The following is a 72,089-nucleotide window of genomic DNA, read 5'->3' as shown; positions in this document are numbered from 1 at the left end:
TCATGAATCTATCCTTATATATTAATAGTGGGAAATTTCAACACCCCTCTCTAACCAAAGACGAGTTATTGAGACAGAAACTAAACAGCGAAATAGTTAAACTAACAGATGCCATGAATCAAATGGACCTAACAGATATCTATAGAACATTTCACCTTAACATAAAGGAATATACATTTTTCTCAGCATTTCATGGAACCTTTGCCAAAACTGAGCATATGCTTGATCAGAAAGCAAGCCTCAATAGATATAAGAGAATTGAAATAGTCTCTTGTATCTTTTTTTCTTCTTCATGTTTTTTCTTTTGGTTTCGTTGTGTATCCCTGGTTGTCCTGGAACTCGCTCTGTAGACCAGGCTTGAAATCACAGAGATCCTCTTGCCTCCACTTCCTAAGTGCTGGGATTAAAGGTGTGTGCCACCACTGCTTGGTAGCCTCTTGTATTTTATCAGACCACCATGGATTAAAGCTAGATTTCAACAACAGAAACAAGAGAAAACCTATAAACTCATGGATACTGAACAACTTTCTGTTTAATGACCACCAGGGCAAGGAAAAAAGAAAGAAAGAAAGAAATTAAAGACTTTCTGGGATTCAATGAAATCTCAGAGTCCTACAGAATATGGTATTTAAAGATGGTTATATTGTTTTAATGATTCGCTGACAACAAGAGCATCATTGAACCTCCTTATGGAGATGGCTTCAAATATGGCAAAACAGTCATTGGGTAAAATGGGTTCATTTTGACCACTGACAGAATTCTGCCCATAACTAGGCAAGCTTGGATGCAGGCAGAGTTGATGGCCAAACTCTGCCAAGACAGGGAAAATATATTTTCAATAGTTCCTGCCTCACAAATATGTTGGTCAGATACCTTGGCCAGAAGGCCAAAGGTGATGCTCCAATGTTTTAGAGAGTTATGGGTGAGTCTCCAGGGGGCAATCTTTCTGTCACTTTTTAAATTTGGAAGCTGCTAACCTACACTTCCTGTTTACTCAAGTAATTAAATTTACTCCTTCTCAAGTCTCTGATAGGTTGAAGACTAGATAGTTTAGTTTCACAATTAAGCTTAGTTGTTTAGGGGTTAGGATGTTTTTAGGTTTACATAGGTGTTTTAAGTTTATAGAGATGAGATATGAGAGATATTGAGTTACATTCAGAATTTTAGACTCACCGAGATAGAAAAGTATTTTCTTTAAGGTTGCCAAATACAAACAGCAAAAACACTATGAATGTAACATGAATATGATTCCTGATTGTTCTGTGGTTTTCTTCCTGTATGTAGTTTTGAGTAGACAGAAGGAAGCAGTCAAATGCAGAGCTGAAGACAATAACTTAGAAATAATGAGAACAATACAAAGAATCAATGAGACCAGGAACTGGTTCTTTGAAAAAAATCAACAAGATAACCAAACTTGTAGCCAAATTAACTAAAATGCAGAGGGACAGTATCCAATTAACAAAACCAGAAATGAAAAAAGGGAAATACACCCAGAAGCAAAAAGAGTCAAATGGTATATACTCACTTATATTGAGACACTAGCCCAAGGGGCATGTCCCATGAAAGTCTTCACTTACCAGGAAAGTGGGTCAGAAGGGAGGACATCCTATTGGGACTTTAAGTGAGAGAAGCAAGGGAGAATGGGGAAATAGAAGGATCCAGAGGGTCCTAGAAACCTACAAGAAGAACATTATGATGGGCAGATCTGGGCCCAGGGGTCCTGCTCAAACTATGGCACCAGCCAAGTACAATATGGGCAGTAAACTTCAAACCCCTACTCAGACCTAGCTGATGGACAGGACATTCTCCACCATTGAGTGGAGAGTGGGGTATGACTTTGACATGAACTCTGGTGCCCCATATTTGACCATGTCCCCTGGAGGGAGAGACCTGGTGGCACTCAGAGGAAGGATAGCAGGCTACCAAGAAGAGACTTGATACCCTACGAGCATATACAGGGGAGGAGGTCCCTCTCAGGCACAGACATAGGGGAGAGGAGTAGGGAGAAAGTGGGAGGGAGGGAGGAATGGGAGGATACAAGAGATGGGCTAACAATTGAGATATAATATGAATAAATTAATAAAATATTAAAAAAGAAAAGAGGGAAATAACAACAGGCACTGAGGAAATCTTACTTTAAAAGCCTGTATTTCACAAAATTGGAAAATCTAAAGGAAATGAATTATTTTCTTGATAAATTTCACCTACTAAAGTTAAATGGAGATCAGGTAAACAGTTTAAACAGTCTAAGGAAATAGAAGCAGTTGTCAAAAGTATCCCAATCCTCCCAAAAGCCCAGGGCCAGATAATTTTAGTGCCAAATTCTACAAGACTTTCAAAGTAGAGCTAATATCAATTCTCCTCAAAAGGGTCCACAAAATAGAGACAGAAGGAAGATTGCCAAACTGATTCTATAAAGCTACAGTTACCCTGATACTTAAACCACACAAATATTCAAAAAAGAAAAAAATTTCAGACTACTCTCCCTTCTGAACATTGATGCAATAGTACTCAAGAAAATACTCACAAACCAAGTCCAAGAATACATCAAATACATCATCCACTATGATCAAGTAGGCTTTATTCCAGGGATGCAGAGATGGCTTAACATACAAAAATCCATCAATGTAATCCACCATATAAACAAACTGAAAGAAAAAATTACATGATCATCTCATTAGATGCATAAAAAGCCTTTGAAAAAAATCCAGCACCTCTTTATGACAAAAGTCTTGGAGAGATCAAGGATACAAAGCCCATATCTAAAAATAATAAAGAGTGTATATATCAAGCTGATAGCCAACATTAAATGGGGAGAAACTCAAAGCAATTTTATTAAAATAAGGGACAAGACAAGGCTTCCAACTCTCTCCATATCTCTTCAACATAGTACTTGAATTTCTAGCCAGACCAATAAGACAGCTAAAGGAGATACAATTTGGAAAGGAAGAAGTCAAAGTATTGGCACTTGCAGACAATAATGTAGTATATATAAGTGACCTCCAAAACTCTACCAAAGAACTCCTGCAGCTGATAAACAGCAAAGTATAAGGATGCAACATAAAAGAAATACATTAGTAGTCCTTCTGTGTAGCAATGATAAAGTGGCTGAGAATATAATTAAAGAAGCAACACCCTTAACCACAACCACAAATAATATAAAGTGTCTTGGTATAACTATACCCAAGCAACTAATAGACCTGCTTGACAAGATCTTCAGGTTTCTGAAAAGAGAAATTGGAGGAGGTATCAGAAGATGGAAAGACCTCCCTTGCTTATGGATTGGTAGGATTAATGAAGTAAAAATGACCATCTTACCAAAAGCAATTTATATATTCAATGCAATTCCCATCAAAATTCAAACACAGTTCTTCACAGAACTTGAAAGAACAATTGTCTAACTGAATTAATGTCTCTGGTTTTAAGTTGAGGTCTTTAATCCACTTGGACTTGAGTTTGTGCATGGTGACAAATAGGGGTCTAATTACATTTTTCTACATGTAGACATCCAGTTAGACCAGCACCATTTGTTGAAGATGCTATCCTTTTTCCATTGAAGAGATTTGGCTTCTTTGTCAAAAATCAAGTGAGCAAATGTGTGTGGATTCATCTCTAGGTCTTCAATTCGATTCCATTGATCCACTAGCCTATTGCTTTGCCAGTATTATGCTGTTTTAATTACTGTTGCTCTGTAGTATAGCTTGAGATCAGGTATAGAGATTCCTCCGGAGGATCTTTTGTTGTTTAGGATTGTTTTTGCTATTCTGAGCTTTTTATTTCTCCATATGAATTTGAGAATTGATCTTTCAATATCATCAAAATATTTTTGTAGGTATTTTGATAGGGATTGCGTTGAATCTGTTAATTGCTTTTAGTAAGATGGCCATTTTTACTATGTTAATTCTCCTGATCCATGAACAAGGTAGATCTCTCCATCTTTTGATGTCATCTTCAATCTCTTTCTTCAGAGGTTTAAGGTTTTTTTCGAATAAGTCCTTCACTTGCTTAGTTAGAGTAACTCCTAGATATTTTATATTGCTTGTGGCTATTGTGAAGGGAGTAGTTTTCCTAATTTCTTCTTCTGTCTGTTTGTCATTTGTATATAGGAAAGCTACTGACTTTTTTGAGTTAATTTTGTATCCTGACAATTTGCTGAAGGTGTTTATCAGCTGTAGGAATTCTCTGGTGGAATTTTGGGGGTCATTTATATACACTATCATATCATCTGCAAATAGGGATAATTTGACTTCTTCCTTTCCCATTTGGATCCCCTTGATCTCCTTTTGATGTCTTATTGCTCTGGCTAGAACTTCAAGAACTATATTGAAGAGATATGGGGACAGAGGGCAGCCTTGTCTGGTCCCCAATTTTAGGGGGATTTCCTTGAGTATCTCTCCATTTAATTTAATGTTGGCTGTTGGTTTGCTGTATATAGCCTTTATTATGTTTAGATGAGTGCCTTGTATTCCTGATCTCTCCAGAACTTTAAACATGAAGACTGAGGAGGCCATCTTCTAACCAGAAAGGGCCTATAGTGGTGGGAGGGAAACACCAATCCACCTAAAAATCCTTCGCACCAAAATTTACCCTGTCTATAAGATGTGCAGAGATAAAGAAAGAGTGAAGATGAAGGAATGACCAACCAATGACTGGCCCAGCCTGAGACCCTCCCCATGGGAGATCGCCAAGCCCTGACACCATTAGTGATAGTCTGCTATGTTTACAAACTGGAGCCTAACTTAAGCATTCTTTGAGAAGCCTCACTCAGTAGCTGATCAAATCAGATGCTGAGTCTCACAGCCAAGCATTAGGAGGATCTTGGGGAGTCCTGTGGAAGAATGGGAGGGGAAAATAGAAGGACCTGGAGGGAGGGAACAAAAACTCTCCAAGAAGACCAACAGAGTCAACTAACATAGACCTATGGGGCCTTACAGAAGTGGAAGCACCAGCCAAAGAGCATGCATGGAATGGACCTAGGCCCCCTACACATATGTAACCAACAGGTGGTTTGATCTTCATGTGGGACCTCTAGTAAGTTGAGAATGTCCTTTCTATGATGTGGACTCTGTTGCCTGCTTTCAATCACTTCACCCTGACCAGTCTGCCTTGCCTGGCCTTAGTGGATGAGGAGGAGCTCAGTGCTGATGTGATCTGATGTGCTGGGGTGGGCTTGTGGTGGGGCTCCTCTTTTCTGAGGACAGTGGGAGGAGGTATAGGGGGAAGAGGGTGGGAGGAGGGACTTATCAGGAGGAAAGGAGAGAGGTGGTTACAATCAGGATGTATAGTGAATATAAATTTTAAAAATGAAGGAAAACTACTTTGAGATTTAATTTAGCCATAGTCAGAATAGCCAGGATCAAGAAAACATCTGAGGTTAGGTATAGAGTAAGAGATTAGTGGAGAGGGAAGGATTTCTCAAGAAGGGGAAATAGAATATATAGTTAGAGAAACCACTGGGAAGACTGGAACAAGAGGATTAAAAGGGAGAGGTGGAGGGAAATGGGGATAAGCTAGGGTGTATGGGTGAGGAAATGCTAATAGTAACAACCATTTGGAAGGCCGTAAGGACACTTACTACAATAGAAGCTTTAAACATATATACATAAATGATACAATTCTAAATTGAATCACCAAATAACAAGAGAGACAAATTCCTGACTAGACATCTCTTGCCATCAAATGAATTTTCCAGTGCTGGAAATGGGTTATATCTAATTGGGTTTTTGACCATGGAAATCCAGGCAACCCAGGGTATTTCCAAGGCTATTAGATAGTATCAAACAAAACACAAAAACCCTGATGGTAGGCCTTATTGTTGAAAACAATACCTACATAGCTGATTGAACACCGAAAAGTTGAGCTGGTGCCTAACTAGAGGCTTCGCCCCTACTGAGTAGTGTTCATGTTACTGGGAGGTACTCTGCATGCTCCCAGAGGAGAAAGGTAAACACCAACCCTGCTACAAACCATATGGTATGCCACAGCCTGCGTATTACACTGGTACAATAGTAGCACAAATGTGTGAGTAACTAATCCCTCTCTGACTGGATTTAAGGCCCATTCTGTGAGATAAAGCCCATGCCTGATGCTGCTTATGCAAACAAGAATCTGAGACTAGGTACAACATAGATATAAGGGAAAACCATCTACCATTATTCTGTTAAAGGAAAGTGGAAATGAAACGATTCCCAGTGACACTCATCTATTTCCATAGAGCAGCGTTTCACTCAGCTATCATCAGAGAAGCTTTTTCCTTTTGGAGATCAATGCAGAGGCCACTACTGGACAATGGGCAGAGAGTGAAAAACCTTGGAATACTTAGTCTTTCTTTCTTCTCTTCTATGGAACATTTTAATTTTTTTCTTTTTTTATATTTTACATATACATTTACATTATTATACATACTGAATTTTTCAGACCACAAGACATACCTGACCATAAGACACACCCAGTTTTCAAAGCATTAACACAAGAAAAAGTATTCTGAACCAAATTAGTACTGGTATAATAAAATAGTTATTAAAATATAACAGAATACAGCAATATTAAACAGTGTTAACTCAACAGGAGGAAAGACTTAGAGACTCAAGCACATTTTCAGTTTTCTGGAAACCCCAAAATGTGGTCCCACTGGAGTCAAGGAGGGACAAATGGTAGCTAGAACTTCCTTATTGTTACACATTTTAGGACACTCACCCACCCCACTCCCTGCATCAAGCTGACACATACCTGCTCAGACACACACAGTCAGCTCAGATCCCAAGCTCTGTGAAAAGGGGGCTGGAGAGATGGCTCAGTGGTTTAGAGGCACCACCCGCTCTTCCAAAGGTCCTGAGTTCAATTCCCAGCAACCACATGATGGCTCACAACCATCTATAATGTAACCTGATGCCCTCTTCTGGCCTGCCATGTCCAAGCAGACAACACTGTATACATAATAATAAATAAATCTTAAAAAAATAAATAAATAAAAGGATTTCGGCAGTACTGCCCATACTTCTTCTTGTTCCCATGGACAAATTGAACCCTGTGCACATTCCTTAGCTGGCACACTGAAGACATCATCCGTAAGTGACCTCTTTGTTGCATCAATCAGACCAGAAGGCACACACTAATTCCCTCGCCCCCACTTTTTTTTTTTTTGGGAAAAAGTGTATCTTATGGTATGGAAAATACAGTATATACAATAAACTACCTACATCAATAAGAATGATGAAACAATCAAGAATTATATAACTGTTACATTCTTAGTGTTTTGGTTATTTGTGTTTGGCAGCCTTGAAGAAAACATCTTTCCTACCTTGGTGCATCTAAAATTCTGAATGTAAATCAATATCTATCATATCTTGTCATTATCAACTTAAAACATCTATGTAGACCTAAAACATCTCAACCCCTAAACAATTAAGCTTAATTGTAAAACTAAACTATCTGGTCTTCAATCCCATCAGAAACTTGAGAAGGAATAAAATTAATTACCTGAGTAGACAGAAGTGCAGGTTAGCAGCCTCCAAAATGAAAAAATGACAGAGACAGTATGTTGCCTGATCAGTCACCCAAAACTCTCTATAATGTTGGAGCATCATCTTCAGCCTTCTGGCCCAATATATCTGACAGATCTGACAGACATATTTGTGAGACAGCTCCCAGGACAGCTTTGAAGAAAGCTGCCAATTCCAATTGGTCCTGTATTTCAGACTGTCTCACACAGGACTATAATTAAACCTGGAATTTTTCAACATTTAGAAATTGGACCACAAATGCTATTCCTAGCTTGTTTAACCATTTCACCAATTTTATTTGGGCCCCTTCAAAGGTATTATTGATAGCAAATCAGCCACAAGAAACCTTAAAAGAATGACACCCCATTTCCATTAATGAAGGTTGGTCAGGTTTTTGGGTGCTTTCTTGGGTAGTAGATATTTATTTTCATTGGGAGTGGGTTATAAGTTATTATTGGTCTTATTTAGAGAGAAAACAAGGTTGGACTCAGGGATGTCTCTCTTTTCTTTTACCTTTAATTCTTAGGTTTGGAGATAGGGGTTGAAAACAAAGAAGGGGGAATATAGAAATATATAGGGATGATAAGACAAAAAGTAAATTAGTGAACCTACTCAGCTTAACACCTTAATTGTTACTCATAAGGTTATTTTTAATTCACTGGTATGTAATTTTGTATATAGATTCAAAATAAGTTTAATTTTCGATACGTTGGCATAGGATTCAAATGTAAGATTATTCTTCACATATATCATATGTATTTCTACTCTAATATGCATTATTTTACCTGTACAACTCAATTACAATACAAGGCTTACTTCTACTATTCGAAAGTGTTATTGGAGGCTGTTTAGGATAAGTAAGTTATACAAGTTAATTGTAGTTGGTCAAATCATGGTCATATCAATTACTAGTCTATTTTTATCCTAAGAATATACAACCTAGGTGTAACAGATAGATATTGTTGTATAGAAAGATAAGGTAACATAGTTAAGGTCTTCTAAAACCTCAGAGACATACAGAATACGACATTGCCGAAACTTTTTGTTTGTTCAATTTTTCTTTTTTTCTCCTTTATTAGAAACAGATTTCCCCTCACACAATATACTCTGATTAAGGTTTTATTTTCCTGTACTCCTCCCAGTTCCTTCCTACCTTCCCTCCTATCTGGATCTATTCCCTTTAAAACAGACTTATGAGATAATTATAAAATAAAATAAAATAGATAAAATAAAAATATAATGTGATGGATAAAAGCAGGTTTGAACAAAACAAACAAACAAACAGAAGGCAAAAAAAAAAAAAAAAAAAAAAAAAAAAAAAAAGAAAAGAAAAAGAGAAGGCACAAAAACCAGATAGCAACTTGTTTGCACATTCACTAATCTGGAAGCCATGATATATATACAGAAGACCTGGTGTAGATCCATGCAGGCCCTGTGCATGCTGCTTCAGTCTCTATGAGTTCATCTGACCTTTGCTCATGTTGATTTGGAGAGGCTTGTTTTCTTGCTGTCCTCTATTGCCTTTGGTTCTCACACTCTTTCTGACTCTGCAACTGGCTGTGCAACAAGACTATAGGTTTCTTTCCACAAACTGACATCAAGGCTCCATTGCTGAAGACAACACAAAGCACTCACCAAATATGAAAATATTGAGCTGGTGCCTACATAGAGCCTTCATTCCTATGTTCCAGCATCTTTGGTGCAGGAATTTATTCTGCATACAATAAAAAGTAAATGTAAACACCAGCGCATTCACAAATCCTTTGATCTACAATGCTGTTCTGCATGCAAGATATACTAGGGAAATGGTAGCACAAAGCCTATGGGAGTAAACAACCAATAACTTATCTGACTTAAGGTCCACTTCACAAGATGAAACCCATATCTGACACTGTTTGACACCTAATCCTCTAGAGACCTAGGCTAAATCGAAATAACACTGCTCTAAAGGATACATAATGATAAAATGACTCCTGATGATATTCTGTTTTATTCACTGATCAGTACCTTGTTCAGCAATCATCAGAGAAGCCTCCTCCTCAAGAAGCTGGGAACACATATAGACCCGCAAAAAGACAGGCAGAGAGAGAGAGAGAGAGAGAGAGAGAGAGAGAGAGAGAGAGAGAGAGAGAGAGAGAGAAACCTTGGAACACTTAGTCCTAAGTGAGATGTGTCCAATTAGTATATCTGCTTCCTTAAATAATGGGTGCTCCTAGATGATAAAGTTTTAAAGGGATTCCCTTTCCAAGCAACATTTCATAGAGATGTTTGATTTCTTGCAGTTCTGTGTGCTTGTGGCACTTTTATGTACAGCATTCATTTATATTTACTGCTTTACTTGGCCAAAAATTAAGTAGGTTAAAGCTTTGAACATATGCATAGCAACAAGGTGCTCACCACATGTCTTGCTGCCTAGGTATTATGTGCCAATGGCCATATGGATTTACACTCATTGGAAAAGAATTTCATCAAGCACGTATATGAAGAAAGTATAGTGACCACACCCTTTTACAGGTTATCTTATACTTGTATAGAATTCAATTATTTTTTGATTGTTTTGAAGAATTTTCTCACTCTGCCACACAGGCACATCCTGCTTGGCCTCAGTTATTCATTTCCTACATCACCTGCTATTTTAAAGTAATTGTAAGGGTTTGTGTACTTTAATGGAGGCATGTGGTTTCAACTTTAGTTTTCTAAGGACAAATCCATGTCTTTTCTGCTTGATCTGATTCTGAAGGTATCATATATCAATATTTCAACATCTTTGCTAAAAAGTGTCGAGTGTCCTTTCTCAGTGTCATACTTATATTTTTCTGTAACACTATGAAATTTTGTCAGAAATATTTGCAACCTACAGACTGTACATCAAGTAAAAATACAGCATTATTCTCCAAATAGAAAGAACATTTTGTCCTTCACCATTCCCTGGAAATAAGGTAGTGACTGAAACCACTGCTTAGTAAGTTCTGGATTCCCCCCTTTACATAAAAACATTTATATTACTTGAAAACTTCATACTTGTATACGTTTTGATCAAATTCAACCACATTCCTTCCTGTCCTTGACTATTTACCACACCAGTTTTCCTCCCAACTTCACATGTTCTTTATATAAGCCTATTAAATCCACCTAGTGCAAACTGTATGTCTATGAATGTGTGTCCACTTGCTGGAGCACAGTAGCCTCTCAGTAACCACATTCCTGAAGAAAACTGTCTCCTTTCCCTAACAAGCCATCAGTTCCCAATAATTCCTCATTAGCCCCACTCCAACCCCACCTCATCTGTTCTGGGATTTTGGCTGGCTTGGTCTTATGCTAGTCAAGTTTATGCAATCAGAGGTGCTGTGATAACACATGTGCAATGACCCTTACATGTCCTGCACACTCTGTTTTATTCTTAATGAATAAGAAGTACAGAGGTAATTCTATATGAGCTACTTCTATTTCATACACTTTTCAAATGTGATTCCTGCACCTTGTGGGTAGTATACATGATACAGTTGTCTGATTTAGAGCTAAGCATCACACAGCCCTTCATTCTTTGCATGGTGGCCAGTTGTGGATTTGTATGCGAACTACCATATGCTGCAAAGTTATTTTTTTGACAAATGAACTAATGAATGAAATGAAACATTAATTTGTATTAAAACTATGGATTCATTTTCACAATAATGATCCTGACAATCACTGAGCATGAGAGGACTTTCCATCTCCTGATAGCTTCTTCAATTTCTTTCTTGAGTGTCTTAGCTTTCATTGGATAAGTCTTTCAATTTCTTAGTTGTATTTATTTTAAGATTTTTCTGAGGCTATTGTGAATGGGATTGTCTCTCAGATTTCTTCCTTGGGATGTTTGTTATTGGAAAGTCAGAAAGCTGATGGTTTTCTTTAGTTGATTTTGTATCCTTTTACTTTGCTGAATGGCTTTATCAGCTGTACAAGTTCCTGATGGAGCCTTGAAGGTCTTTTACATAGAAAATCATATCAAATGCAAATAAGTATAATTTGACATTTTATTTTCTGTTTGTGTCTGTTTTCTATGCCTCTTTTTTTGCTCTAGCTTAGACTTCAAGTACTATATTGTACAAGAGTGGATAGTGTGGGCATCTTTGACTAGTTTATGAATTAGTGAAAATGCTTTGTGCACAGCCCTCCCTGCCTTTTACCTGTGGGCTGAATGTATTTGCTGTGGGTTTATTGTATATTACCTCCCTGCCATGATAGACTCTATTCCTCTGGAACTGTACACCAAAATTAATTATTTCCCCCAAAAGTCTATTTTGGTTATAGTGGTTTTTTTGTTTTCTTTATAATATCAATGGAAAAATAATAAATACACCAAGTATTCACCTTGAGTCCTCACTCACTAGCATTATCACTTGCTAAGGTAAACTGTAGCAAAGAAAGCTAGATCACATGGTTTATAGTAGAGCAGTGGTTCTCAAGCTGTGCCTCGAGACCCCATCGGGGTACGTGTTGAATGACTGTTCATAGGAGTCACCTAATGCCATCAGAAAGCAGAGATATTTATGTTACAATTCATAAAAGTAACAAAATCATGGTTATGAAGTAACAACAAAAATAATTTTATGGTTGGGGTCACCACAACATGGAGAACTGTATTAAAGTGTTGCAAACTGTATCAGGGATGTTGAGAACCAAGTTAGTAAAGGAATGCTGTGTAGCAGCTTCTTCCAAGATTGAAACATTCCAACAGGCATGAATGTTCTTTAATACAGAAGATAAATATCTCAACATAGATTCAGGAAGTCCTTGAAACTGGTGAGATTCACTAGACCCCTCTTTTCCAGAAGTAAGCAACCACAGATTAGAGTGAAAAGCCAAGCCGCAAAGAAGACCTTCAGACAACCTATGTTGCAAAGGAAATCTTGAGAACAGCCAAGCTGCCTGGAAGAAGAAGAGCCAGCCAATATGCTTGGAAGAGGTTTAGACTGATTGAGCCTCATGGAAAGGACACACTCCAACCTGCTGAGCTGCCTGCCAGCTGTGCTGTGATCTTCGGGTTACAGAAGTTGTTATCTCTCAACCGTGCTAGGGTGACGAAGGGACTCTATACAACATAAGTATGGCAAACATGTCTCTTCCAGGTCTTGCCTTTCTCCCCAATTCCCTCTGCCTTGCTAAAAACTGTAGATTACATTCCTGAAGCTAGCCCCTAAGGTCTTCCCTTATTGGGCTGCTTCCTTCTCCTGAGGCTGGCTACCGAGGTCCAGCAGTCACAAGCCCTCTTTGGCTCACCTAATTAACATGCCAAATTAAAACTAAACACCTCATCCTAACACGAAGGTTCCTCTTTTATCTTTATAAGCTGCCATTTGCCTAGGGCATGTCTGTCTTCCCTTCTATCCAGAGACAGTCCTTTTTTCTCCTGGGCAAAGGGGAAAATACCCCTCTCCCTCATTCCTTTCTTCTTCTTTCTCATTCTTTATCCCTTCTTTTTGTCTCTTATTCATTGCCCTCTGTTCTTCTGGGGCAAATACACCTCCTTTGCTTTGAGAACTTGGGCTTCTGGTGTATTGAACTGATATAAACCCCTACAGGTGATGCGACTGTCCGTGAGTCATTTGTACTCCTGCAAGTAACCCTTCCTCTGTATTGGTGTGAATTACCTCAATAAAACTCATTGGTTCACTACATTGGACTTTTCTGCTCTCCACTGTTTGATCTGTCATGGGCTCCCCACCTCAGGTGGATAGATGTGTGTGTTATGATTCCCTAGGAGAAGTCTTATATATCTAGTCTCCTAGTAATTACAGAAGAAGTCTTGAATTTGAGAGGGGGTATGGACAGGGGGAGAGTTGAAAGGAGGGAAATACTGTGTTCATGTTTGAAACCCTCAGAAAAGTTTTAGAGCCCTGAGCTTTAAATGGAGGAATTTGACATAGATTTCTCATTTTGACTTGAGAATTCCAAAGTCCCTTATTATTGCATGTTGGCCAGTTGTGAGTTTCTTAATTAATTACTTTGTTCTAGTACAAAAAGAAGCTTCTCTGATGAGGGTTGAGTAATGTGTTGATTTATGGTTACAGCCATATGTTATTAAGAATAATTTTAATTGCTACATACATTTAACAGAATAATAGTAGCATATTTTCCTTGGGGCTTATGATACATCCAGCCTTAAGTTCTTGGCTTCATCAACAGTGCCAGGTATAGGTTCCATGTTATGGAACCTTAAATACAATTAGAATATGGTTGGTTGCTTTCATAGCAATCATGTCACTATTTTATCAGTGGGTGTGTCTTACCAAGAAGCTCATGGCTATAGCTCAGGGCTCATTGCATGGTGAAATGGCTACGTTTATTCTCTGGTACTGATCATGCACAGCACCTCTCAGCACTGTGAGATTGTGTCCTTTGAAGATGAAGCTTCCAGTTGTGTACAGCTTAATTTTTCTATGTTTTTCCCACTTAAGTATGAGGTGTTTTTAACATCGCATTTGTAATTTTTTTCTGTATCTTGAACAGCCATATACCACCAATCATTGTAAGAAAAAGCTCCTCTTATTATGACTGGGAACCACTTTTGTCTATGAATAAAAGTTTCACTGTTTAGATACTTTGCTGCTGTGTCTTTTAAATTTTGTTTTATTTATCCTTTATTTATAAGTTCTTTACATGGGCCTACTACCTCTCCAGACCTAGCATGTCAATCATGCTCACTGTATGATTCATTAATCTCCTTTCTCCCATGTGAAGCAAACCTGGGTTTTAACCAAAGAGCAATTGGTTACTCACACCAGTCATATTTAGCTATTTAAATAACATTTATTGAAGAAAAGCCAGAGCTATAAATCATCCAGGTTCTGATTGTAGGTTCATGATCAGTTTGGTTCTGTAGATGAATTCCTAGTCTGTCTTACTCACTTTCAGAGGGACAGTAAGAGGATGGGGTAAGTGGTTGATATTTTGGCAATGGCACTTAAAATTAATTACTCTTCCCCTGTGGAAATGGCACAGGGTGGAGTCACCTCTAGCATAAAGTTCATGCATTTATATTCAAAGAGTTTAAGCAACTGAGAATGAAGGCTGATAGGATTTCTGGGTAGAGTCCATATCAAAGGCAGTGCCTTTCTCTCAGTCACTCTCTGCAGTTACAACTGGAAACCTGAGAGGAGGCAATCTGGCTCTCAAGGACAACTGTGCTCCCCATCAATGCTCTGAGAGTCTAAGTGAGCGCCTAGAAGCATTGGCTGCAGAAGTTTCTCACCCAGGGAACTCCATTAGTTACTTTTCCAGCTTTAAAAATGACGACCTAGTTCCTAATGTCCAAATGAAGACTAATGGGCAAAGCACTGGATGAAAATTAGGTAAATTTTGTGATTTCTCTGAGTCTCACAAAGAACTAGGTGATTTAGTGCTGCTGGAAACATCCCTATTGTCAAAATCAGAGGCCATGAATTTGAAGGTGGGTGGAGTGGAGGTTTATGGGAGGACTCGGAGGGATGAAAGGGAGGAGAAAATATAATAAATTACGTTCTCAAAAGAAAAAGTAAAAGAAAATTCAATTGTATTTAAACACAGGGCTGTCATATCTGTTAAGTGGGACACTGCATCATTGTCTAGAATGAGAAGCATCCGTGTTGGTAAGTAAGATAAGTCTACATTTTCTTTTCTTATGTTCAAATATTATTTCATTATTTACACTGCTTTTTAAACAGCAAATTAACATCACAATTACTCTGGTTGCACATATTTTTCAGTGAGGAAAGTTTTGATACAACATTGAATAACCGAGGACAAGGTCGTAATTTTTAACTCTATATGGAATTGTGAAAACTGAGCCCTTTCCCTTGCCAGTCTGTTATGATATTTATTTGCCAGTGTTTTCTTCTGATGTTAATCCTAAAAGCCATAACTATCAAGTGAACTTGACAAAACTTTGGATTTAAAGTACAAAAGTTGTTTGAAATATTATCTACTTTTAGTTTGGTATGTTGCAAATCCAGCAGCCTGAGTCTGATTCCCTGGAACCCATGTAAGGTGGAAGGGAGGCAGGAACTTATTCCACAAAGCTGTCCTCTGGCCTCCCTCTATATCACACACGCACACGCACACACACACACACACACCACTTATACACTCTATATGGCTCTATGCCTATTTCCTCCTAATTTTTTCTTCGGTTTTCCTCTTTTATTTCACTTCTTTCCTTTCTTCTATTCTTACTCTTTGTTTTCTCTACTTCATTTATTTTCTCTCCGTGTTCCCTCTCTATATACGTTACTTGCACTGTCTTAAAGTGTTTTACAGCTTCTAGGCCAGCTCTGTAGCTACAAACACAAACTAAGCATTTATCTACATAATAAACTTTGTTTAATGTAATTATCTTCACCTTTAGCTACAGTAGCCAAGATGGAAGAAATGCATTTTTAAATGGATTGGCATATGGCTTTAACAAATGGATTCAGAAATGCATAACTTCAACATACGAAAGAAAAGTAAATCAAATTTATTTTTGTTGTAAATGATGCTTTTCCTTCTTTTAAAATCATGCAGTTTATTTTTGACATTCATTCTTTTCTGTCTTGTTCACGTCTCTTGACTAGACTATATTTTCATGTTATTTCTCTTTTAGACATGTTCAGAGACTTTTTAAAAAAGAAAATATGCTTTATTAATACTTCCATGAAAAATGGAAAATTATACAACAAAATAATAGTAAATTAAACACAATTTTAATTTTTACAATAATCATAAATTTAGGTATATTTGTCCTTACATTGATAGATTTAAAACTGAAATATAACATTTTTCTTAGTTAATAATAGAATCTGGAGTCCATAATATACATCTGGAGATTTGAGTTCACTGATCATTCTTTTCTTAAATACATTTTAAATTTTATATTTCCTTTTCTCCTTCCTACTTTATGTCTCTTTTGTTCATTTTCTTTGCCCTTCCTTTCAATGAATTCTTTGAGTATTTATGTTTTGGTCACTACTGAGACTATAGTAAAAATAGGTGTGACTAGAATGCAGTAAGGAAGACCATATTGCTGAATGCTGACAGATGAGCATGGCACCATATGACAATTTCAATAATGGATAGATAGTTCAGTAGTGGATATTTATCATGACCTCTGATGGAAGATACCAGGAAGCTTCCACACAAATAAGGAAGGTAAAAGGATGGCTCATGAAAGAATCTCTGAGTGTCCTTGAGTCTTTTATAGGACATAAAACTAGAAAAATTTGGGCTTTTCTTTGGGTTAGCCACAATCTTTCAGGTAAAATGCATGGAGTTTTGTGTAGCTTTTATCTGCTACATATATGGACACACCATGGATTGGCTCCTAAAACTTCATGAGTGATAGTGTTCTCTTTTGACTTTAAAAATAACATTTAAAAATAAACATAAAATTAAAACACATGAAGAAATTGTAAATAAAATAAACACATTCTCACTGTTACATGTGTAATGTAAAAATGAAATAGTTAATATAACAATGTACTTGTTTTAAATTTTGTTCTTGAGAATTTTAACATGGATACAATGAAATATGACCACATACCTTTTTCTCCCTCTCCGATGATGCCTACACTCTCCTCAACAGGTCTTTCTTCCAACTCTATGCCTTTGTTTTTTTTATTTTTTCCTTTGTTTTTTTTTAAATTATCCACTAAATCCAGTTAGTGGTGTCCAAATGTGCAGGGTGTGTATGTGGTCTCTTGCCAGAGCATATTTTTATATCCTGTAAAGGGAAAAGAAATGAGGCATCCAGAGTTTAAGTCATATGAGTGTGTCATTTATTTTTAGGACATTCACCTGTCAGATGAGCTCAGTCAAAAGAGGAGATGAATAATATCACCGAATTCGTCCTTATGGGCTTGACACAAAATATGGAGCTTCAGATATTTTCATTTGTCGTGTTTTTCATTATCTATCTGCTCACCTTGGCTGGAAACCTCCTTATCATGGTCACCATCAGCAGCAGCAGGACCCTGGGATCCCCAATGTACTTCTTCCTTTCTTTCCTGTCTCTGATAGATGGCTGCTGCTCCTCATCCATGACTCCAAAGATGTTGGCTGACTCTCTCTCTGTGAGGAAAACCATTTCTTTCAGTGGTTGCATGACTCAAGTCTTTGCTGAGCATTTTTTTGGTGCTGCTGAGATTATTCTTCTCACGGTGATGGCCTATGATCGCTACGTGGCCATCTGTAAACCCCTGCGCTACACGATCATCATGAACAGATTTGTGTGTGGCCTCTTGGTGGGAGTGGCCTGGGTTGGAGGTTTAATCCATGCAACCATTCAGATCCTCTTCACAGTCTGGCTGCCCTTCTGTGGCCCCAATGTCATAGACCACTTTATGTGTGACCTGACCCCTTTGTTGAAACTTGTCTGCATGGACACACGTACCCTGGGTCTCTTTGTTGCTGCCAACAGTGGCTTTATCTGTCTGTTAAACTTTCTACTTCTGATGATTTCCTATATAGTCATCCTAGATGCTCTGAAGTCTCACAGCAAAGAGGGAAGGCATAAAGCACTCTCCACTTGTGTCTCTCATATCACTGTGGTCATCTTATTCTTTGTACCTTGCATATTCGTGTATCTGCGCCCAGTAATGACCTTCTCTGTTGATAAAGCTGTGGCTGTGTTTTATACCATGATAACTCCTATGTTAAACCCCTTAATATATACCCTCAGAAATACCGAGGTGAAAAATGCTATGAAGAAACTCTGGGTCAAAAGTTAACTTAAACAGAGAAAGAATCACATACACATCAACTATTTTTTAAATGCTTTAGAGAAAAAAAGCAGCCATAAGATTCTGAACTAAGTGAAGAGTTTATGCTAAAGTGCTTTACTATGTCAAGCTCTCTAAAAATGATATGTTTTAAATTATGATTATAAAAATATCCTCTTAGATTTATTCATTACTCATTTGCATGCCAAACCTCAGTGTGCTATCAGAGTTAGTTAGGGTTCCTACTGAAGTGTGTGCTCCAAGACACAGCTCTAGTAGCCTAAGGCTGGAGAGCTATTGTTCACAGACATATCTTCCTTTGTGGTAGATTTTACAAATGTAACTAAGCAAATGCACTGCACATACACTTTGATAAATAATATACTTGTACATTAAAATATTGTGTTATTAAATTATTTCTTGGGCTACACCTTTCACAGCAAATCTGATGACAATTGCAAACCCTTAATTCTTCATGAAATGTGAAATAAAAGTCTGTTCCTTAATGCTACTTATTCTGTAATTAGGCTCCTACTCCTAGAGTTGTCCTTAAATGCTCATATAAAGCAATTCTTCATTATTTAAGTTACCACACACAACTTTACTATTTCTTCCATAAAATTTCACCATTCTATGAAAGTGGAGGCATTGGCTGTTTCATACACCACCACTTTCCTAACACCTAGATGTAGTATAGCCAAAATATTTACTAAATAAGTGACTATCATGTTCATCTGAAACTAAAGAATCATTTAATTTTAAAAAGGGATGTTTAATAACTGGACAGCTTACAACATTTGCCATTTTTAATTCTTGCCAACAAATTGAAATAAGGACATTAAGATCAGTTTAGTTCACCAGCCAGGGTTCTTAATTAGTAACCCAGGGCCATATGTTCCTGTGCACTGTATTTGCATACATAGCTACTGGGAGGGCTATAATCACAGAGTGAATGAACTGCCAGGAGTTGCTGAGATGCATATGGTAGAATAGGGTTTCTGGAGGACATGTTGCTAATGCTGAGACAATGAGTATGTGCTCACAGATATGTCTCTGGAGGTATGTTACTTTTCTGATTTAAGAACCACTCATCTCTATAGATACAAGTAGAACCCAACCATAGACAATTACCTTCCAAATGACTCACATTAAAAAAAAAAAGACAACCCTCCCAAAATCAAAATCCAAACCAACCAACCAAAAAAGATTTTGTGTATCTGTCATAATATAAAAAGAGTTCATGCATATTATATTGTGTTATCATAGTGCCTTGTGTTATACATTCTTTATTGCTTTATTAGGAACCTACTCACAATGCAATTTTAGGTATCAGAGCATTCATTCATTCATTGATTCATTCACTGACTCCTAACACTCTCACTTCTCAACTGCGTCACAGTTTCTCATGCATGAAATTTAGGGGACACATTTAAACCATAGTAGCCAATGTCAATATCCTACACCACAATTGTTAGATTTAAAAATAATTTATGGGTTCATAATAAATTTATTATCATTCAGGATTTATAGATTACATTGGAACTCACTTGTGTTGGTGTATATTTTGTGGCCTTGGAAAAATGTACCATGATATATACATCCGCTATCACAGGTAGCATCCTACAGAGTAGTTTCACTAAGTGAGTGTCTTCTGTGCCACAACTGTCTTTCTCCTAAACCAGTGGTTCTCAATATACCTAATGCTCCAACACTTTAATATAGTTACTAATGTTGTGGTGACCCCTCAAAGCATAAAATTATGTTCATTGCTACTTCATAACTGCAATTTTGCTACTGTTATGAGTTGTCATGTAAATATTTGATATTTTTGATGGCCTTAGGCAACTCCTGTGACAGGGACATTTGACTCTTCAAAGGGTTTGCAACCTACAGGTTGACAACCATTGTTCTAAGCTGATTACATCTGTTGCTATTTACTTCCTTAAGAGTTTTTCCTTTTAAAAAATAACAAAGGAACGGAATCAGGTCAGCTGTTCATCAATGGATAAATGCATAGTAAAAGTTTAGTTTATACACATAATGAATTTTTATTTATTCAAAAAGAAAAATGAAATTATTAAACTTGGAGGAAACTGGATAGAGCTGGAAAATACACTGATGTGATCCAGGCTCTGGAAAACAAGTATCACATGTTCTTTCTCATAGGCATGTCTTCACGTTTAATCTTTATATGTGTGTGTACATGAGAGTGTGTGTGAGCAGATTACAGAGAAGCAGAAAGTGGCCATGAGAGGGTGATGAAACAGGCTTCAAGGGAGGGGAAAGAAATACATGTGATAAGGAAGTCAAAAGGGGCAAAATGGTTTAAGCAGGGTCAGGGGTTATGGGAAGGGAAATGGGGAGAGAAAGGGGTAGAAGGAAGACCAACAGCAACTAAAATTATTTGGAATTGTCACCAGGAAACCTTATAGTGTATAAACCAATTAAAAATTCTAGATGAGGGTTGAAGCATTTCTCTTCTCTTCTCATCACCCCTCCACCCTTCTTCCCTCCTCTTGCATTTTCCTTTCTACTTCCTTCCTCTTCTTCCTTCTAATTTTATTCTTCATCTATCTCTTCTAATTTTCTTCCTTTATTGTTCCTTCAATGTTGAAGATTTAATCCGAGACTTTGTACTGTTTTGCCTAATGCTCCACTGAGATGTATACTAAGCCCTTAGCTTTCTACAGTCTTGGATCTGCCTACATATAAGGACAGTTCTCATCTTGACTATGGATTTCAGCTTAAGCATCACCTTTAAAATGATGCTTTATAATTACCTTAGTCACAATTTATCTCACTATTTTTGGTCATCATGATTGTTTTATTAACACTAATCATGGATCATAATTATATTTAAAAGTTTCTCTCATTTTTATTTTAAGAGGCCATGAACTTGAAAGATAAAGGAAAAGCATATGGAAGAATATTTAAAGGAATGAAATGTAGGGAAGAGATGTTTAAATTGTACCAATAAAAGGAAAATCCCCTAAATTTGGGAAAGAAGAATGAAAAAAATATAAATCCAATGCAGGTAAGACTATGTTCTCGTATTTTTGTTTGCTATGGTAACTATTATATATCCAGCTAACTGTATAGAACTTGAAACAAAATAAAGCCTTATAGTAGATCAAATAATAAATATCCAAAAGTATGTACTTCTATAAACCAACAAGTGGAGAAAAATCATGTTGCTAAGTAAAAAGAAAAAATAATTAGTGTTGACAAACAAGAACAGTAAGTGAAAAACATATCTCCAATAGAAACAGTGAACTGGGCTGATATTTTAAACTTGACTGGCAATTGTCCTGCAATATGTTATGAAATGACTTCCTCCTTTTATATACCTTGTATATAATCATCTGATTAATAGGATGAAATCTTTATGCATATATATTCTTTCAGATATTGGTGGGAAGTCAAAGAGAATTTCAGTACATTCCGTCTCAGACGTACCCCAGATGCTACATCTCACGATGAGTAGCTGTCAGCTACAAAGCCTCCAGGGTCTTTCTCCTGCCAAGCAGAATTCACATCTCTCTTTCTAACTGATATAATTGCTTTAAAGTTGCTATAAAATCTCAGAAATTCTTTCTTTGGTCTAAAACATGCTTTCAAAAAGGTACAAGAATGATTTCTCCAAGTTTCAAGTGTACATATTTGTCTGTATCAACACAGCAGAGGAGGTAGGTTAAAAAACCTGGATGCAAATTCTTTCTGAAATTACTAAAAAATAAGAGAGAAAATTCTTTCTTGTTATAATTCCTTATTATTTAGACACAGGATTTAGTTGATTTTCTGTTGTTATGTTAACATCAAAATATTAATTTTTGCTTGCAATATGTAACTTCTTTGAAATACTTCCACAATGTAGATGGTGATTTTCTGAAATATTCAGAACACCAGAAAATAAGCCACATGGCTTTAAAAATTTCAAGAAATAATGTAGCTTTTTTTCTTTCTATGTGTATACTGGATGGAAAAAGATAATTTAGTGTGAAGCAAAATTTCCCTCTTCAAACCTCACAGAAGCTCTTGAAAGGTAAGCCTTTAGCAAATAGTACTGGAAAGCTGACTTTATGCCTGGGTATACTTTTAATCACACAATTATACCAATTGAATTTACTACAATTAATATGTTGAGGAAACTTCTGCATGCACATGGGTACTATGCAGATTGCATGTGACATAATGAATATAATTTTGGAAAACCAAAGGAAATTGTTAACACTTATTTTATGTTCTTAAAGTTGTAGTTCCAGAATGTATAGCAGAAAACTCACACTGAAAAATGAATCCTCAGCAAATCCTAGGGCTTTTGGCATTAGATATGAGACCCTGGATAAACCTTGAACTTATGTAAGACAGTGACTCTTTGTGATGTCTGGAAGTCTAACTTGACCATCATGTAATGTTTGTACTTACAGCCATGTTGTACAATACAGGGTGTATAGCATTCACCATTATTTTAGATTGTGTGCCATGCCTCCAGTCTCTGAAATTAGTCTATAGAAAAGAACTGATGAAACAAGAAAGGCAGAAAAATGTTTGGACAAGGACAGTCCGCGGGACTTCTCAAGCTGATGAATAAGTAACATGTAAGCAAGGAGGGAGTGGAGGACTCTTTTAGAATTGACATGGAACAAAGATAGGCATCATTTCAATAGAGAAAACCTGGAAAGAATGGATTCATTCTGAAAAATTTTAATTTACTTTTGCAAATGCTCAATGGATATATAATTAGAAATACAGACACCAGTTTGAAAATGAGGAGAGGGAGAATAGTGAAGACATACTATTTTGGAGTGCTTTACACATTTATAGGTTGGCAAAAGAGGGATACCCAAGACAATAATAGAGTTGTCAGGGACATTGTTGGACATCTAAGATTGTTAGTTCTAGGTCACACATTGTATCACACAAAACATTACAGTTTCACTGTTATTCATTCCATATATTTATACATTGAAGTCTTAACCTTCATAAGCACAGAATGTGGCCTTATTTTGTGATAGTGTTGGTACAGATAATCAAACTAAATTCTTTATGGAATGTAAAAATCCCTTTATGATTTGGTGTCTTTATTATAAAGGGAAATTTGACTAAGCATGGTTGGCACATATTTATAATCCTAGAACTCGAGAAGTGGATGGAGGAAAATCTGGATTGAAGGTCATCCTTATATACATAGCAAGTTTGATGCCAACCTGGGTTACATGAGATTTGACTTTAAAAAAAGGTAAGACATTTTGGTACAAGGAGAGCTCTATAAGAATGCAAAGGTGATGATGCCAGAAAGAGGACGAGAACAGACAGTTGCCTCATGGTCTGCTGAAGGACTCATTGCCATCTCTACTTCTGGCATGCAGAACTCATAGACAACATATCCCAGTGTGTGCTGCTTTTTATTTTTATTTTTAGCAGATGCTGTAGCAAAAGAATGATGATCTTAGTACTAAAAAGTGTTGCAACAATGTACATCTAAAGCTGAAAGGATAGCTTTTTAAGATTGGGTAGCGGGCAGATGTTGAAGAGCTTTAGGAACCATGGTTTTTAAGAAAAGCCCAAATTCCCTTGAAGAAAGAGACTACTTGCTTTAGAAGTATACTCACAGAAAGGTGATTTTGCTGAGTATTTAGAAATGAAAAAAGGCTGCTGCTTCAGAACACACACACACACACACACACACACACACACACACACACACACACACCTCACACAGAGAGACACGTGCACATATACACTGAACAGAATATTATCAGAACCATGGATGTTAAGGTAGGTGTGGCTGAGGTCACAAATAAAAATGAAGAACATATTACTAGAACCTGGAAGGAAGACGTTCATTGTCTTAAAGCCACAGAGCTAGTAACTAATACAGAGATTTGATTGTCTTATACTCATAGTTCATTCTGATTTGAATATGTAAGTAACCTTAAGCGTCAGAAGTAAATTTTGTGACTTCACATAAAATGCATCTACTCATGGAATCGCCTTTCTGATCTCTATTGCTCTCTAGTTCTTCAAACTCATGTAAACTTGCTTGCTTTGAGAAGTGTTCCTAGACCCTGACTAATTTAGAAATTCCAATAGTGTGAATCTATAGCATGGTATAAGTAAATGTTTGTGATGCTGTTGCTGAAACTGGTATTAAGTGGCCAAACTCATTATTATGTATCAAACCACTTAGGGCGGGGAATCTTGCCTTAATGACTTGGAAATCTACATATTTATAGCAGGAATCTCAGCACAAGTATCTCTCTATATACCCCTACCTCTGTATCTATCTCTATTTATATGTTTAAGTAGATGAGTAAGAAAGTTCTAATATCGTGATACTCTAAGGATATCTAAATTGTTTTGTAGGTAAGATCTTTTCATATCTGAAATCAGAACCAATAAAAGAATAAATGGAACCCAGAAGCAATGTAACATACTTTATACTCTTGGGCCTTTCAGAGAATCCAAAGGTGCAGAAAGGACTTTTTGTTCTGTTCTTGCTCTCCCATATTTTGACCACAATGGGAAATATGCTCATTGTTATGACTCTAACTATCAGTAACAGCCTGGGCTTGTCATTCGTGGATATCATTTATTCATCAGCCATTTCTCCCAAATTGATTTCAGATTTGTTCTTTGGTCAAAATACAATATTGTTTAAATTTTGTATGACTCATCTATTCACAGAACACTTTTTTGGTGCACCAGAGGTGTTTCTTCTGCTGGTGATGTCCTATGACCGTTACGTGGCCATCTGTTAGTCCCTGCATTATTCAACTATCATGAAGCAATGGGCTTGTGTTGTGCTATTGATCTTATTTTTGATTGGAGGAGTTTTGCACTCAGTAATTCAGTTCAGTACTATTTATGGACTCCCATTCTGTGGTCCTAATATCATTGATCATTTTATGTGTGATATGTACCCTTTATTAAAACTTGTTTGTATTGATACCTATGTCATTGGCCTCTTAGTGATGGCCAATGGAGGTTGATCTGCACGGTGGTATTTCTACTCCTACTCATCTCTTATGGTGTCATTTTGTACTCTCTGAAGAACCTTAATCAGGAAGGAAGGTGGAAAGCTCTCTCCACCTGTGGCTCCCACATCACTGTAGTTGTCTCCTTCTTTGTTCCCTGTATTTCCCATTGACAAATTGTTGAGTGTGTTTTATACAGTCATTACTCCCATGATGAACCCCTTGATATATACTTTGAGAAACTCAGAGATGACAAATGCTATGAAAAAGCTCTGTAGAAAAAAAGATTTTTCAGGACAGAAATAAGTCTTCCACAATGAAGGAAGTCATCTGACTGTGATGTGTCTACTCATGATGCATATCTTTTTAATGCTGATGTTAACTTCCTTTATTTTAAGCATTTCTTAAAAGTACAAATGAATTCAATAAATTTTCATCCTATAATAGAAAGCCTGCAATATCTTTATCACCATACCTGGACAGGGATAATGCAAATATAGTTGGGCACCAATGAATAAGAAGTAATGATTCAGTGAATGAAATCTTTATAATATTGCACTGATTTTATCTGTATGTGTAGTTTGCATGCCATATCTTGTTTCATTTTTTGTATTCTTTTTATGTTGATTTATTTTATAGTAGTTAAATATATAAGTACTATTAAACTCTTGTTAATATTTGATCTCATTTATATTATGTATACACTTTTGGCTGTCATAATTTTGAAAAATAAAATTAGAGAGAATAATAGAAAAATAGTAGAGATAGAACTCACAAAAGTGGTTAAAAACATATTATCAGTGTACCTATCCCTCACCTGGATATTATCACTTTCAGATTCTAAGACTGTAAAGATTAAGGAAGAGCAGTGCGTGAGAGGTGATGGGGCTGGGAGAGAGAAGGGAAACCAATGCAGAGGCATTGCTGAGACAATGTAGGCTCCTGGGAGGATATAGGCATGACTGTAGCTGAGACTGCTAGCAGAGGGAGACATGGAGATGAAAGTGCCACATCCTAGTCTGTCAGGACTTCCAATGGAGGGAGAAGGACACCAACCCATCCACAAAACTGTCAACCCAAAATTTACCCTGCCCATAATATGCACAGGGATAAAAATGGAGCTGAGATTGAGGGAATGACCATACAGTGACTAGCCCAACTTGAGACCCATCTCATGAGCGAGGGCCAACCATTGACACTATTAACTGTACTTCGCTATGCTTGCAGACAGAAGCCTTACACAACTGCCCTCTGAGAGGAGCTACCCAGTAGTAGATCAAAATAGATGTTGAGTCCCATAGCTAAACATTAGGCAGAGCTCAGGAAATATTTGAGAAGAGTGGGTGGAAGAATAGAGGGACCTCTATGGGACAAGAAATCCACAAGAATATCCACAGAGTCAACTAACATAGACCCATGGGAGCTTACAGAGATGGAAGTGCCAACCAAAGACCATGCATGGGTTGGATCTAGGCCCCCTACACATATGTAACCAATGGACAGTTTGATCTTCATGTGAGTACCATAATAAGGTGAGAGGGTGCTGTCTATGAAATGGACTCTGTTGCCTACTTTTGATTACTTTGACCTGATACAACTTGATGTGCTGGGGTGGGTTGGGGGCTCTCTGTTTTGAGGACAAGGGGAGGGAGGATGAGGGAAGAGGATGGGAGCAGGGTCCAGGAGGAAAGGAGGGAGGGGCCTAAGATCAGCGTGTAAAGTGAATATATAAATTAAAAATTAATTTTTGAAAAGAAGCATCTTTAGTTGGAAGACAGAAAAAGCAGATATCAGATTAGGAGTGAGTGCCATGAACTTTAGGGCCAGTCGGTGTCTAGCAGAAGGGCGTGATGCTGTTATGTAAAGGCATGCTTAAACTCTTGGAAAGTCAGTGAAAATAGTTGTAGTTTGTGATGATAATGATAATATGGATGAAACTCATGAGCTTTGGTAATGTTCTGTATAATAAAAATGGATTTTTCTTTAAAAATAAATTAAAATAAAAAAGATTTCTCAAGGAGGAACTCTTACCATTCATGAGAAGGATGGGCCTGGAGGACACTAGCTAAGTGATATAAGCCAGAAACAGGAAGACAAATAATGCGCAAGTAATTTATATGTGGAATACAAAGCAGTCATGCTTACAGGAGCAGAGACAGAATGATGGATGCTGTGAGTTGGATAAAAAGAAGATGTTGGGAATATGGAAGTTGTTATGAAAGACTAATAGTTTACAGAATCTAATGCATAACATGACATATGCAGCTGATCATAATGTACTGCACACTTGACATTTTGTAAGAGGGAAGATGTTAACTTTTTGGATAACAACAAAATTAAGGAAAAAAACTAATCATGTAAGGGGATGAACTTATTAATCAGCTTAATATTAGTAAACTTTAAATATTGAACATGAACTGATAATCCTCTAGCAGTTCACCCTCTCATATGTTTTAAATTTCCCAGACACATATAATGTTATCCTTTTCTTCAGCTAAAATGATAGTTTGCTTGAACTGCTTTTAGTGACTATTTTTTCTTTAGAACAGAAGATTCCTGTTAGAGTGTTAGAATCTATTAGTGATATTAAATCTATTAGTGATATATTAATAAATCATGTGGATGACTTTTATAGAAATAATTAACTGCAGTTTTTAAAGCAACTTATTTTCTGATGCACTTTAAGTATAATTTTGACAATATTTTTGAAGCTTTATGTGTATGTCATGCATAAAATTTATAAAATGTGTATAATTTTTCAGAAATTATGTTAAGCCTATTATTTGTGTTTTCTTACTTATTCTGAACACTGAAGCCCTGGGACTCACATGGTGGGAAGAGAGGACTATCATAGGCTGTCCTCTGACATCCACACCTGCACCAGGGCACCTGAAGACATGCACATACACATACATAAATAAATAGATAAAGTATTTTATGCCTGATATAATTTAAGAATCAGATGCAAATGCAAGAATTATTTTGGATAGTCTCACTATGGCTCTCACAGAATTACATTTTTGCATATTTGCCTTTTGTTTTCTTTTTTGTTTACCTATACATAGAATACATGCACAGTCAAACAACAAATTAAATAATTAAAATAAGTCACAAACTTATTTCTCTTTTACCAACTGCCTGAATAAAATGTCTTTGTAGTTAAGGGGCACTCAAGGTATTAGAGTACTTCTGATCATGTGCACAGCACAGTATGCATTCCTTCACGTAAAGCCATTTCTGAATCTTTCTTTGTATTTTATCAGATGGACACTTGTGTAGAGTATGGATAAGTTATTTTGTAGAATACACTGTGTATGTATATTATTACTCAGATTTTGTCTCTTGTTCCCTATGTTAAGCTCAATTTGTGAATAGTAGGGATATCTAACAATGGAGGATGAATTTTTTCAGGTACCATATTAAGAGTCCCTGGAGGTTGATTATTTATTAGGTTAAATTTCATCATTTGGTGATGGTGGTGTTTTCTTATTCCCTTTTATCACTCAGAACTTTGATATTCCCTACAAAACAATTTTTTTCAGAAGCTTTTGAGATTTGGTACTATTAGCTCTCTCTTTTTTCTGATTATTGGAGCCTCTGTAAACCTTGAGTTGAGGTTTTGTAAACCTTACAAAACACTTTGTAGTTTACACTATTTGTTGGTGAATAAAAATTTCCTGTTCAGGAACAATTACTCTGGAGAGGGGGATATAGGTATGTATAGCCATATTTACTCCAAATTCTGTTCAATAAAAGCTTAACAGATCACAGGCTACCTATATTGGAACATACAGGGTTTCCTGTTGCTCTTTGTCTTCAGTTGGATCTTATCCCTGAAAATTTCTAGCAGGTTCTTCTAGCATGATATAGAAGCCCATGGAACTGGTTTGCAATGAGCTGCTGTAAGTGCTGAAATATATAGACAGACATGCTTGTCAGATTGCAAACTGAAGGCATTCATTATGCCATCCCACTGCTTTACCTCACTTTGTGCAAACCTGTGAATATCCTCAATTGATCACATAGGTAGGATACACTTTGTGATAGAATTCTAATGCTGTCATTACATGAAGACTCACATGAAGAGAGGAACATTTTGATCTTAAAATGACTCTGATATGTTATGGGTATAGTCTTGGACATTACTATGAGACACAGTCTCACAGAAAACTAGGAAAATACCACAAGTCATCATCCGTACAAAAAAATACAGGCAGCTAAAGATAGTTGAGAATGAGAGAAATAGTCTTCCAGAAAAGAACACACCAATAGGTTATCCAATACTGAATGGTCCATCCTGAAAACATACACACAAGAAACATATAGAGTGAATACTTACATGTGTATATACATACCTACATATGCATGTAACAACAATTTATGAAAAAATAGGCCATGAGTATGCAGGAGAATAAAGAGAGCTATAGGTAAGAGTTCAGAGGGCGAAATGGGAAAGGGGAAAATGATGTCATTATACCGTAATCTCAAAAAATAAAGATAATAATAAAAAATCATCCTGGGAAAATAAAGAGAAGTTTTAGTGTTTTACTGTTAAACATGACACTGCTTTGGACTCAATATTTATACACTCATATTATGCTGAATCAATGCTTTCTCTTAAATGCCAGTACAGGCATAAGAATATGATGTTTTTGGTCAGGTATAAGGATGCTTTGAGGATATGGATATAGTTTATCAAATTTGATCACTACATTTTCTTTCCTTCATGAAAACCAATTATCACTCCTGCTTTCAGTGGGACAAGCTGTTGCCAGCTGATGAGTGGGCTGTGACTGACATTAGTCATTTCAAGCAAGCACAAGTGAAATAGGACCAGAGCCCTGCTGCTTGCCATTAACCATGCTATTAATAGAGGTGGGTGTGCCAATGACAGTCTTTCATTGTCTTCATGCACAGAGTCACCGAATTCCATTGTTTACAGGCTAAAAGGTGTGGGTATTTAGAATAGAATTAAGAAAATACATACACATTTATAGAAATTAAAAATACACAGAATTACACATATATTTCAGATAAAATTTATTTGAAAACAAAATTGTAAGGAGACACATATCGCATCATTATATAGCGATAAAACTATTAATCCTACAAGAGATTATAGTACTTGAAAATATATATGCACTCAACATCAGGCTACCAAAAATGTAGAACAAGTTTTTATATATATTTGTGAAAGTGTGAAGTGAAAGACTCCAAACTAATACTAGGCAAGGAGCTTAACAGCATATGTCCATCACTCGCCAGGTTATATAAGTAAAAAGCAAAAAAAGAAATACCACAATTAAGATACAACACAGACCAAATAGACTTAACACACATTTGCAGAATATTTCCTCCCATAGTTGCAGAATCAATATTCTTATCAGTACATAGAATGTTTTTTAGGATAGAAATTATTTTAGCCTATGACTCAAGTCTCAAAAAATTAACAAGATCAAGATCAACCCATGAATCCTCTGTGATCACAGACGATAAGCTATATAAACAAACTACAATGAACTTTGAATATTGCAGAAATAGATGAAAATCAAGAAATATTCTATGGAACAATAAATGTACAAATGAAGAAAATGAATGGAGTAATTTAAAATGTAGATTTAAAAATCCAAACACAGAAGTCAGGTTTGATGGCACCTGCCTTTAATCTTAGCAGTTGGGATGTAGAAGCAGGTGTATCTATGAGTTTGAGGCCAGCCTGCTCTACATAATAAATTCCATATCAGCTAAGGCTATGTAGAGAGAACCTACCTCAAAAAATTGAAAGAACATAGAAAAATTACAGAATATAGAAAAAATACTGGAAGGAAAGTTTATATCAATAAGCATCTTTGTTCCCAAACTAGAGATATTTCAAATGAGTAATATAATAATATAATTCAGGAAACTAAGAAAGCAACAACAAAATAGAAGAATAGTGAATCAGGGCATAAATCAATAAAACGAACAATAAAACTTGTGAAACCTTTATTATACATAAAGTTTAAGGAGACAAAGAAAGGACAATGATATTTAAATATACATTATCAGTGATGAAAATGAAGGAAGCACAACTAATACCCAAGAAATAAATAGAAACATCCTTCAAGGATTTTAATAAACAAAATACAACAATAGCTTAGAAAATATAGGGTAAATGAATTTCTCCCCATATTAAAAATGCTAAGATTTGAGTATTGTCCTTCTAAGGTCTGAAAAAAAACACTGTGTTGGAATTTTTGTGGGGATTGTATTGATTTTGTGGATTGCTTTTGATAGGATGGCCACTTTTAGAATGTTAATTCTACAAATCCATCAGCCTAGGCGATCGTTCCATCTTTAAATATCTTCTTCATGTTTTTTCTCTCAAAGACTTGAAGTTTTTGTCACACATGTCTTTTATTTGTTTGTGTAGAGTTACCTCAAGCTATTTTATATTATTTTAGACTATTATGAGAGACGTTGTTTCCATGATTTCTTTCTCCGTCTGTTTGTCATTTGTATATAGCAGGGCTACTGACTTTTTTTTTTTTTAAAGCGAATTTTATATTCAAGTACACTGCTGAAAGTATTTATCAGCTATAGGAGTTCCCTGATGGAATTTTAGGGACTCTTACATATACTGGTATATATTCTGCAAATTAAAATACTTTGACGTTTTCCTTTCCAATTCATATCTCGTTGATCTCCTTTGTTGTCTTATTGTTCTAGCTAAGGCTTAAGTGCTGAATTGAATATGTAATGTATGAACAGAGTGGACATCCTTGTCTTGTTCGTGATTTTAGTGGAATTTATTTGAGTTTCTCTCATTTTAATTTGATGTTGGCTATGGGCTTGCTGTAAACTGCCTTTATTATGTTGAGATATGTTCTTTGTATCTTTAAACTCTCTAGGACTTATATCATAAAGAGATGTTGAACTTTGTCAAAGGTCCTTTGTTCATCTAATGCAGTGATCATGTGATTATTTTCTTTCAGACTCTTTATTATTTTTCAGATTCTTTATATAGAGACTGCAGTCATTGATTCCCATATATGTAACCATTCTTTGCATCTCTGATTATGTCAGATTTCACTGGAGGGGAGGTGGGAGAAGTGTGGGAGCCAGAGTGGATGGAGCATACCAGGAGAACAAGGCCCTCCAAATCAACTGAACAAAGCTCATGTGAACTCACAGAGACTGAAACAGCAAGCACAAGGTCTACATGGGTCTCCAGCAGGTCCACTACATATATTTTATGACTTTCACTTTAATACTTTTATAAAACTCCTGAATGTTAAAATAAGTGGTCTCAGATTCCTGTGCCTTTTCTTAATCTCTTTTACTTCTGTTGGTTTGTCTTGTCCAATTTCAACATTGTGGTTTTTATTTTATATATTTTTTTTCTGGTTTTTTGAGACAAGGTCTCTCTGTGTAGCCTTGGCTGTCCTGGACTTGCTTTGTAGACCAGGCTAGTTAAAAACACTATTGAGACAAAAAGAATTTGATCTCAGAATAATAAAATAATATATTTAAATTTTCAAAGAAAACACCCATAAATTCCCCCCAAAACAAACCTAAAAATCTTTTTAAAATACATGTATATATGAACACAATAAGTAACAAAGTTCAAATTATAATGTCTCCTAATAAATAAAATCCAAAGAATAGATGACTTAGTTTCAGAATCACACCAAATTTTTAAAGTATTAATTCCTGTGTGCTTAGTAGAAAACACATGGCAGAGGATACATCTAATACCAGTACTATGCTGATCCAATACCAGTACGTAAGTAAAAAGACAAAAGAAAACAACAGAGGTACACAACAGACCCACAGCCTGAAGCAAAAACAGCAGAGCCATTGTGGGGATACATGCATACATGCATCAAATTGTTACATTTTGAATTTATAGAACAATTGCCATTTAGCTGTTTAAAAATAAAATTAAAATCAAAAATCCGAAAGTAAAATGAGAAACAAATTTTATGACATCATCATCATTATTATTTATTATTATTGTTGTTGTTGTTATTATTATTGCTATTATTATATATCATGCAATAGTGATTTCCACAAATGGTTTCATACTGATAAATCACCAAGTATCTAAAATGTAAAACATAGAAAACATACATAGATTTACACACTGGACTTAAGGCATCCTGCAATTCACATGGCATTTGCTTTCTTAGTAACCCATGTTCATCTAGAAAAAGACTTAGCTTTGCATATTACAGAGATTTGAATATTATTAACTTCTGATTCATGAATTTGAGCTATCTTCTCATTTATTCATATTACTTTCAGTGGCATCTATAAGTATTTCATAGGCTTCAGTATACATATTATTTTTTACCTCTTCAACTAAATGATAGAAAACAACTATATATTTCCCAAATTTTGGAATCCTAGTGTTCAGGAAAGAACTTAGTCTCAAAATATGTACCTAACATAGATATCCATCTTATATTCTTAAGGCATATTCTACTGTCCTATCATTAATCCCCTAATAAAATTATTCACTGTGTGTAAACTTCACTTTCAAATTAAAGAATTGTGTTGGTCTAGTTTGAAATTGTATCCCAAATGATAAAATATACAAACAATGTCAGTCTTGTAGGCATAAGATGAGCAATGACTTCTTTGCTGTACAAATGATATTTAATACATAATAAAAGCTACAAATAATTTACATGAAGCCCATAGTCCAAAGTAAAAGGAAAAAATTAAGCATATTCTTTCAGTCATGTGTAACAAGCAGCATCTCAATATTACATAGAATTATTTTAAACATCAATCTAATATTCTAGTTTAGGTTTTAGAATACTGAGTGCTTCCTCAGTTACTTCATATTTGTTGACTAAAAAGCAAACAGTTGTGGATGAAGAAAGGTTTCAGCTATTAAGAGCACTTCCTCCTCTTGTAGAAGATGAGTGTTTGTTGTCCATAACTCATGATGACCTACAGTTCCAGGGGCATCCAAAGCCTCTCTGCCCACCATGGGAATCTTATCCCACCTTGTCCATTCAGATACACAGACATATTAATAAATACATAGGTAAAATTCTAGACTTTTATAACTACAAAAAAAATTTTTTTTACAAAAACATTCTTATAAGTCATCAAGAAGACAGATATCACATTTTCTAGAAGCAAGGAAGCAATTTCAAACTTCAGTTTTACTCCAGAATGAGAAACAGTGTAATCATTAAAAGAAATAGTTTTGGAAATTATAAAGACCCAAAACTATAAATGAAATAAGATAAATCGGAACCATAAAATAGTTCCTTTACCTTACCCATAATTATGTAAATATGCCAGAATTAAATGTTGATGATAATTACTTTGGAATCAGTATTCAAAGACTTTGCATTTTGCATGTTTATTTAAAAAATTAAGGTTTCCCACAAAATTCTATACCAATTGAATTTCACATATGTTAAATCATATCTATGTATTCCCTTTTCTTTGTCCCCTTATTAAAATGGGTGAAATAAGCCAAAAGTTATCACATACTCTCTACCATACTGAGTACTAAAATCAAACTCAATATAAGGGTAGAACAATGGTTTATAAAACCCAAGAATGAAAGGCTCTTTACATGTCCTCAAACCCTGTTAAGTACATAGAGTAATGCTGTGTGCTCCACAGCATACTTGACAAGGTGAAGGAAATAACAACAATGATTTGATCACTACATACCACGTGAATATGCTGAACCACCATATTGTGCCCTATATTGGCAAAAAGTAGAAAATAAAATGAATTAACATTTTTAGGATATTTATCTTGGGATCTGAGATAATGGGCATTTTTCTTTATTTTTTTATGTTACTTATTTCCTAAATTTATTTAGATTTCATTGCTAATTTCAGGATGAGAAAATAAGTATAATCTCTATTTTTAGGAGTCCTGTAATTGGATACATGAACATTCAAGGTGAGTAAAATATGAGATATGAACCAGTGGAAATTTTACATTGAGACATTAAATAAATAAATATCTTAATATGATCAAATAATGTCATAATATGCTTATGAAATTGTAATTACCAATTTATGAAATGCTTTGAAGATTGGATCATGTTTTTCAGCAGAATCTGCAATTCAGGGTGTTCACCATATCTGACTCAGGTTAAATTTCACAGGCATTGGATGGGTTCCACAACTTCCAGTGTCCGAAGCTATGGACTCAGGAAAGAAGTCTACACAGTCCTAGAGTAAATCCTACAGTCATAGAGAATTCAGGTTCAAACACTGCAGACCCAGGCAGGAGACATGAATTGACCTAAGCCAGGACCTGATGATCAGAGAAGTACTAAGGATAAAGCCTTCATCTCTTAAAAATCAATTTCACAGAGAAAAAAATGTTGCCTCATCCATATTATGACTAAGTTTTATCTTTAGTATTTTAAATGCCTCCACTGAAAGGAGACTTGAATTAAAATATTAAGAATGTAAAAGAAAACCTCGATCAGCAAACTAACTTCAGATGTACACATCTGACTGTACAAATGAACAAACAACAGAGCTCCCACATCCTGAAAAACCAAGACAAATTATTGTTTTCAAAAGTCATGGAGCCATATGGTGGCTCCCATTGAGGAAGATTTGAAGGAACAATAGAGATCAGTGACTTGAAAAAAGGTCTTAGACTCTCCACAAATATTCCCTCTTGAGGCAATCCAAGTTCTAAACTCTGTCAATATGGCCCTAAAACACAAGACCCTTGCTAGATATGACCCAACAATGCCCATACAGCTTATCTTCAGTTTCTCCCCTACACTTGTCGAAGCCCTGTATCAGCCCCAAGAAGTGATGGAATGGCTCCACATCCCATTGGACAGTGCTGATAAGACTCTAAATGAGATGGATGCATTTACTACTGTGGTTAAAATGGCAGTTTGGAGCCCTACAAACCTTAGGGAAAGAACCCAATATTCTTGTCACCTAGTTTAGTCTTTTTGATATTCAGTGGCTACTTAGAAATCACTCCTGCTTTTCTATTAGCTTAATAGGATCCCAGGACAAATTGATAACCATTGCTCTGATGAAAAATGGCCTTTTCCCCTTCTTCTGTTGCAGTGATGTGCCTCTTGCCCCATTGCTCACAAAGAAGTCCAATACTGAGGTCCTCTCAATATTTGCTGATGGAGGAAAAAGAGGAGTTTCAGGAATAATATACTACTCCCCTTGGTCTTTGACTTGATTTGATTAATCTGTTTTATGCCAATATCGTGTGGTTTTTATTTCTATAGCTCTGGAGTACAGCTTGAAATAGAAAATGGTGGTACCTTATGAAGTTCTTTTACTGTTCAGGATTGTTTTAGCTATCCTGAGATTTCTGTTTATTCATATGAAATTGAGAATTGTTCTTTCAAAGTCAATAAAGAATTGTGTTAGAAATTTAATGGGGATTGCATTGATTCTGTAGAACGCTTTTGATAGGATGGCTACTTTTACTGTTTTAATTCTACCTATCTATGAGCATGGAAGATCTTTCCATCTTTTGATTCCTTCTTAAAATTCTTTCTTCACATACATGAAGTTTTTGTCCTACAGATCTTTTACTTGATGGTTAGAGTTATATCAAGATATTTCATATTATTTGTGGCTGTTTTGAAGGGTGTTCTTTCCATTATTTCTTTTTCAGTCTGTTTGTCATTTGTATATAGGAGGGCTACTTATTTTTTGAGTTTCTATTGTATCCAGAAACAGTTTTGAGGGTGTCTATCAGCTGTAGTTTCCTTGTAGAAGCTGGGATCACTTATATACACTATCAAATGAACTGCAAACAGCGATGCTTTGACTTCTTCCTTTCCAACCTGTATTACTTTGATCTCCTTAAGTTGTCTCATTGTTCTAGCTAAAGCTTCAAATACCATATTGAATAGATATGAAGAGAAAGGATAGCCTTGTCTCATCCCAGATTTTAATGAAATAGCTTTACATTTTTCTCTGCTTAATTTGATGTTGGCTATCGGCTTGCTGTAAATTATCTTTATTACATTTAGGTATGTTTCTTTTATACCTAATCTCTCTAAGGCTTTTATCATGAAGGGGTGTTGGGTCTTGTGAAATGCTTTTTTGGCATCTATTGAGATAAATATGTATCTTTTTCAGTTTGCTTATATGATGGATTACAGTGACTAGCTTTTCTATATTAAACCATTTCTGTATCTCTGGGATGATGCCTATTTCATCATGGTAAGTGATATTTTTGACATGTTCTTAGATTTGGTTTGCAAATATCTTGTTGAGTATTTTTGCCTCTATGTCCATGAGGGAAATTGGCCTGTAATTATCTTTCTTTGTTGAATCTTTGTGTGGTTTGGTTATCAGGGTGATTGTGGCCTCATAAAATGAATTTGGAAATCTTCCTTCTATTTTTATTTTGTGAAATAATTTGAGGATTATTGGTGTCAACTGTTCTTTTAAAGTCTGGTAGAATTCTATGATAATACTGTCTGGCCCTGGGATTTCTGTTGTTGTTTTGTTGGGAGGTTTTAAATGAATGCTTCTATTTCCTTAGGTGTTATAGGTCTATTTAAATTGTTTATCTGGTCTTGATTTAATTTTGATAAGTGTTATCTACCAGAAAAATAATAAATTTCTTCTAGATTTTTCAATTTTGTGAAATACAGGCTTTTATAAAGTATGACGTAATAATTCATTGGATTTCCTCAGTGTCTGTTGTTATGACCCCTTTTCACTTCTGATTCTGTTAATTTAGATATTCCCTATTTCTCTTTTATTTTAATAAGGGTTTGCTTGTCTTGTTAATTTTCTCAACTATCCAATTCTTAATTTCGTTGATTTTTTGTATTATTCTCTTCATTCAATTTTATTGATTTCCACCCTCAGTTTGATTATTTACTGCCATCTACACCTCCTGGATATGCTTGCTTCTTTTCATCATAGAGCTTTCACATGTGCTGCTAAGTTGCTAGAATGAAATCTCTCTGCTTTTTAAAAATGTGAGCACTTAGTGCTATAAACTTTCATTAGTACTGCTTTCATTGTGTCCCATAAGTTTTTTTATGCTATACAATCATTTTCATTGAACTCTAGAAAAATCCTTAATTTCTTTTTCATTTATGTTTTGACCCAGTAGTTATTCAGCAGAGAACTTTCCAGCTTCCATGAGTCTATCAGCTTTGTTGTTTCTGTTGTGGCTGATATCCATCTTGATCTAGTAGGGTGTTGGTGGTTATTTCCACTTTCTTATATCTGTTGAGCTTTGTGATCAGTTATGTGGCCAATTTTGGAGAAAGTTACATGAGGTGCTGAGAAGAAGTTATATTCTTTTGTGCTTGGGTAAAATGCTCTATAGGATCTGTTTGGTCCTTTTGCTTATAATGTTATTTAGCTCCAATGTTTCTCTTTAGTTTTTATGTGTCCTGTCCATTGATGAGAGTTGGGTATTGAAGTCTCCCATTATCAACGAGTGTGGGTCAGTGTATGATTTAAGTTTTACTGATGTTTCTTTTAAAAACATGGGTACCTATGTTCAGAGCATAGATGTTAAGAATTGACAAGTCATCTTAATATTTTTTTCCTTTGGTGAGTTTGAAGTGTCCTTCCTCAACTCTTTTTTTCTGAATGTTTAGTGTTTTTTATGTGCTGAGTGAACTTTCTTTTTTGGTACAATATTTTTGTATGCTTCTTTTATCTTTATAGACATGTCTTTAGGTTAGGAAAATTTTCTTCTGTGATTTTGTTAAGAATATCTTCTGGGTTTTTGAGCTGGAATTTGTCTCCTTTTTCTCTTTTTATTATTCTTAGGACTGGTCTTTTCAGTGTTACAGAATTTCCTGGACATTTTGTATCAGACTTTTTTTAGATTTAACATTTTCTTTGACCAATGTGTCTATTTCTTCTAGGATATTTTCAATGCCTGAGATTCTTTCTTTCATTGCTTGTATTCTGTTGATGATACTTGGGTCTATAGTTGTTTACTTATCTACATTTTTCATTCCCAGAATTCTCTGTTCTCTGTTTGTGTTTCTTTATTCTTTCTATTTCTATTTTCAAGTCTTTAAAATTTGTATTCATGTCCTTCAACTGTCTGTTTTTCTTGGCTTTCTTTAAGGGATTTATTCATTTCCTCTAATTCAATTTTTTTCTTTCTTTGTTTCTTTAAGTGATTTATTTACTTCTTCATTAAGGACCTGTTTCATCTTTATAAAGTTTGTTTTAGGTCTTTTTATTGTGCCTCAGCTGTGTTGTAATATTCAGAGCTTTCTGTAGCATGATGGCTGGGCTCTGAAGGTGACATATTACCCTAATTGTTGTTGTCCTTGTTCTTACACTGGCATTTAGCTATCTGAATTTGGAGTCATTATATACCTAGTGACAATTTCTGGTTTTGTCATTGTTGGATGTATATTTAGTTCCTTGGTCTCTGTTTCCTCTCTGTCTTATATGGCCTGTGGTTGAGCCTTGGTTCTCCACTTAAGTTAGGAGCTAGACTTCTGCTGGCCAGTATCATTTTTTTATCTAGCAGGGTGTCTATGACTGAGTTGAGGGTAGGAGTTCTGGAAGCCCGCTTGGCCTGTGATTTAGCAGGGAGTCTCCACTTGAATTGGAAACTGGAGTCCTGGTGACTAGTGCCAGCAACTGCATGAATTGTGGATTTTAACAGAGATGCTTCTTTGTTGAATGGTGGGAGCCATATTTATCTGTCGAATAACTAAGGCTGTTTAGAACGCAGTAAGACAAAACACTGGCTTAGAAAAGTGGTAAAGCAGATTGTCCTCTCAGATCTAGGATCTTTCTAGCCTCTTTTGGCTGTCTAGGTTTTGTGTATCAGGCATAATTTTGAGTGTATAGGGATAAAGTCAATGCAGGCAGCTGTTTACCGGTCAACAAAATATAAGTGCCTATACTGAATCTTAGGGTGCAATGCTGGTCATTGTTGGGGTTCATAGGCAGCACACCTGCGTAGTGCTACTAAATGCTGCCCTCCCTTAGCAGCATGAAAGCACCTTCTAGTAGTATGAAAGCTTTTCCTCAGAATGAATTTTTAAAAATCTGATCCAATTGAATTCTTCCATGTCTTGTATTTCTGAGTGTGTGGTATTTTCAGCAGTACAGACCCATCTTCAACTTATTGGAGGAAACCAAGGGCAATATCAATAGTCTACATTGCTTTAGAAGTCTCTTGGACTCCCCTGACCAACAGTTCAAATGGAGCTTTCTTCTGCCTGGTACTGGGATTTTGTTAGGAAGCATTATTATGCCAAATTGAATGACTTCATTTAAATGATATACATGTAAAAACATTCTTCTATGATTCTCTCTTCTCTTCTCTCCTCTCTCTCTCTCTCCCTCCCTCCCCCCTCTCTCCCTCTCTCTTTCCCTGTCTGTCTGTCTGTCTCTCCACACACATCATATAGGAATTCCACTAATGCTATATAGCAAAAGGTATTGAAGTGTGTATTTCAAGGGGACATTATTTAGGTGTTAAATGCAACAATATTCACAATAGTTAAGCACAGAAGTAATATAGGCCTCCATTAACATATATTGGAGGGAAACTGCATGAAATATACAGATAATAGCCCACCATTAAAAATCAAATATAATTTGCAGCAACATTAATGGCATAATTGTATATTATATTAAATAAAACAACACAGTGAAAAATGATCTGGTCTCTTTTACATGTGAAGGCTAAAATTTTGTTCTTGGAAAAGTAGGCAGTAAAACAACTGTTATTGTAATTTTGAAAGAATATAGGGCAGAAGAGAAGGGAGAGGGCACAGTTCGTGGGCACAGCAATGCAGTTACACAAGAATAGCTTCTGCTATAAATCATGCCAATCTAACTATACCTGGCAATAATCACTCAAAATCTCAAAATAGTAAGTGCAATGGACTTTGAATGTTCCCAAGACAAAGAAGTGAGAAGTGTTTGAGATTGTCAAACACAAGTGAGAATGACATGATCTTCATGTAGGTATTAAGATATTAACTATGCTTTATGAACATATACAGATATGTGTCAGTTAGGTAACAAGAAATGTGGAATTGTCATGTATGTGTCACAGGCATTTCATAAAAGCCACATTCACTCATCGTTTTAAATCTGGTCCTTTCTCATGTTTAAAGGCACAGATGATGTGCATGGAATTGAACCTTAAGGTTTCTGGAAATAATTTTGCCTGGCTTTATGGATTTGTGAGACACACACTTTTATCTTTCTAAAATCTTGACAGTGTCATATAGTCAAAACTTGGGATAATCATTTGAAGGACCTTTCTTACTTTCATAGTCCTGTTGAAGATGATAGGAAGCCAACTTGAGTTTAAAATTGAAACTTGATAATATTGTCTTTTTATTTTCTTCTATGGTCTTCTTTAAAACTTAACATTAAATCATTTCAATCATTTTAATCAATGTCCTATGAAGCCACACTCATTATTCTATTTGGAAATTATAGAAGAAAAGTTAAGTACATTTTCTATTTTCTATTTTACAGTAGGTGGCAGCATTATCATGCTTTTTTTTTTTTTTCAGTAAAAGATAGCAATTTTTTTCTTTCTCCAAGAACATTTTGTCCCATTTAGTAATTACTTGTCCTAGAGTTCCCTCTAGTGGCCATTTTTATTCTGTTGCTGAAACCGTTGCTATATGCTGTAAATATTTATTATTGAGCATCATACTTTCAGACTCCACCTTTTATGCTAATAATTTTCTCTTGCTATATGACCTAAGATTTCACATTTTCTTTTCTGTTATAAAAATCCCCCCATTTTGTTTTATTCTAAAAAATATTAGTTGAGAATTCAGTGAGGCTTTGACTGTGCACTTTTCCTGTCGCATTTGGCATGGGTGGAACAAGTTATGTACTATTGAGTTTGCACCTGTATATTCTGTAGGTTTTCCAACATTTATTATTGCCTCTCATTTATGACATGATAAGAGTACAAACTCTAAGGGATCTATTGAATCTTTTTGTTGTCAGTGTAGACCCAGGATGACAAGTTCATTTTAGTAGGGCCGTCACACTCTTCAGGGTGCTCAAGGATCCTAAGGCTAGAAATCAGTTAATAAATCAATAAAAGGTTTATCCAGAGGTGAGGAAATGTCACTTCTATAACCTTCTTAAGGACAAGGCAGTATCATGGCTGCACATTTTTCTTGTAACATTGATTTAATTTTATTTGTATTTTTAATATTCTTTGCTATTTGGTCTAAACATTTGCATGCTTCAGTTACAAATTATTCTCCGATTCATGGCTTCTTGAAATATTGTTTTAACATTTGATCATAATACCTTCTATAGATATCTGTATTATATGTTATATATGCCTTTTTTTCCTGTTTTACACCCATTGAGTCCAAGTTCTGCTACCTATAGATCTTAGTTAAATCTCTATTGCCATGATAAAACACCATGACCAAGCAACTTATAGAAGAATGCATATAAATGGGCTTACAGTTTCATAAGTTTAGAGTCTACAAAGGCAGAGTAAAGGAATGGTGGCAGGAAAAGCTGAGAGCTCATATATCTGAAAGCAGGAGTAAATAGATGGCACATTGAATGTATTAGTCAGGGTTCTCTAGAGTCACAGAACTTACAGAATGAACCTATTCTGTATGTATGTATGTGTGTATGTATGTGTTTTGTATATTTGTATGTATCTATGTATCATCTATCAATCTACCATCTGTCTCCCTCTATCATCTATCTATCTATCTATCTATCTATCTATCTATCTATCTAACTATCATCTGTCTATGTACCTATTTATCTGGCTGTCTGTCTATCTATAAAGAGAATTTATTGAAATGACCTACAGGCTGAAGTTCAGCTAATTTAATAATAGATAGCTTTGAATGGAAATTTCAAGAATCTTGTAGTTGCTCAGTCCCATAAGACTAGTCTTCTGTATATGATGGAATTCCAAAGAAGTAGGCTCCAATGCCAGTGAAGTGCCAATGCAAGGCCAAGTAGGTAAAGAAGAAAAAAAAATCACTTCCTTCTCTCATTGTCTTTATATAGGCTTTAGCAGAAGGTGTGGCCTAGACTAACGGTGTGTCTTTCTACCTCAAGCTCTGGATTAAAGGCATGTAACTCTCCAACTCAAGTTCCAGATAAAAATCCTATTTCTTCCAGTCTTAAGATGACGATCAAAGGCATATTGTCTTTCTGCCTCAAGATCAGGATCTCAGGTGTGCCTTCCACTTCTGGATTGTAGTTCATCCCATATATAGTCAAGTTGGCAACCAAGAATAGGCATCGCAATGAGAATGGTGTCAGTTTTTTTCTTTGTTCTTTTTTTATTAATTTATTCATATTACATCTCAATGGTTATCCCATCCCTTGTATCCTCCCATTCCTCCCTCCCTCCCATTTTCCCCTTATCCCCCTCCCCTATGACTGTGACTGAGGGCGACCTCCTCCCCCTGTATATGCTCATAGGGTATCAAGTCTCTCCTTGGTAGCCTGCTATCCTCCTCTGAGTGCCACCAGGCCTCCCCATCCAGGGGACATGGTCAAATATGGGGGGGGGGTGTCAGGTTTTTGAAACCTGAAAGCCTTTCCCCAGTAATATACCTTTGCCAACAAGACCACATCTTCTAATCTTTCTCAAATAGTTCTAGCAACTTGGGACCAAATATTGGACCAAATGAGCCAATTGGGCCACTCTCATACTATCACACCATGTATTCTTCAGTGTGAGACTTTTCACTAGAATGTGGTTGATTTTGATGGTTATTATTAGCTATAAACCTGAGAACTTCTGGAATTAAACAAAATCTAAGGGGCTATGTTTACAGGCCAGAGATTTTCTTAATTTAATTATTTGAAGTATAAAGACCTGCTACTAATTTGGATCTTTTGAAGTAGAAAGATTCATCTTTAATCTGAGAAACACCTTCTTGATGCAGTCTATATAAATGACACGTAAAAAGATGCTTTTGTTCTTTGTATGTTTACCTTAATTCTTGCTGGCAAATTCATTAGCTCACTGGCATCAGAAGCTACTTCTTTAGAAGTCTGGTGTACACTTAAGAACAGGTCAAAGACTGAACAGCAACTGGATTTTTTAACTTTCTGTTTATAGACAGGCATTGCCAGACTTTCTGTACCCCAGTCTTTAAGACACTCTAATAAATACCACACACACACACACACACACACACACACACAATTATATTCTATTTCTTTATAGACTTTTGACTAATAATGTATTCACTTAGCAGGTGATACAAGCTTAAAGAAAACTGACTTCTTCCTCAACTGCAAATAGGTCATTTGGTAAAGGTGAGACTTGGGCTCATCTCCTTCATCTCCTCTCACTATGTAGGCATGGTCTGTTTTGAGCTTGCACAATTCTTGTTGTGTTATAACAACTGAGTTCATATGTGCAGCTGCCCTGCTGTGTCCCAAAGATACTACATACTTGTAGTCATTCACCACCTCTGGGTTCTACACTCTTCCCATTTCCTTTTCTGCAGTGATACCAGAGCTTTTGGAAGAGTGGATGATACAGATGTCCCATTTAGTGCTGAGTATTCTATAGAAACCCTTTCTCTGCATTTTGACTAGCTATGGGTCTCTGTGTTATTTAGTATCTAGTGTGAGTAGATGCTTCTTTGATGAGTGTATTAGTTTATGAACATAACAACCAACAATTAGGAGTTAATTTAATACTCTGTCCATTGTGTGGAATAATAGTAGTAGATATCAGTGGCCAATTGAGTGAAGGTCTATGTCCAGAGATGAACCTGCTGTCAGTTATACAACCTTCTTAGATCTATCTTACAAAACAAATCTGGGCATTAATTAGCAGGTGCCTCTGCTTCTGAGTCTCCAATAAATCTGTAATGAAAGTGTAGCTTGGCTCCGTATTCTTATCATAATGCATATTTCCCAATTGACTTTTTCAATAATTCATCTTAGTAGTATAAATTAAAATATCTTGAAACTATAATTATTCATTCCATATAAATTTTAAATTATTTTGCATTTTACTGCTACATTCATTATAACTACTTAACCTATTGCTCTTAATTTTGTCTTAAACATTTAAATAATGTTGAATTAAAGAAAAATCTTTTCTTTAAATCAGAGGCATTATCTACCTTTATTTTCCATTGTTTGTCAATAAAAATTTACATGAGATATTGTTCCTGTTTTCCTTAAGAAGTATTTTTGTATTCTTTATAATGGTGATACTTGGGCTATCACTTTATACAACCCTCATATATGTAACTGATTACTAAATTACCTATAGGCCGACTGAGATGATAGTCTTTACCACCAAGAAACAAAAGTGAAAAACAGATGCCAGGATTAGAAGATTGAGTAGAAAATTCAGCAACATCTTTGAGCAGAATTGTTTTCAAAGAGGTTGAAGTTCCAGCTTTTCTTTTTTCCGTCAGGTTCTGTTTTTATTTTTAATTTACTAACTTTATATCCTAATTGGAGACACCTCCCTCATCACGGGTCCCACCCTCCCTTTCTCAGACCCTTTCTATCCTCCCCTAGTCCTCAGAAAGAGGAACCTTCCTTCCCTAACATCTGACCTCAGCCTATAAAGTCTCATCTGAACTGCCTGTATCTTCTTCCTCTGTGGCCTGATAAGGCCCCCCTGCTAGGGGGAAGTGATCAATGTGTGGGGGCCAGAGTCCATGTCAGAAGTAGTCCCTACTTCCCAGTGTTTCTTGGTAGAAACACACATTAAATGCTTCAATTTTCAATTGAAATTATAGCTGTACAAAAATTATAATTCAATGATGAGTGCTTACCCAACGTCCTCAATGTCCTGTGTTTAATTTCTGGCACAGTAGACAAAACAAACTCAAGACAGTGCATGTCATGGTCAAAATACCTACATTTTGTAATGAATTATCTCATAGGAATTTTGGGATTTCTTGATTAGTTAAACTCTTCAATCCATTATTTGTTTTATCCCAAGCTCATCATAGTTATTTAACTAATATTATATAGAAATTAAATAATTAAATTAAAAGAATGAACATCATTATGGTTCCATCTCACATTTATCCAGGCACTAGCAGAAGCATCCATATATGCTTAGGGGAAATTATGCTTGCTCATCTCTTCAAAAATTAGAGCATCAATGCAAACTTGACTAGACTCTTCACTTCCCAGCTTTGCACTCACTTCTGCACCTAAAGCTTCTTTGGCAAACTGTCTCTCATAGTCAATGGATGACTATGCTTCTCTGGGGTGTGGATGGGTACCTGAACCAAGACTACTTGTTTCCTTTGGATGATCTAAATCTAAATATTATTTACTTAGATGTTTTATGACGTGTAACTGATAGTTTCCAAGACATTACACTTTGGCAATTTTCTTTTCAAATTACAGGTTTTCCAACTTCTAGTTAGCTACTCATTCTTGGCAAGATTCAAGTTCATTGCCTCTAGAGATTGGTCAGAGAAGAAATCTGTTCGAGAGACATTATTTCATTTGAATTTGTTCCAAATATTATAACAAGCTTATTTATTAAAACAGTGATGGTGCATAGAAGTCATCAACTGTATCATAAATATAAATTAGACCAAAAAATTCTCTGAAAACAAATTCTGCTCAAGCTAGGGTATGCCTGATGTTGGTATTTAGTTCTTAAGGTACACATTTTTTTGTTGTTGTTGTTGCTGCATATTAGAATTCATGGATGGTCTCAATTCCTGGAACCTTCCATACATAGGGATACATTTTATTAGAAAGAAGGAGGCTTTAGAAAGGGTCTACTTGAATTCTTTAAGGACTGAAGACATCTTTTATTTATGAAGACTTATTAGTTTCTAAGACCTGAGACCATAGTCTTCACTTCTTGTTTACCTGGCATATTATTGAGGAACAGAGGTGCTCTTGGATCTCCTTAAACAAAGTCCTTTTGGAGGGGTTCTCTGATAAAAATGATAAAAGGTTGCTAAAAATTTAATCAATATGTGTTATTATTAAAAATGAGGCAGGACACATTAATTTCCATTTAACATTTTACATTACCATGTAAGCTTACTGTATTTGTTTTTATATGAAGACATTTTTCCATGAAGGTAAGAATTTTCAAATAACTTTTATGTTAAGTTTTGAAGTGATATTTAAGTGCTTTTTATAATTTAAGTATTCATTTAAAATTTTTTTATACTGAAATAATGAGGATTCTTGTTGAAACATCTTTTCCACAAACATGGTAAATTTAGCAATTTTTCCTGTGTTTGCTAAACAATCAAACATGTAAGACATTCTACAAAGGCACATAGGTAAATGAAATATTTGTCGTCAACCCAGTAAAAATACTTTTGCTTTTTTCTTGAATAAGAATAATATCCAAGATGTGAGTTTTGTGAGACCACCACCAAGAGAATTAACTAAATATGTCTGGGATTCACTGAAATAAATTTGATATATTAATATATAATCTAAAAGTATCTAAACTGGGAAATTTAATGGAAAATATTTAGAGATTAATAAGCTTATACATAATGAATTTTGTCTTTGTTGCAGATTGATTTGGTTTGTTTTCCAGCTTGCCAAAACAGAAATGAAATATATTCCATCCATTAAAAACCATCATCAATTTATTACTTTATTTTAAGGGCTATTATAATTTACATAATATGCTAACAAAACACAATTGCACATCTAAATATAGAATATATTATGTTAATATGTAATTTAGTATAATATATAATATTTAATTAGGAATTTCTAACTTGTAGTAGGTCATCCTAAGAGCTAACAGTATAACAAGACATGCTTATTATGTTTTGAGAGCTCTGTATGGGCTTATATATGTATATAACTATATGTACATATAATATATATAATTCCTGGAAACAGAGAAGTATCTTATACAATGTCACATTGAGTTACTGTGCATGGTAGTTAAGGTATTTGATTGGATCAGATTACAGCAGGCCATTTTCCTGTGGTGTAGCATGTAATTTGAGATGATTCTCCATCTTTCCTCTACTTCCTTACTCAATGCCTTTCCATCTAGTCCTGCTGATCCCCATACATGCATTTGCTTCTATATTTACATCATTATGAGGGCCATAAATGAAAGAAAATATTCAGTTATTATTTTGAAACTGACTTAATGGGCCTAAAATCATTATCTCCAGCTTAAACAGTGTTTTTTAAATGACATAAATTCATCCCTTTTTAATGGCTGCAAAAAATCCTATATTTTAAAAATATATTTTAAGATTAGACTATAATTATATAACTGCCATCTTTTTTTTCTCTCCAATTCCTCCATTGTCCACCTCACTATCTCTCAAATTGAACAGATCCCTTTCTTTATTATTGTTACACATCAGTCTTTCAGATGTCATTAGAAATTGCATTAGATTATTTCTTGAGACTGTTAATAGTAGTGTAAATTGAAGACATTTATATTATTTAAGTTTTTTTGATAGAACAAGATCTTTAGTAATTTCCAGTTTAGTATTTATGCATTTAAGTATGATATAGTTGAACGTCCCTCTTTTTACTCTATTGTGTAAATGATATACTAGTCTCTAGATTTATCCTGCTGACACAATACTGATAATTTCAACAATGTAGAAAACAAAGCATCAAAGAGATATTGTCAAACATGTTATTTTAAATTCCTGTGTGCTACAACAGGCATGCCTTTATCAGCCTTGTGTTTTCAAGAAGGGCAATTGCATCTCCTGCGTCAGATGGAAGCAGTCATGTGGATAAAACATGGAGAAGTGCATGACTTCTCAAGAGCGCTCTGACTCTGAACAAATCCTTCTTTACCACCAAGTGCATGTGAACAAATTTACCTTCTTTCTTTAAGTTAAAATAAATTGCTTCCAGGTAAATGCTGTTGGTACCTATGTATACTTAGTGTCTTTTCATACTTAAATAGAAGATTTCCTAGACATGTATTTTTAGTCTATGTCCTGAGGTATGTTATACTATTTTTTTATATCCTATGCTATGTTTATAATCCTTTTTGACAGAAAATGCCATGTTTAATTCTGAGCTTATACTCCCAGTAAAACAGTCAAGGGCATCAGCAAGAGCTACCATCCATTTAGATTTTACCAGTGCTTTAGTCATTTTACATGAAAAAAAAATCTAACCAAATATCCAATAATGTGGACATTAATGTTTCCATTGTAAAAAAAAAAAAAAAAGATTAAATGGAGAAAAAAGGATGACGAGGTTGCCCAGTGTCGCACCGTTAGTGAGTGAACCTGGCACAACACTTCCATGCACATGTGTGGCTCCCGAGTCCACAGTGCTCTCCCTTCTTCCAGATGTGTTCTAGGTTATATCTTAGTTCTCATTAATAAGTAATTAAAAGTAATTATTTGGTTACAATTATTGCCACATCCCAGTTTTCCTTATTAACATTATTCAGGAGACAGTAATAAGTTTAGAAATTGTTATTTGATTATACAAATATGAAAAGAGAATAAAAATTACAGAATAATTCATAAGAATATTCCTGGAATACTAATAAAGCTGCATATTTTGGATTAGAAAATTGTCTAAATTAGCTTATTTAATCCTTTTATTTTTTAAAGTGAAAACCAGCACATATTTGTAACTACATTTAAAAATGATCTGAATGTAGGCTTTATCACACTGATTATGCATTTTCAATTGAGTGTTCTGTGTTCATTCTGCCAGATGCTGAATTTCTATTTTAATACTCTCAATACTTAGGATGCATTATACTTAAAATGATGCCCCATTCTTCAGTATCTTTCTTTATAGTTTCAAATTTCTCTTCCCTTACTACCTAGCTTATCCTAAGATTTCTAAGACAAATGTACTAGCTAAAGACATTATAATTGGTAACAGTCACAGGTGAGTTAAAATCAGGTAAAAATGTTTGTAAAAATCCTGATAGTGATAAGAATTGATACATGTAAAAACAGAATGAATAAATATATAGCTCCTGGAAGGTTTGAGAAAGTCAGGTGAAATAACTACCATTGGTAGTAATGTGCGAATTCTCATTAAGATTAGTTGATACAGTTCAAATTTAAGATTTAGTTATCAAATGAGAAATTTGTAAATAATAAAAGTCTTTTAAAGTGTGCAGTTTCTGTGTCTAGTAGTGAAATATAATTTTACAAATATGGTTGTTTCAGGATGGTTAATATTTTGGATGTAGCACAAATAATATTATGAAGTAGTCTTCAGAAAGATTACCAACTAGAATGACTAGCTTTCTCTTAGTCAACATATTTAACCTTTGCTTCCACCACTGTTTCTAGGTTTCTTACAAGGAGAAATATTCCCCTGAATGGTTACTCTCTGTACATGAATAGAATTCTGTAGTTACTATACATAGCTACATTATACACATACCCTTCACCTCAGTGGCTGTGTCATTTCATTTCAGGGTATTTGGATGCATATGTGTTTAGTTAATTACACTACAGTGAACAATTTTAGGTGGTTTTCAATTGTAGATGAAACCAGAATGAAATGTGTTTTAGTTATTTTAAATATTTGAATTACTGAGATACCATTGTTTATGCTTGAATGTAGTATTCCACTGAAATATTGAGGTAGAGCTCAGTTCTTATGACATTATTAATAAGAGTTCTATGATGATATTTTCAAGAGGAACTCAGTAGATGCTTACTAAACATCTAACTCCAATTAATCCCATAAAATGGTAGTGAAGATGTGTTGTATGACAAAACATATTCATGGTCTTATTCACAATTAATGGCAGGTCCTGTTTTCCTGCTCTGTCTCTGAAAAGACTCATAGAAGAGTAAATGGGAAAGAATAACAGTGTTACAGAATTTATCCTGTTGGGTCTCACTCAGGATCCTGTTGGGCAAAAAGCATTATTTATCATGTTTTTACTCATGTACATTGTGACCATGGCAGGCAACTTGCTAATTATGGTGACCATCATTGCCAGCCCCTCCTTGGGCTCCCCAATGTACTTCTTCCTCGCCTCTCTGTCAGTCATGGATGCTATTTATTCCACTGCCATCTCTCCCAAGTTAATTATAGACTTACTCTATAATAGAAAGACCATCTCCTTCACAGCTTGCATGGGTCAACTCTTTGTAGAACACTTATTTGGGGCAACTGAGATCTTCCTTCTGGTGGCAATGGCCTTTGATCGCTATATTGCCATCTGTAAGCCACTGCACTATTTGGCCATCATGAATCATCGGGTTTGTATTCTCCTGTTGGTGGCAACCTGGATTGGAGGGTTTGCACACTCTGTGGCTCAAGTTCTCTTTGTTTATGACCTTCCTTTCTGTGGCCCCAATGTCATTGACCACTTTGCCTGTGACATGTATCCATTATTGGTGCTTGTGTGCACTGACACCTACTTCCTTGGTCTTACTGTCATTGCCAATGATGGAGCAATCTGTATGGTGGTCTTTATTATTCTCTTAGCTTCCTACGGAATCATTCTAAACTCTCTTAAGACTCACAGCCAGGAAGGGCGGCACAAAGCCCTGTCCACCTGCAGTTCTCATATCATGGTGGTCATCCTATTTTTTGTTCCTTGCATTTTCATGTATGTGAGACCTATTTCCAATTTTCCTATTGATAAATCAGTAACTATTTTTTATACAGTTGTCACTCCCATGTTGAACCCACTAATATATGCCTTGAGAAATTCAGAGATAAAAAATTCTATGTTAAAACTCTGTTCTAAAATGTTGCATTCAAACAGAGTAAAGAAGTCTAATTGCTAAAGAGGATAGTCATTCTAAGGCAACAACCAGACAGTAAGTGATTGCAATGATTATGCTTGTTCAATGAATTCACTAGGAAGTTTCTGAGACAGGGTTCTCTGCGTAGCCTTGGCTGTCTTGGACTTACTTTATAGATCAGGCAGGCCTCAAACTCAAACTGATCTGCCTGCCTCTGTCTCCCCAAGTGCTGGGATTACAAACGTGGGCAGCCATGACATAATAGTGGCAGGGGTTGGCTTTCTCCCATGGAGCAGGACTCAAGCGGACCAGGAATTGGTTGGACATTCCTTCAATCTCTGCTATGTTTTTTATCCTTGCCCATCCTGCAGGGTAAATTTTGGGTCAAAGATTTTGTGGGTGTATTAGTGTTCCCTGCCCTCTCCTAAGAGTCCTGTCCTTTTCAGCCTCCATGACCCCTGATACTAGGATTCTCATCTAGGGGTACCCCCATATCCTCTCAGGAGCCTAGCATGTTGTAGGTCTCCAGCTTGCCACAGAGATGCCCCCACCCACTGTTTTCTTTTCTCTCTGCCAGCCCTCTGTCATTTTGCCCCTGCTCTCCCCAGGTCTGATCTCCACCCTCATTTCTACACACATAAATGCAGAAGAAATTTTTATTATGAAGAGGATCAGTCCAATAAAGAATTTCTTCAAGAGAAATAAAATTCACAGGGTTTAGTTACTGTTACAATAGATTTTTGTCCCTATTATGATAAAAAATAAAAAATAACCTGTTCTTGGACATTATTTTTCTCAGTTAAAACTGAAGCTGGACTTAGAAGAAAATGTTTTGTTTTTTTTTTTTTTTTTTTGTTTTTTTTTTAATGAAGAAACTGGTAATTTTGGAAATGTTTAATTACATAATTCATTAGAAATATTCTATTACTCAATTTTCTGGGACTGAGTGAGGTTTGTTGATGAAGTTGGTTATTATTATGTCTGTACATAACGGTATTTGTATAGCTACATGAGGGTCATTGTCTTAGAGCTACCTCCATTCTGCACCCAGAGCTCTACACTCCATGCTATACCCTTTTACTTCAGGGTATTTGGTAGCAGATGTGTTTATCCAACAATAGTCTCAATGAACATTCCATTATACAACTTTCAGTTAACGAAACCAGATTTTAGTTCTTGAAGATCACACTAAGCTCAACTAGAAACATAATTAATATTTATTACTAGTTAATTATCAATTTTACTATTTTTAAAATATTAGTCATTTTTATGTTGTCTCTTTGGATGAAGAATTGGAAAAGAAACACTTTGCATAATCATTATGTTTCCTAGCATTTGTGTTCAATGTCAACCTTCCACTTGTTGAATTTAAATAATTTATGTTAATATAATAAAAATTATGTTTTGATTCATGCCACGTGAAATTTTTGTTAATTGCCATCCATGTTGGAATATCACAAAGCAGAAGATAAATTTACTGTTATTTTAATATGGAAACTATATATTTTGTACAGTTCTGGTTTTGCTTTGTATCTTTGCTTTATAGTAAATCTTACTAGGTAAGAGGGTGAATCTGCCCTAGGATTCCTCCTTCCGCACCACCCCAAACTGCAGAGGTCACCCGCCCAGGCCGGCTGAAAACACAGGCGGCGGGACCCAACAGAGACAGTTATAGTGGGACTGCAGCTCGCTGGCCATCCCACCTAGGCCGACTGAAAACACAGGCGGCGGGACCCAACAGAGATCGTTATAGTGGGACTACAGCTCGGTGGCCATCCGGGGCCAAACTTAACACCAATCACAGCGGACTGAGCCTGCAAACAGCGGCAGTGAGAAATCAGCTTGAGCGGCTTCCACAGACCCATCGGGAGACGTGGGTCTTGCCCAGAGCTATAGCTGAACTTATTTGCCCTGTGGGAAGACCTGGGTCCGCGGGCTTCCACCAGAGCTCTGCAACCCTTTTGTCCCTACCCAGCCGCAAGGCACTGGTCCTACGCTCTGCTCCCCGCTCCCCGCTCCTGGCACGTGAGAGCCTAGCTAGAGATCCTGGCCCGAGCAAGGCAGGCATTCTCTCATTATCGGGAGACGAGAAGTGGATGGGTCATGTTTGCAGTGTCTAATTGCTGACCCAGAGTGTGAGGGGCCCACATACCCTGGCAGGAAGATTTGGGTCCGCAAGCGGCTGCCAGAGCTCTGCAGAGCCAGTCTTACTAACTGCCCAGCCGCAAGGCCCTGGCACTGTGCTCCCTGCTCCCCGAATGAGAGAGAGAGAGACCAGCTGAGCTGGCCCTGCGCTTCCTGTGAGCCCAGTGGGAGATCCTGGCCTGAGCAAGGCAGGCACTCTCACATTATTGGGAGACGAGAAGTGGATGGGTCATGTTTGCAGTGTCTAATTGCTGACCCAGAGTGTGAGGGGGACCCACATACGCTGGAGGAAAGATTTGGATCAACAAGTGGCCGCCAGAGCCCTGCAGAGCCAGTCTTACTAACTGCCCAGCCCCAAGGCCCTGGCAGAGCGCTCCCTGCTCCCTGAATGACAGTGTCCAGTGGAGATCCTGGCTGAGCAAGGCAGACACTCTCACTTTATTGGGAGTTGAAAAGAGGGTCTTGCTTGCAGTGCCTAATTGCTGACCAAGAGCGACCTTGGTCCCTCTAGGCATATAGTACTGGGAGAGGTTGGACACTGCTACAGGGTATAGAGGCAGAGCTAAAAGACAGTTACACCCCCAGAAGATCTGATCTACCTGGGGCCTTGACTGCAAATCCACAGGAAGGACAGGCAGCTGAGATCAACCTACTCAGCCAGAAGGTTTGTGTGCGGACCTTATTCTAGGTCCCAAGACTACTGATCTGAATTATGGCAGTAAAGTCCAAACAGATATCTACTTTGGCTGGCTCAGCCTGGAACCCAGGGGGCAGACAAAAACCACCAGGAGTGAAACCGGATCACCTACCTGTTCCACAAAAATACCCCCTGATCCCCACAGGCAAGAGCACCTAACCTATAATCAGTCATCAATTAACCACTCTCAACCAGCGAAGGTCACTACAAAATACCTTCCAACACCAGAGCCATCAAAATGACAAGAGGGCAGCGTAAGAATCCTATCAAAAAACCAAAACAGTTTGGCATCTCCGGATTCCAACATTCCCAATGAAAACAACCTAGAGAACCTAACAGCAATGGATAGGCAAGAAAATGACCTCAAGTCCTTAGTAAAGAAGATGATAATGGAAGAAACAAATAAAATCTGTAAACAAATGCAGGAGGAGGCAAATAAGAGGGCTGAAGAGTTAAAAGAGACATATAAAGAGGCACTTGAAGAATTTCAGAAAAATATAAATAACCAGATGATGGAAATCATTAAAACAGTCCAAGACATGAAGATAAAAATAGAAGCTATGATACAGGAACACACAGAAGAAAAACGTGATCAAGAGGCATCAGAGAAGAAAGCAAGCATCTCAGAGGTGGCCTTATCTAACAGATTGCAAGAAATGGAAGAACGAATATCAGGACTTGAAGATACAATCGCAGAACTGGAAACAACCATTCAGGGAAATGCTAAATCTGAAAAGTTCCTGACACAGAACATTCAACAATTAAAAGACCACATGAAAAGACGAAACTTGCGAATAATAGGGATACAGGAGAAACTGGACAGCCGATCCCACAGCCCAGAACACATCTTTAATCAAATAATGGAGGAGAATTTTCCCAATTTGAAGAAAGAGATGTGTATGAGCATACAAGAGGCCTACAGAAACACCAAATAGAATAGACCTGAAAAGAAAATCTTCCCACCACATAATAATAACAACACAAAATATACAGAACAAGGAAAAAATATTGAAAGCAGCAAGAGAAAAAGGCCGAGTAACATACGAAGGCAAACCTATCAGAATTACTCCTGATTTCTCAGCAGAGACCATGAAAGCCAGAAGGGCCTGGACAGAGGTGCTGCAAACCCTAAGAGAACACAGATAGCAGGCAAGACTACTATATCCAGCAAAATTATCAATAACCATTGACGGAGAAGACAAGTTATTTCATGACAAAAACAAATTCAAACAGTACCTAGCCACACATCCAGCTTTACAGAAGCTATTAGAAGGAAAACTCCACCCCAACTGGTCAAACTACAACCAAAACAACATAGGAAATATGTAAATATACCATTGCAAAATCACAACCCCACAAAATCTCAACTGTTACAAATACCAAAAATGAAGGGACATACCAATCACTGGTCAGTAATATCTCTCAACGTCAATGGTCTCAACTCTCCAATAAAAAGACACAGACTAACAGAATGGATGCATAAACATGACCCAACATTCTTCTGCATTCAAGAAACACACCTCAACCACAAGGACAGGCATTGCCTCAGAGTAAAAGGTTGGGGAAAAATATTCCAAGCAAATGGTCACAAGAAGCAAGCTGGGGAAGCCATTCTAATATCTAATAAAATAGACTTTCAACCAAAATTAATCAAAAGAGATGAGGATGGTCACTTCGTACTCGTCAAAGGTAAAGTCAACCAAGAAGACATCACAATTTTGAACATCTATGCTCCGAATACAAGGGCTCCCACATTTGTAAAAGAGTTATTAACAAAGCTTGCCCCACTCATTGATACCGACACAATAATAGTGGGAGACTTCAACACCCCTCTTTCACTCAAGGATAGGTCTTTGAATCAAAAAATAAGCCGGGAAATAACCTCATTAACCAATGTCATGAATCAAATGGATCTAACAGATATCTACAGAACTTTCCACCCAAGTGCAAAGGACTATCCCTTTTTCTCAGCACCCCATGGAACGTTCTCTAAAATTGATCACATAGTTGGTCATGAAGCAAACCTCAATAGATACAAGAAGATTGAAATAATACCTTGTAGCTTATCAGATCACCATGGTCTAAGGCTGGACTTCAACAACAACAAAAATAAAAAAAAGCATACTAACACATGGAAACTAAACAACTTTCTACTTAATGACACATGGGTCACAGAAGAAATAAGGGAAGAAATAAAAGACTTCCTGAAATTCAATGAAAATGATGGAACAACATACCCAAATTTGTGGGACACATTGAAAGCAGTGCTAAGAGGAAAATTCATAGCACTAAGCGCCTTCAAAAAGAAAAAGGAATCATCTCACATAAACAACCTAACAACACATCTGGAAGCTCTAGAAAAAAAAGAAGCAGAAACACCCAAGAGGAGTAGATGCCTAGAAATAATCAAACTCAGGGCTGAAATCAATAAATTAGAAACAAAGAGAACAATCCAAAGAATCAACAAAACCAAGAGTTGGTTCTTTGAGAAAATTAACAAGATAGACAAACCATTAGCCAATCTAACTAAAAGACAGAGAAACACTATCCAAATTAACAAAATCAGAAATGAAAAGGGAGACATAACAACAGACACTGAAGAAATACAAAGAATTGTAAGAACCTACTTTAAAGGCATTTATGCCACAAAATTCGAAATTTAACGGAAATGGACAAATTTCTCGACCGATTCCATTTGCCAAAATTGAACCAAGTCCAGATAAACAAATTAAATAGCCCTATTTCACCTATAGAAATAGAAGCAACCATTGATAGTCTCCCAACCAAAAAAAGCCCAGGGCCAGATGGTTTCAGTGCAGAATTCTACCAAACCTTCAAAGAGGAGCTAATACCGATACTATTCAAGCTATTCCAAAAGATAGAAATGGATGGAATATTACCAAATTCCTTCTATGAGGCCACAGTCACATTGATACCTAAACCTCACAAAGATCCAACAAAAAAAGAGAATTTCAGACCAATTTCTCTTATGAACATTGATGCAAAAATACTCAACAAAATTCTCGCAAAGCGAATACAACAGCATATCAAAGACATCATTCACCATGACCAGGTAGGATTCATTCCAGGCATGCAGGGATGGTTTAACATACGGAAATCCATCAATGTAATCCACCATATAAACAAACTGAAAGAGAAAAACCACATGATCATCTCTTTAGATGCAGAAAAAGCATTTGACAAAATCCAACACCCATTTATGTTCAAAGTTTTGGAGAGATCGGGAATACAAGGCACTTATCTAAACACAATAAAGGCCATATAGAGCAAACCAACAGCCAACATTAAATTAAATGGAGAGATACTCAAGGAAATTCCTCTAAAATCGGGAACCAGACAAGGCTGCCCCTTGTCCCCTTATCTCTTCAATATAATTCTTGAAGTTCTAGCCAGAGCAATAAGACAGCAAAAGGAGATCAAGGGGATCCAAATGGGAAAGGAAGAAGTCAAATTATCCTTATTTGCAAATGATATGATAGTGTATATAAGTGACCTGCAAAATTCCACCAGATAACTCCTACAGCTGATAAACACCTTCAGCAAATTGGCAGGATACAAAATAAACTCAAAAAAGTCAGTAGCTTTTCTGTATACAAATGACAAACAGGCAGAGGAAGAAATTAGGAAAACTATTCCCTTCACGATAGCCACAAACAATATAAAATATCTAGGAGTAACTCTAACCAAGCAAGTTAAGGACTTATTCGAAAAAAACTTCAAACCTCTGAAGAAAGAGATTGAAGATGACATGAGAAGATGGAGGGATTTACCTTGTTCGTGAATCAGGAGAATCAACATAGTAAAAAAAAGGGCATCTTACCAAAAGCAATTTACAGATTCAACACAATCCCTATCAAATTGCCTACAAAATACTTTGAAGATATTGAAAGATCAATTCTCAAATTCATATGGAGAAATAAAAAACCCAGAATAGCAAAAACAATCCTATACAACAAAAGATCCTCTGGAGGAATCTCCATACCTGATCTCAAGCTGTACTACAGAGCAACAGTAATTAAAACAGCATGGTACTGGCAAAGCAATAGACTGGTGGATCAATGGAATCGAATCGAAGACCCAGAGATGAATCCACACACATTTGCTCACTTGATTTTTGACAAAGAAGCCAAATCTATTCAATGGAAAAAGGATAGCATCTTCAACAAATGGTGCTGGTCTAACTGGATGTCTACATATAGAAAAATGCAATTAGACCCTTATTTGTCACCATGCACAAAACTCAAGTCTAAGTGGATTAAAGACCTCAACTTAAAACCAGAGACATTAATTCAGTTAGAGGAAAAAGTGGGGAAGAGCCTGGGACACATAGGCACAGGAAACAAATTCCTGAACAGTACACCAACAACAGCCCAGCCCTTAATGTCGACAATTAATAAATGGGACCTCATGAGGCTGAGAAGCTTCTGTAATGCAGGAGACACTGCCAAGAGAACAAAGCAACAGCCTACAGAATGGGAAAAGATCTTCACCAACCCTTCATCTGACAAAGGTTTAATATTCAAAATTAAACACCACAAAACCAAACAGCCCAGTTGCAAAATGGGGCTTGGAACTTAACAGAGAATTCTCAACAGAGGAATATCAAATGGCTGAGAAACACTTAAAGAAATGCTCGTCCTCGTTAGTCATCAGAGAAATGCAAATCAAAACGGCACTGAGATTCCATCTTACACCCATCAGAATGGCTAAGATAAAAAACTCAAATGACACCACATGTTGGCGAGGATGTGGAGAGAGAGGAACACTCCTTCATTGCTCGTGGGAATGCAAACTAGTACAACCACTTTGGAAAGCTATCTGGTGCTTTCTCAGAAAAATGGGACTAGGGCTTCCTCAAGACCCAGCTATCCCACTCCTTGGAATATACCCAGAAAATGCCCTACCACACAACAGGGACATATGCTCAACCATGTTCATAGTTGCTCTATACATAATAGCCAGAATATGGAAACAGCCTAAGTGTCCCTCAGTAGAAGAATGGACAAAGAAACTGTGGTACATTTACACGATGGAATACTACTCAGCTATTAAAAACGAGGAATTCCCAAAATTTGTGGACAAATGGATTGATCTAGAAATTATCATAATGAGTGAGTTCACCCAGAAGCAAAAAGAGACAAACGGTATATACTCACTTATATCAAAACACTAGTCCAAGGGATACGTACCATGAAAATATTTACTTACCAAGAAAGTGGGTCAGAGGAAAGGATATCCGATTGAGACTTTAGGCAAGAGTAGCATGGAAGAAAGAGGAAATAGTAGGACCCACAGGGTCCTGGAAACCTACAAGAAGAACTTTATGACAGGCAGATCTGGATCCTGGGGTCCTCCTCAAACTAAGGCACCAGCCAAGGAGAATATAGGCAGTAAGCTTCGAACCCCTACCAAGACCTAGCTGACGAACATGACACTCTCCACCGTTGAGTGGAGAGTGAGATCTGACTCTCACACAAACTCTGGTGCCCCTTTTCTGACCATGTCCCCCAGATGGGGAGACCTGGTGGCACTCAGAGGAAGGATAGCTAGTTACCAAGAAGAGACTTGATATTCTGAGAGCATATATAGGGGGAGGAGGTCTCCCTCGGTCACGGACATAGGGGAGGGGAGAAGGGGAGAAATGGGAGGGAGGGAAGAATGGGAGGAAACAGGGGAAGGGCTAACAATCGAGATGTAATATGAATAAATTAATAAAAAAAGATAAAAAATTGTTGTGTCATAATTTTGTGCATACCTAATAGTATTTTTAGGTGATTCATATTTTTTAGTTTTTAGATTATTATTAAAATCATTGAATGACTTTTTGCATGACTTCATGATACATTTTTGATATCCTTGCCCAAATTTAATCCCAATGTTAATTTTGTCATTGTAGTTTGGTTGTTCAATGCCCTGACACCATATATACACAAAAAGCAAAAGAAGACTTAATACATTATATTTATATATTTGTGAACACACACACATACATACATGCAGCAATACTAGAAAGAAAAAGAAGTTATTGACTTGAGAGTGGGAAAACATGATAGGAATTGGAGGGAGGGCTTTTAGGAGGGGCTAGAGGGAGAAAACAGAGGGGAAAGACTGTTGTAATTCTCTTTCAATTAAGAACATATTTTAAAATATAGTTTGACTGTAAATGTTTATATATTTCAAGTATATCATTTTATTTTATTATATTTATTATAAATATGTTACATACTATAAGTTTTCTGAATTCCTTAGACATTTGATCACATCAGATGATTCTTCCATTTACAGTTACAAGAAACAAAGGTTAACTGTGATGTTTATTTTACAAATCATAAGGTTGGTGGATTTATTTGTTATATGAAGTTCTTTGTTGATTTTTATTTTTTAATTATTTAACTAATTAATTAATTAAGTATCTTTAAATCTTGGTTGTAGCCCCATCCCTCCTCACCTCCCAGTCCTACCCTCCCTTCCTCTCCCTATCCCCTTTCTCTATTCTTGAGAAAAGAGGAGCCTCCTTCCCACCCATCCCAGCTCATCAAGTCCTATCAGGGATGAGTGTTTCCTTTTCCCCTGTGGCTTGGCAGGGCAGTCCTGCCAGGGGGGAAGTAATTGAAAAGCTGGCAAAAGAGTCCATGTCAGAGAAAGCCCACACTTCCCTTACTAGGGGTCCTACATGAAGCCAGAGCTGCCCATCAGCTACATCTTTGTAGGGGGCCAAAGTCCAGACCATTCAGGGTCCTTGGTTGGTACTACAACCTCAGCCCCTCTGGGCTCTGTATATTTAGTTCTATTGGGCTTCTTGTGAAGTTCCTGTCACCTCCAGGTTATTTTCTCCTTTCCCACCCCCACTTTTCCACAGGGTTCCTTATGCCTCACTCAGGCATTGGTTGGACTTTCCCTCACTCTTTGTTCTATATTTATCCTTGCACATTTTGTAGGCAGGGTAAATTTTGAGTCAATGTTTTTGTGGGTGGGTTGGTGTTCCCCTCCCTCTACTAGTTAGAGGGTGTCTTTTTCAGCCTCTATAGTCCCTGTTATTAGGAGTCTCTGCTAGAACCCCTCTCATATTCTCTAGGAATCTACCCTGACTTACGTCTCCAGCTTGTCATAGACATGCCACTGCCCAAAGTTTCTCTTTTCTGTATAGCTCTTTTGCCCCATCCCCATTCTCCCCAGGTCTGATCTCTTCCATTATATCTCTCTCTGTTTCCTCTCCTACTTTGTTCTTCAGCCACTAACTGTGTCTACTCTATTTCCCTGTCTGAGTGAGATTTAAGCATCTTCCCTTGGATCCTTCTTGTTACTGTTGTTTCTGTTCTTGAAGTGCAGTTTTAATCCATGGTTCTTTGTTAAGATACAGGGGGTTATTTCAAATTTTTAGTATCTATTGAGACTTGTTTTGTGTCTTAGTATATGGTCAGTATTGAAGAAGGTATCATGAGGTGCTGACAAGAGGGTATATTCTTTTTGTTTTTGTGTGAAATGTTCCATAAATATCTATTAGGTCCATTTGATTAATAATGTCTGTTATTTTTGTTATTTTTCTGTTTAGCTTCTGTCTGGATGTCCTGTCCATTGGCAAGGATTTTGTGTTGGAGTATCCTACTATTAATGTGTATGGCTTAATGTGTGATTTAAACCTCAAAATGTTTATTTTACAAATGTGGTTGCCCTCACATTTGGGGCATGTGTATTCAGAACTGAAATGTTATCTTGGTGGATTTTTCCTTTGATAAGTTTGAAGTGTACTTCCCATATCTTTTGATTAATTTTTGTTGAATGTCTATTTTGTTAGATATTAGAATGGCTACTCCAGCTTGCTTCTTTGCTTCATTTTCTTAGAATATCTTTTTTCAGCCCTTTTACTCTGAGGTAATATTTACCTTTATTGCTGAGATGTGTTTCCTGTATATAGCAGAATGATGGATTGTGTTTTTGCATCTATTGTTGCCTTTGTCTTTTTATTGGGAGGAACTGAGTTCATTGATTTTTGAAAGATGTTAAGGATCAATGGTTGTTATTTCCTTCCTGTTATTTTGATGTTGGTTTTGTTAGTGCGTGCGTGCGTGCGTGCGTGTGTGTGTGTGTGTGCGTGTGTGTGTGTGTGTATGTGTGTGTGTGTTTCCCTTCTTTTGTTCCTTTGCTTTCTTCAATGTAGTTAAACTCCCTGGGTTGCAGTTTTGCTTCTAGTATCTGCTATATGGATGGATTTGTGAAAAGATCTTGTTTAAATTTGGTTTTGTTGTGGAATATCTTGTTTTCCCTATCTATGTTGATTGAAAGTTTTGCTGGGAATAGTAGTCTGAGTTGCCATCTCTGGTCTCTTAGAGATTGCCAGACATCTGTACTGCTGGCTTTTAAATTCTCTGTTGAGTAGTCTGATGTAATTCTAATATGTCTACTTGTATATATTATTTGGGCAGTTTCCTTTGTGCCTTTTCATATTATTTCTTTGTTCTGTACATTGATTGCTTTGATTATTATGTGGTGGAAAGATTTTCTCTTTTGGACCAATCTAGCTGGTATTCTGTAACGTTATCATAGACTTATAGGCATCTCCTTATTTTAATTGGGGGATTTTATTTTATTATTTTGTTGAAAATATTTTCTAGGTTGGCCTTGGAGCTGAGATTCTTCTCCTTCTATTGCTATTATACATAGGTTTGATCTTTTCAGTGTCCCAGATTTCTTGGATCTTTCATGTTAAGGAATTTGTCAACTACAGTTTCTTTTTTTGACTGATGTATTGAATTCTTCAATCATACCATCTATGCCTGAGATTCTTTCTTCCATATCTTGTATTCTGTTAGTGATGCTTGTGTCTGTAGTTAATATTCTCTTCCCTAGGCTTTCCACCTCCTAGATTTACCCAATTTGTGTTTTCTTTCTTGCTTATATTTACATGGTCAGGTCTTGAACTGTTTTATTCATTTCTTTCATCTTTTTGATTGTGTTTTTCTGTATTTACTTAAGGTACTTATTATTTTTTTAATTTAAAGCCCTCTGCTATCTTTATAGGATTAAATTTAAGAGCATTTGCTTGTGCTTCAATTGTTTTAAGATATCCTGGGCTTGGTGTAGTATGCTATCTGGGTTCTGGTAGTACAATATTGTCCTGGCTCTTGTTGATTGTGTTCTTATGCTGGCCTTTAGTCATCTGGTTGTCTCTGGTATTGGCAGGCTTCTGATAATGCATGCCAAGTTGTGGGTCAGAAAATAGAGCACTGGGCAGCAGGTGTGGTTTATCTCTGTTAGGAGTGTTTTAGGGGACCATTAGGCAGCAGGTGGGGAAGTGAGTCTTACCTGGTGGTGTCTGATGGACACTAGCCTCTTCAAATGCAGGTAAGATTGTGTCCTTGGAGATGGAGCATGCAGGGGAAAGGACATAGCTTACCATTGCTGATCTTGAAGTCAAAGATCTTAACAAAGAAATTATTCCCTCTTTTTTTTTTACTAGACCAGAATAATTCCTAATTATATTATATATACTTTTTAATACACAAAGATAAGTGTAGTTTATCCCTTATCAAATAAACTTCTTTTTGCAACAGATGGTGACCATTACAGAACACTAAAGACAACCATCACAGACTTCAACTAATCAATATAGAGCAACTATTTATAGGGCATTTGGCCTCAGTGGTTGAATCTCTATATATAAGGGTCTGGGATTATATTAGAGGAAGGAGTAAAAATTTTAAGATCCAGAGGACAAGACTACATGTGATGAGATTATGTCCACTATAAATGACATAGAGGCTTCACTCATGATATGTTAACAATATGGTTGCCTAAACAAGACCTGCACAAATATGATGTACATAGGTATGCTAACATGGATCTACCTCTAAAAAAGTACAGACAGCTAAGAAATACTGAGAGATGGAAAATTATTCTTTCCTAGGGATGAACCTTCTCCTTTCTTATCCAAGTCAGATTGTTGAGTCCTGAAAAAACATGTACATAACTGTAACACTAAATAGACTGAGGGGTTGTATATTTACATATGCATACACACACACCAAATAAAGGTAAAGAGGCTGAGCATTTGTGGAGTAGTGTAAGGGCTCAGGGGAGGATTGAAAGAGAAAAAAGAAAGAAGAAATGAAAATAAAAAATTGAAAAACCATCCAAAAGATCATCTGTCCGTGATTAAGTTGGATTAATTTTAAAATAGAGGAAGAATCATATTTGCAGGTCAGTATGTAATTCATCATACAACAACCTCAAGAGCAAAAATCCCATGACTATCTCAGCAGATGAAGAAAAGAAATTTGATAAAATATATCATTAGTTTTTACTGAAAATTCTTGAGATCCTAGGCATGTAGATTGTCTATTTCAACATTATAAAGGTTGTGTATTGCAAACCTACAACCAACATCATGCTCAATACAGAAAACAAACCATTCCTACTAAGACCAGGAATGAGGCAAGTGTGTACATTCTAGTTATTCCTTTTTAATAAAGTAATTTCAACTCTAACTGCAGTAATAAGAGAAAGAAATATAGCAGACATTGTTTATCCCTTATATATACATCTGTGAAATTGAATATTACTTAATCTCAAAATGACTAGCCAATTAGGACATGGATGAAAATAGAGGATTTTAAGTGTTTTATACATATATGTAATATGTTCACATATTTTTGAGAATTTGTTTATCCTATTTACTATCCTCTCCTAACTCATCCCAGATCCATCCTTACCTCCTTACCCACCCAAATTCAAGTTTTCTTTTTTCTAGCTAAAAGCATCGAGTCCAGTTTGTGTTTCTCAGTTTGTGTTACTCTTGAAAGTGAGGCCTTCCTCCAGTGTTGTTCACTTATCAGAGGTCTCACCATTAGTGAGAATAGATTCTTCTTCTCTTAGCATTTATTAAACACCATTAACTCCTCAGCTAATGGTGATATTTTGTTGTCACCTTGTAACCTCCACTTTAGATGGATGTAAAGATGTTTTTGTTTTGATCCCAAGTATGGGATGTGAAACAAACTTGTGTGAGAGTGTGAGGTGTTTGTCTGATGGAAACAGACTTTCCAGAGACCAGGTGGTGTTTGTCCACTAGAAAAGAAATTGTTTCTCCCTGGGGCATGGTCTTTGCCAATTGATAGACATCCTAGTACAAACTCCAAGAGGCTTGGCTTTTTGGTCCTGACATCATTTCCTATTGCTCCTGTCCATACTTGGCTAGGGCATAATGGGTAACTTAACTTCTAGTGCTGTTGAGGAAACTACAGGTTTTAGAGGTATAAAGATACTATTTCAAGATGTCAGCCAAATGATAGCTTCTGCCGCAGTATTCTCTTCTGTTTTTGCCTTGTCTTCTTTCTGTATTCCATTCTTTAAAAGATTGGAAGAATGACTGATGAGATACAAAAACTGGAAGTGTCACTAAATTCTATACTTCTAGAAAATATTTCAGAGTTGGTGGTACAACAAGACAGTTTACTGGTAGAGATGTAAGCACTTGGGAAGTTAACAGTACCACTAGTATACAGAGGAAAAGACTGGATTGCAATTAACATGTGAGTTCCCTGCTCTTGCTTTCTTGCTCTGCTCCATGAGCCAAGTGTTCAGAGTACCTGTGGGCAGAAGGGAGTAGGGAGAATGGAAAGCCATACAGGCTAAAAGGGCCTTGGAGCCAAGTGTGTCTCCAGAGGAATTCTCTAGGGCTACACAAAGACCATTATCTTTCCTAGTCTTTATGCAACATATTCCTGATAATGATGGTGGTGAGGCTTATGATGAGCTAGCAAGGCATCCTGTAGATATGCTAGATTTAAAGCAAGATAAAGAGTCTTTTACAGTATGAAATGCATTCATCTTTCATTAAACAAATGTTAAGTATCTGGTCTATGCAGCACAGACTTAATTCCCAAGATAGGAAGGGACTGGTGCCAACTGTGTTAGAAGCTGGTCAACAGTTACAGCAGTTATTGTGGTGGAGAAACAAAGCCAAGGAAAAAGCACAGCAAAATATACAAGGAGGATAAATGTTAAAGATCAATTGTTTGGTGAAGGGTGTTATGCTGACTTACAAGAACAAACTTGATCTGAAGATGTAGTAACTTAACACAACTGAATGTTGTGTTGCAGACTTAAGAGCTTGGAACATGGTTGAGAAGCCTGGTAAAACAGCCACCTCACTTACTAAGGTAATTCAAGGCCCTGAAGAAGCCTTCACAGAATTCTTTTTTAAAATTTTATTAATTTATTCATATTATAACTCAATTGCCATCCCATCACTTGTATCCTCCCATTCCTCCCTCCCTTCTGCTTTCACCCTATTCCCCTCCCCTAAGTCTATGACCAAGGGGGACCTCCTCCCCCACTATACGGTCATAGGTGATCAAGTCTCATCTTGCTATCCTGCTTATTTCTTTGAGTGCCACTAGACCTTCCCACCAAGGGGAGGTGGTCAAAAATGGAGCACCAGAGTTCATGTCAAAGTCAGTCCCTGCTCTCCACATAACTGTGGAGAATGCCCTGTCCATTGAGTAGATCAGAGTAGGTGTTTGATGTTTACTATTGTATTGTCTTTTGTTAGTACAATAGTTTGATCAGAGCCCCCTGGGCCCCAATCAATTTATCATGATGTTCTTCTTGTAGGTTTCTAGGGCCCTCTGGGTCCTTCTATTTCCTCATTTCCTATATTTCTTTTACCTAGAGTCTCAGTAGGATGTCCTCACATCCACCCCAATCTCCTGGTAAGTGAAGACTTTTGTGGAACATGCCTTTTGGGCTAGTGCCCAATTATAAGTGAGTATATACCATGCCTTCCCAGAATTCTTACAGAGATTGGGTTCAGCTCTAGATCAAGCTAGATCAGACCCTGAGACCAGAAATGCATTGACACAGATCATGGCTTGTGATAATGCAAATACTGAATGTAAGAGAGCAATTAGACCATTAAAAGCACGAGGAGCCCCAGGAGATGAATGGATAATAGAGACAGCTACTATTGGCTCTCAGGAGCATCAAGTCAACATCATAAGACAAGCCATAGCTAGAGGTCTCAGATATCAAATCGCTCAGTGCTTTAATTGTGGCAAATTTGACCACTTACAAAGAAATTGTGAAGTAAAAAGCTTCAGACTTCAAAATAACAGGTGCATTAACTCTGGAGAAAATGGTAAAAGAGAACAAGGAGATTCTGGGCATGATGGCAAAGGCATGTCAAGACTTCCAGGGTATTGTAGCAGATGTGGGAAGGGGAAACAATAGTCTAGAGATTTTGAATTTGACAGAGACATATGAGGTAACCTCTTGTCATCAGGAAACAAAAGGAGGGGCCTGTTAGCTCAAGGCCTCACAGCAAACATTATGAGCCATCTTTATTTTGTCAGTCAGGAGGTAGAAAGCATTCAGGAAGACAAAGACTAGGCACTGATGATTTAATACATTTTACTGAAGGCAGCACAGTTTTGAATCTGGCCTTGGATAAATCTTTTACACTGTCCCCACAGGTTGAATGTTACAAAATAACCATTGGTGTTTATGGTCCTTTACATTCAGAGACAGTAGGAATAATTTTGGGAAGAAGTGGACTAACTTCTCAAGGCTTTATTGTGCATCCAGGTATTATAGATGGGGATTGTAAGGAAGAAATTAAAATCATGGCATATGTAAAAAAGGAGATGCAAATTAATGCAGGAGATAGAATTGCTCAGCTTTTACTGTTTCTTTACATCAAGGGCAAAGCCATTCCAGTAGAAATAACAGGTACATTTGGGAGTATATAACTGGAAGACATGTTCTGGCAAACAGTAGTTAAAGATCAGAGATCCAAATTATTTGTACAAATGAATGGTGTTGAAATAGAAAGTTTGGTGGATACAGAAGCAGAGGTCTCTATCCAAAACGACTTGGAATCCAGACTGACCACTTCAGAAGGTGTATACACAGTTTATAGGAATTGGTAAATTATCTCAAATAAGAGAAATTGTGTGATCGATTAAATATGTGGGATCAGAGGGGCAAACAGGAAATTTGATACCCTATGCGGCTGACATGCCCATAAGTTTATGGGGAAGCAATCTTTTACAACAATTGGTACTCAAATTAATATTCCTGCAATCACAGAGACAGACAATGATGAAATTAGGGGTGAAATGGTAGATTCTTCTGGGGAAGGTATTGATATATTCAATCAAGAACAATCACAAGGCTATTCCCGTTGTCCAAACACAGAACATCACAGGTACTGAGTTTCCAAATTTGTAAAGGGGCCACTGTTGACATACCAACAGCCTTGCCCATAAATTGATTATCAAACAGACCTGTGTGGCAAAGAGCAGTGGCCTATAACAAAGGAAAAATTGCATGCACTTGAACAACTTGTAGAAGGGCAGCTGGAGGACACCAAATATAAGAGTATACCAGCCCATGGGATTTCCCTGTGCATGTTGTAAAAAAGAAATCAGGAAAATGGAGGAGTAAAAAGAGAAAGTCAAACAGTGAGTCCTTTACAGCCTGGAATTCCTTTACCTTCTTTATTACCTAGGTCATGGCTTATAATTGTAATTGACTTAAAAGATTCATGCATGATTTAAAAAATTTTTTTTATTAATTTATTTTTGTTACATCTCAATGTTTATCCATCCCTTGTATCCTCCCATTCTTCCCTCCCTCCCATTTTCCCATTATTCCCCTCCCCTATGACTGTTCCTGAGGGGGATTACCTCACCCTGTATATGCTCATAAGGTATCAAGTCTCTTCTTGGTAACCTGCTGTCCTTCCTCTGAGTGCCACCAGGTCTCCCCCTCCAGGGGACATTGTCAAATGTGAGGCACCAGAGTACGTGAGAAAGTCCTATTCCACTGTCCACTCAACTGTGGAGAATGTTCTGACCATTGGCTAGGGGTTTAATATTTACCATCTGTATTGTCCTTGGCTGGTGCCTTAGTTTGAGTTGGACTCCTGGGCCCAAATCTGCCTATCATAATGTTCTACTTGTAGGTTTCTAGGACCCTCTGGATCCTTCTACTTTGCCATTCTTCCATGCTTCTCTCATCTAGAGTCCCAATAGTATGTCCTCCCCTCTGTCCCAGTTTCCTGGTAAGTGAAGGCTTTGGTGGGACATGCCCCTTGGGCTAGTATGCAGATATAAATGAGTATATACTATTTGATTCTTTCTGCTTCTGGGTTAACTCACTCATTATGATCATTTCTAGCTCAATCCATTTATCCACAAAATTCGGGAATTCCTTGTTTTTAATAGCTGAGTAGTATTCCATAGTGTATATGTACCACAGTTTCTTTATCCATTCTTCTACTGATGGACATGTAGGCTGTTTCCATGTTCTGGCTATTATGAATAAGGCTGCTATGAACATGGTTGAGCAAATTTTCTTGTTGTGTGCTGGAGCATCTTCTGGGTATATTCCAAGGAGTGGAATAGCTGGGTCTTGAGGAAGCCCTATTCCCATTTTTCTGAGATAGCACCAGATAGATTTCCAAAGTGGCTGTACTAGTTTGTATTCCCACCAGCAATGAAGGAGTGTTCCTGTCTCCCCACGTCCTAGCCAGCATGTGGTGTCGCTTGAGTTTTTTATCTTAGCCATTCTGATGGCTGTAAGATGGAATCTCAGAGTTGTTTTGATTTGCATTTCCCTGATGACTAAGGAGGTTGAGCATTTCTTTAAGTGTTTCTCAGCCATTTGATATTCCTCTGTTGAGAATTCTCTGTTTAGTTCCAAGCCCCATTTCTCAATTGGGTTATTTGGTTTGGTGGTATTTAATTTCTTGAGTTCTTTATATATTTTGGATATTAGACCTTTGTCAGATGTAGGGTTGGTGAAGATCTTTTCACAGTCTGTAGGCTGTTGCTTTGTTCTCTTGACAGTGTCTCCTGCCTTACAGAAGCTTCTCAGCCTCATGATGTCCCATTTATTAATTGTTGACATTAAGGCCTGGACCATTGGTGTTCTGTTCAGGAAGTTGTCTCCTGTGCCAATATGTTCCAGGCTCTTCCCCACTTTTTCTTCTAAGTGACTTAGTATCTCTGGTTTTATGTTGAGGTCTTTAGTGTCTCTGGTTTTATGTTGAGGTCTTTAATCTACTTGGATTTGAGTTTTGTGCAAGGTGACAAATATGGGTCCAGCTGCATTTTTTTACACATAGACCTCCAGTTAGACCAGCACCATTTGTTGAAGATGCTATCATTTTCCCATTGAATGGATTTGGCTTCTTTGTCAAAAATCAAGTGACCATATGTGTGTGGATTCATATCTGAGTCTTCGATTCGATTCCACTGATCAACCAGCCTGTTGCTGTGCCAGTACCATGCTGTTTTAAGTACTATTGCTTTATAGGACTGTTTGAGATCAGGTATGGAGATTCCTCCAGAGAACCATTTATTGTCCAAGATTGTTTTAGCTATTCAGGGTTTTTTGTTTTTCCATATGAAGTTCACATTGAACTTTCAATGTCTTTAAAAACTTATGTTGGTATTTTGATAGGGATTGCATTGAACCTGTAGATTGCTTTTGGTAGGATGGCCACTTTTACTATGTTAATTCTCCTGATCTATGAGCAAGGAAAATCATGCCATCTTCTCAGGTCATCTTCAATCTCTTTCTTCAGAGTTTTGAAATTTTTTTCAAATAAGTCCTTCACTTGCTTAGTTAGACTAACTCTTAAATATTTTATATTGCTTGTGGCTAATGTGAAGGGTGTGGTTTTCCTAATTTCTTCCTCTGCAAGCTTGTCATTTGTGTATAGGAAGGTTACAGACTTTTTTTAGTCAATTTTGTACCAGCCAATTTGCTGAAGGTGTTTATCAGCTGTAGGAGTTCTCTTGTGGAATTCTGAGGGTCACTTATGTACACTATCATATCATCTGCAAATAGCGATAATTTTACTTCCTCCTTTCCCATTTGGATACCCTTGATCTCCTTTTGTTGTCTTATTGCTCTGGCTAGAACTTCGAGTACTATATTGAAGATATGGAGAGAGTGGGCAGCCTTGCCTTGTTCCCGATTTTAGAGGAATTTCCTTGACTATCTCACCATTTACTTTGATTTTGGCTATTGGCTTGCTGTATATAGCCTTTATTTTGTTGAGGAAAGTGCCTTGTATCCCCAGTCTCTCTAAACCTTTAAATATGAATGGGTGTTGGATTTTATCAAATGCTTTCTCTGCATCTAAAGAGATGATCATGTGGTTTTTTTTTTTTATTTTCAGTTTGTGTATATGGTGGATTACATTGATGGATTTCCATATATTAAACCATCCCTGCATGACTGGAATGAAGCCTACTTTGTCATGATAAATGATATCTTTGATGTGTTCTTGTATTCGTTTTGCAAGCATTTTATTTAGTATTTTTGCATTGTTGTTCATAAGAGAAATTGGTCTGAAATTCTCTTTCTTTGTTGAGTCTTTGTGAGGTTTAGGTA

The 72,089-nt window shown here is 36.5% G+C and overlaps 2 protein-coding genes and 1 pseudogene across 2 annotated transcripts; all 3 read left to right on the top strand.

Moving 5' to 3' along the window:
- The first annotated feature begins 17,320 nt into the window (after positions 1 to 17,320).
- LOC127193185 (olfactory receptor 4C12-like) lies at positions 17,321 to 18,226 on the top strand. The gene has a single exon (XM_051150509.1). It carries the CDS (start codon positions 17,324 to 17,326, stop codon positions 18,224 to 18,226), a length of 903 nt encoding a protein of 300 aa, XP_051006466.1. The 5' UTR covers positions 17,321 to 17,323.
- A 6,401-nt stretch (positions 18,227 to 24,627) lies between these two features.
- LOC127193184 (olfactory receptor 4A47-like) lies at positions 24,628 to 25,500 on the top strand (annotated as a pseudogene).
- Positions 25,501 to 50,920: 25,420 nt separating this feature from the next.
- Positions 50,921 to 51,865, top strand: LOC127193183 (olfactory receptor 4A5-like). Its single transcript, XM_051150508.1, has one exon. The coding sequence runs from the start codon at positions 50,921 to 50,923 to the stop codon at positions 51,863 to 51,865; it is 945 nt and encodes a 314-aa protein (XP_051006465.1).
- The last annotated feature ends 20,224 nt before the right edge of the window (positions 51,866 to 72,089 follow it).

The sequence above is a fragment of the Acomys russatus genome, chromosome 8, assembly GCF_903995435.1.
Source record: "Acomys russatus chromosome 8, mAcoRus1.1, whole genome shotgun sequence".
Classification (NCBI taxonomy): domain Eukaryota; kingdom Metazoa; phylum Chordata; class Mammalia; order Rodentia; family Muridae; genus Acomys; species Acomys russatus.
This window is presented reverse-complemented; position numbering and strand designations above follow the sequence as displayed.

Bases quoted from the DNA above. Each gene is read 5' to 3' on its own strand.
- LOC127193185 (XM_051150509.1), top strand. From the start codon at position 17,324: ATGAATAATATCACCGAATTCGTCCTTATGGGCTTGACACAAAATATG.
- LOC127193183 (XM_051150508.1), top strand. From the start codon at position 50,921: ATGGGAAAGAATAACAGTGTTACAGAATTTATCCTGTTGGGTCTCACT.